This window comes from Sminthopsis crassicaudata, chromosome 4 (genome assembly GCF_048593235.1).
Source record: "Sminthopsis crassicaudata isolate SCR6 chromosome 4, ASM4859323v1, whole genome shotgun sequence".
NCBI lineage: Eukaryota > Metazoa > Chordata > Mammalia > Dasyuromorphia > Dasyuridae > Sminthopsis > Sminthopsis crassicaudata.
This window is the reverse complement of record NC_133620.1, coordinates 374607402-374675138: the sequence shown is the minus strand read 5'-3', so window position 1 is coordinate 374675138 and position 67737 is coordinate 374607402. Positions and strand designations below refer to the sequence as shown.

Here is a 67737-nt window from a genome sequence, read left to right as displayed (position 1 = left end):
TCAAGTCCAGTTTCCCAGGAGAAATTGCCTCAATTTACTTTCTCTGATTTCAGATGTCAGATTATGGTCCTTTTCAAATCCCAACTATATTTGTTTTGCATCTTTGAGACATGTAGTGTTTCTTTCCTCATTTATAATAAGGTCATTCCTGTGAAAATCTGATCATTCCTTTGAGGGCTACAGTTTGTTGGGTCCCTCATATGATGTCTAGTCAACTTCTCTTTCTCCTCCTCCTCTAACACCTCAGTTAATCAATGAATTCTGTTTTGTGCTGTGCCATTAACAAAGAGAATAATTTAGCCAGATATAATTCCTGTCCTGGAATCTTACAGCCTAAGAAAGGCACACTATTAATTACATTTGTCTGAGTGAAAGAAAATATTTAACTATATTTAACTAATACATAAACAAGTAAAATGAAAATATTTAAGTGATATATTTCTAAGGTAGATGTATATATCAGATGAGGAGATAGGAAATGAACAATGGAGCTCCATGACCAGATAAGTTGAGGGAATCTTTGAACCTTTTTCATATCAAGAGCAAACCAAGAAAACTTCTCGAAGGAGGTGTTATTTCAGTAGTTTTGAAAGAGGTTTAAATGGTTTACCAGGATAAAGTGTGTGTTTTATGTATATAGTATTGATAGTAAGGATATTTATGATAGGAAGGAAAATAAGATATGAAAAGGAACCCATGTTTTATGTTCCTAAATAACTTCTACAAAGGCAATGATTTGCTTATAATGAAGTGTGACCCTTCACATGGACTTTTGCAATATTACTTTTCTCATTAGGTGTGTGGATATTTAATCATCTTTCTAAAATACCTCACTTATTCTAATTTTGTCTTACCTTGTGAGATCTAGTTTCCAAGTGATAGAATTCTTATCATTCAGTTGTTTTTAGTCATGTCTGATTTTTCATGACTTCATTTGATTTTTCTTGACAAAGTGATTTGTTATTTTCTTCTTTAATTTATTTTACAGATGAAAAAACGGAGGCAGAGTTAAGGGACTTGTCCAGGGTCACACAGTTATTGACTGTCTGAGGTGAGATTTAAACTCTTGAAGATGAGTCTTCCTAACTTTAGACTTGGCACTTTATCCACTAAGGCACTATCTATATGCAAATAAGCTGAGGAACCATTATACACTCCATCATTTAGTATCTTCAACACAGTCCTTAAATCCCTTTTGGTCTATGAACTTGTTTCTTTGTTCTCATTATTTTTCATTTTCCAGCTTTTTTACCCATTTAAAACACTGAATTGTTTGTATACAAATAAGATATCATTCCATATACTTTACAAAATTATTTGAGCATTTAAAAATTATTCCATATTTTTTATTCTAAACCACTTGAATCCTGTTTGAAAACTTTATACCCATTATTTATTTATTTATTTTTAGAACAATCAGATTTATTTAGACTAGTCTCAGGCATACAACCTAGATAGCAATGTTACCTTCTAGGAAGTTGTTAAAAATTAAATAGGGCTTTGGTTATTTTCTGGTAGAACAAGTGCTCTTTTATTTTTCTTTCAGAATTTTTTTATTATACTTTTTTTTTTAATTTACAAGATATATGTCTGGGTAATTTTTCAGCATTGACAATTGCAAAACCTTTTGTTCCAATTTTTCCCCTCCTTCCCCCCACCCATTCCCCCACATGGCAGGTAGACCAATACATGTTAAATATGTTAAAGTATATGTTAAATACAATATATGTATACATGTCCATACAGTTATTTTGCTGCACAAAAAGAATCAGAATTTGAAATAGTGTACAATTAACCTGTGAAGGAAATAAAAAATGTAGGCAGAGAAAAATAGAGGGATTGGGAATTCTATGTAGTGGTTCATACTCATTTCCCAGAGTTCTTTCACTGGGTGTAGATGGTTCAATTCATTACTGCTCTATTGGAACTGATTTGGTTCATCTCATTGTTATAGAGGGCCACGTCCATCAGAATTGATCATCATATAGTATTGTTGTTGAAGTATATAATGATCTCCTGGTCTTGCTCATTTCACTCGGCATCAGTTTGTGTAAGTCTCTCCAGGCCTCTCCAGGCCTTTCTGAAATAATCCTGCTGGTCATTTCTTACAGAATAATAATATTCCATAACATTCATATACCACAATTTATAAAGCCATTCTCCAATTGATGGGCATCAACTCAGTTTCCAGTTTTTGGCTGCTACAAAGAGGACAGCCACAAACATTCTTGCACATATAGGTTCCTTTCCCTTCTTTAAGATCACTTTGAGATATAAGCCCAGTACTAACAATGCTGGATCAAAGGGTAAAAAAAAAAAAAAGTTTGAAAACTTTTTGAGCATAGTTCCAAATCATTCTTCAGAATATTTGGATGTATTCACAATTCCACCAACAATGTATCAGTGTCCCAGTTTTCCCATATCCCCTCCAGCATTCTGCATTATCTTTCCCTGTCATTCTAGCCAATCTGACAGGTGTGTAGTGGTATCTCAGAGTTGTCTTAATTTGCATTTCTCTGATTAATAATGACTTGGAATATCTTTTTATATGGCTAGGGATAGTATCAATTTCTTCATCTGAGAATTGTCTGTTCATATCCTTTGACCATTTGTCAATTGGAGAATGGCTTGATTTCTTATAAATTAGAGTTAATTCTCTATATATTTTGGAAATGAGGCCTTTATCAGAACCTTTGACTGTAAAAATGTTTTCCCAGTTTATTGCTTCACTTATAATCTTGTCTACATTGGTTTTGTTTGTACAAAAACTTTTCAATTTGATATAATCAAAATTTTCTGTTTGTGATCAATAGTGATCTCTAGTTCTTTTTTGGTCATAAATTCCTTCCTCTTTCACAAGTCTGAAAGGCAAACTATCCTATGTTCCTCTAATTTATTTATAATCTCATTCTTTATGCCTAGGTCATGCACAGATTTTGACCTTATCTTGGTGTACAGTGTTAAGTGTGGGTCAATCCTTAGTTTCTGCCATACTAATTTCCAATTTTCTCAGCAGTTTTTGTCAAACAGTGAATTCCTGTCCCAAAAGCTGGGGTTTTTGGGTTTGTCAAACACTAGATTATTAACTTTATTGGCTGTTTTGTCCTTTGAACTGAACCTATTCCACCCTAGTCTATTTCTTAGCCAATACCAAATGATTTTGGTAACTGCTGCTTTATAATATAATTTTAGATCTGGTACAGGTAGGCCACCTTCATTTGAGTTTTTTTTTTCATTAGTTCCCTTGAAATTCTTAACCATATTTTTCCCATATGAACTTTGTTGTTATTTTTTTCTACATCATTAAAATAGTTTTTTTTGGAGTCTGATTGGTATATAGCACTAAATAAATAGATTAGTTTAGGTAGAATTGTCATCTTTATTATATTTGCTCGCCCTATCCAAGAACATTTAGTATTTTATTTGTGTGGAAAATGTTTTGTAGTTTTGCTCATATAGTTCCTGATTTTCCCTTGGCAGATAGATTCCAAAAAATTTTATAGTATCGGTAGTTATTTTAAATGGAATTTCTCTTTGTAACTCTAACTGTTGGATTTTGTTAGTGATATATAAGAATGCTGATGACTTATGTGGGTTTATTTTGTATCCTGCAACTTTGCTAAAGGTGTGGATTATTTATAATAGCTTTTTAGTAGAATCTCTGGGGTTTTCTAAGTATACCATCATATCATCTGCAAAGAGTGACAGTTTGATTTCCTCATTACCTACTCTTATTCCTTTAATCTCTTTCTCAACTCTTATTGCCGAGGCTAACATTTCTAATACAATATTGAATAGTAATGGGTGATAGTGGGCAACCTTTTTTCACTCCTGATCTTATTGTGAATGGTTCTAGTTTATCCCAATTACATATGATGCTTACTGATGGTTTAAAATAGATGCTACTGATTATTTTAAGAAAAAGTCCATTTATTCCTATACTCTCACATGTTTTAAATAGAAATGGATGTTGGATTTTATCAAATGCTTTTTCTGCATCTATTGAGATGATCATATGGTTTTTGTTCATTTGGTTATTGATAGCATCAATTATACTAATAGTTTTCCTAATATTGAAACAGCTCTGCATTCCTGTATACCTATTTTTTAAATCCAGTTTTTATTAAAAGAAATTATTTTCCCATTTCTCTTAGACTTTGAGAATGCTTTTCAAATTTGTATTGAATTTTAAAATTTTAGTTCTCAGTGGAAGTTAAAAAGTGAAAAACTTCACCAACAAATGTTTCTATGTGTCTTTTTTCTTGTATCGTCTGTGTTTTGTAACTTGGTAAATCAACTTTATTTCTTCCTGTGCCCTTTCAGCCAAAGAAAAAGAGTGTAAAGAGTAAAACTTTCTCTGCAGAACTTTTTAGTCTTCAGAAAGATAGATAGATAGAGAAAGAGAGAGAGAGAGAGAGAGAGAGAGAGAGAGAGAGAGAGAGAGAGAGAGAGAGAGAGAAAGAGAGAGAGAGAGAGAGAGACTTTTTTTTTAATGGATTTGATCTAAGTGTCTTTGTAAAGGAACCAATTCAATTAAAAAACAAAAAACAAACTTTTTCCAAAGCAATAAATGGAATGAAAAAGCTGGGGATGCAAAAGGAAAAATGAAACAGAGACTATCTTCAACTTATACAGTTAAGTAAATTCAAAATATGTTCAGAACAATAGATATTTTCAAGAGGGTGAATCTGTTGACAACTAGGAAAGACCTTCCATAGGAGGCAAAACTTGAGTTGGTTTTCTCTTTCTTTCTTTCTCTCTCTCTGTTTCTCTGTCCATGTCTGTCTGTGTCTCCATTACAATTCTGGACAGGTCAGAGAAATAAAAATAGATAAAAGGGAAGGTAATCTGCCCTTGCTCCCCAGTCTGTAGAAATTCATGCCATTGTAAATTAATTGGAGATTAAATTTGTTACTGAAATGTAATTTCTCTGTTATTGTTGAGTGTCAGAATCAATGATCTAATGGTATTCAAGGTGAAAAAAACTGTTGGGAGTTCATAGTTTGGAGTCTGGGGGAAAGAAATCTCACAAGTGAAGTAAAAATGCAGGGGCCAAATATGAACAAAGGATAATTAAAAGCAGAGCTAGTAGGGACAATATCCAGGAACTCAACCCAGAGGAAAGCTGGATGGGGGGGAGACGAGACTATCATGAATGTCTCTTATCCAAACAGCTTTTCCTAGAATAAATAGCAAGGAATGTTTTCCTCCCCAAACCCCCACTTTTATCTCCTTAAAGGAGTGGAAGCAGTATCTGAAGCAGTGGTCTTATACACAGTGAAAGGAGCACTCAGATGACCTGGGGTGCAAGCACCATGTTTAAAAGGTGTTAAGCATTGGGTAGAGAAGATGACATGCAGAGTGGAGATATAATTAATCTTAAATGGGTTTGATCTCCTTTAGCAAAAACTCTGAGCCTCTTCAGTCTTTGGCTTTTACCCAATTAGTACAGGTGACAACAAAAACCAAAAAAGCAGTTTGAAGCCCCTGAGAGGGTATTTATGTGTAAAGTCCATCTGCCAGTCCTTCCCTGGGTATGAACCCCTCCTCCAGAGAGGCTGCAGGATGGGGAGGTTTAGCAGCCCTTTCACAAACTGGGCATATTTGACAGATCTGTTTGTTTCTCCCAGCTTGTGACCAAAGGAAGTAGGTTTCACAAGAGATTGAAGATATGATGGTGGTGTAAGTGACAGTGTCAGCATGGTGGGTGGAAGAGGGCAAGCGGAAGGAAGGAGAGCCAGAGACATTTGGTAAAGGGAGCATTTTTTTTTTTTTTTAAGTGAGTAGCTTGATGTATGCCATAGAGAAATTTTTACTGCCTGGCTTTGGGATTCGGAATGTTAGTTCTCAGTAGTTCATGAAGAAGCTTTAAGGAAGGTGGTGTGGAAGCATTAGGAGTGAGTTTCCCAGAATAATTTTGGAATAGATATCTTATAATTATTATCTTTCTGTCAAGAAGACAAAGTTTAGTCAAGTTAAAGTTATTCCCCTGTGGGGTTAGCTAGTACAAATGGAGTGATATTTGGGAAAGGGGCCTTTGCAAATAATACATCAGGTCACATGTGTGGGCTACCTTGAAGAAGCTGAGGGCACACCCAACAATCCTGAATGTCCCTACTGTCCACGGAGTTCCCTAGTCTGACTAAAGACTAAGGAGGTATCTCCCACTGGCAGGGGGATGACAGAGCAAAGCTCTCATAAATAACAAGAAAGAAAGAAAGCTAATCTTAAGTGCTTCAGCCAGTTATTGAGTTATTTGAGAAGTGATTTTATTCAATCTGCAAAGATCTGGGCTGGAATTAGAAACTGGGCTGAGGGTGTTTGAAACCACCCAGAAGAAGAAAGGGTGTGTCCCCTTTCAGCTAGGGAAGTAAAGATGCCATGGTCAGGGGTAAATGGGCAGAAGCAAAGGCAGCTGAATCTGTAAGCCTATTTCCCTTGAATATTTAATAGGAGAGCTTTTTGATGTCAAAAGTCCCCTTTCTTTACACATAACCCCATAAGTGTGCAAAATATGAAAAGAATACCTGAAGTTTGTATAGATGTTCACTGTCATTCTCTTCCCCAGTTCCAAAGTTCTACTAAGGGTAATGAGTTCAGTTTTCTGGACAGAAATTCCAGGGGGCAGTGGCTTAGCCTCCAGGGTGCTATTGAGAGTCACTACAGAAATATCTTGCCTTTCTTTCCCCATTTTGTACCCATCTGTAAACCGAGTTGTCAAGAGGAATGTCCCTCAAATCAAGTCAAATGGAGTAGACAGAATCTAAAGCTTCCTTGCAATTATAAATAAAGTCACCCAACTGAATATTGTCAGGGAGCAGAGTGGCAGGTTAAGAGTGTGACACACAGGGGCAGCTAGGTGGTGCAATGGATAGATCACTAGCCCTGAAGTCAGGAGGACCTGAGTTCAAATCTAATCTCAGATACTTAACACTTCCTAGCTGTGTGACCCTGGGCAAGTCACTTAACCCCAATTGCTTTAGCCAAAAAAAAAAAAAGTGACACACCCAGAGAGTCAGATTGGGGGTATTTAGCAGGAGAGCCTGATGTCTAGTAAGCCTCCCACAAGCAAACCACTGATGCCTTTTGGTTTCCAAAATGCTCTAAACCTGGTTAGGGGTTAAAACCTCCAATGGCTGCCCTTTATACAATGACGTGCAAAGGAAAGCATCTTTAAGATTGAGAGTGGAGAACCATTGTGTCCCCTGGGATCTGAGTGGGAATAGTATTGGGATTAGGCCACTAAAGCTGGGACATGATGGCTTTCCCAGGGATTCCTGGGTCCCAGACAGAGGGATCTCCTTCCTCCCAGATTTCAGAGGGAATTTGGAGGGCTTTGAGAGAAGCACAAAAAGTTCACTTGGAGGCCTGAGAAGGGAAAAGTAGGTCCTCAATGTCATCATTTAATCATGCCTGAACAAGGGAGCAGGACAGGAGGGACTAATAGGAAAGGAGTGTTTAAATAACAGGCCACCAAACATTACTCAATGGGGGCAGGAGCAGATGAAACTAGAGTGCCGTGGTCTTACCTGCCACATGCAAAGTTACCCTGGGTTCGGCCATCGAGATGAAGTTAGGGGGAGCCTGACCAAGTCCCAAACCCCTGGTGGATGGCAGGGTATTAGTGGGGCAGCTTGACCTTTGTGGGCAGTCTCTCTTCCAATTCTCTTCCTGATTGCACTTGGGGCAAGGGCCTGGAGTTTCCTCTGAGGACAGTTTCGAGACCAATGGCCCTGGCCATGACATCTGAAGCATGAACCTCCATAGTTCCCAGATATGGCAGCAGCTAAAAATTGAATTTGTTCCTTGTTTCTTGCTTTGGCCTTGCAATTTGTTCCTCTGCAGCTGTTTTGGTCCCTATTATTAAAGACTCCAAAGGCTGTTTCTAATAGCTGAGTTTGGGAAGTTTGAGGTCCCAAGGCTAACTTCTGCAGCTTCATCTGAACATCTGGGGCAGATTGATTAATAAAAATGCATGCCGAGGACATTTGTCCTCTCTGGAGAAGTGGGGTCTAGATTAGTGTTATTTTTTAAGAGCCTCTAACAGGGGTTCTCAAACTACAGCCTGAGGGCCAGATGCGGCCCACTGAGAACTTTTATGCGGCCTGCTGAGTTATGACAAATGGGCTGAGGGGCGGAGACAGAGTGTGAGTTTTTGTTTTTACTATAGTCTGGCCTTCCAACAGTTTGAGGGACAGTGAACTGGCCCCCTATTTAAAAAGTTTGAGGACCATTGCTCTACAAGATGTCCCTGAAAGAGGGCAGGATTCTCCTCATCTCCTTAGGTAAATTCCCTAAATCTTTCATAATTAGGCAGGTTAAAAGATGATCCCTTTTCCCTTGAAGAGTGGGCTACTGACTTAAATGATAGGCAATCAAATTTAGAACTCAAAAAAGAATATCAGTTACAGCCCCACGTTGTTTTATCTCTAATAGCAAATTCTACCAATTGTAGCTTAGGGCTAGATAAATTATTTGAAAAGTTTACCAGACTTAAACCCATAAGAGATTTTTCTTAACATGTTTTATATGTCTAAACTGATCCTGGTACAAAGGAGCAATCATTATACAGGCTTATAGATGCTAATAAACACATTCTTTGTTTAGAAACTATAAATCCTAAACAGGCTTATTTCTCAGGAAATTATTTAAGTAGTATTTTAACATTCTATCTTTGGAAGACCTTTAGAATCTTGTGGATTAAAATTCCAATAATGATAGATGCCTGAGGAATAGATGAGGCCTTCCCTTTAGTAACTAATCCACATAAAATTTTTTCATATTCCCTTCATACCAGAGAAAAATGTAAAGGGCTAGAACTGAGCAATGCACTTGGATAATGAAGCAAGTGAGACTAATTGCCAATTGGACAGTTCCCTATTAACTTGTTTGAAGGTTGACCCTCTCCAGCTGTTCTGTGCTGACTTGATTGGTAGGACAAAGAGGGGGAAGTGATGTGTGTGGGAGGAGGAGGAAGAGGAAAATGAGACCCAGACGCTGAGTCAGTCTCTCCTGGCGTTCGAGGGAGGAAGGTGTCTGCGAGATTGCTAGACCTAACCCTCTGACCTTGACCGTAAAAGATCAAGAATAAAGATGTTTAGTGATCCTGATTCTGGCTGATTTCTGGGAAGACAGAGTCCCAGCAGAAAAAGATCTGAATTATTATGATATTAAAAGATAGCATGTTGATATTCTATGATACTATACATATGTTTTATGCATTTATGAGTTTCTAAACTTTTTCTATGTTGTCTTCTGGCCTTCATGTGTCATCTGCAGCTTCCACAATTCCTTCAAAATTCACATTTAATTTCTTATGCTGACCCACAATATATCGAAACCATGATGAGGATAGAAGCAATGTGGAAGGGATAACCGTATAAATGCTAGTAAACATAAGTACTCTGTTTTGGTCCTGAGTGCAATCCGTGAATGACAAAGGTGAAATTAGAATCCTTTTGATTAAGTTTTCTTTTTGTGCTATTTCTTTTCTGGAAATTTTCCTACCAGGCAAATTCAGAGCTTGATTGTAACCCTCTGTGTACAATGTAGAACTTTTCTGGAAAGGATATTGGAAGAAACAAAATAATCTTACCAAGAATTCCACTGATGAATGCAGGGAAGATTTATTTTACAATCTTGAAAGAATGGGTGCCTAGGTTAGTATACACACCTTTGAAACTTCAAAGACAGCATTTTATTTCCTATCCTGAAGCACAAGTCTTTCCCCTGATTTCCCATTAATTAGATGTTACAGAAGTTATATGACATGAATCTCCATTCCTCATTACAAGTTCTTTTCCCCAAGGAGCTTATATTCTAGAAGGAGGAAGATAATAGAGGAGGGCTAAGGGCAAAGAACAAAAGATCCTTTTCAAATATAAGACCACCACCCAGGATTACAAAAGTCAGTACCTGTACCCAAGGATTCTTTTTGGGGAAGATAAGCTTCACCCTTGATTATTTCTTGATGTCATTGTGAATTTCAGTTTTCTAATTTAAGTTTCATTTCTCCAATTTAATTTTCATAATTGTAGAAACCAAATAAATGTCCTTCCATTTTTCACAATACTAAAGATGTCTTATCCATCCACTCCCATGTACAAAGTAGAATCAACTATGTAGAAGTTTTTGTGCTTTTCTGTTTGTTTTTTTGATTGCAGGGTGGGATCCCCACTATTGTGGTAATCAGGTCATGATTGGATAAACAAGCAATTTTTAGGGCACCTTTTCTATCCCCTTCCTCATACCTAGAGGGGAAACAGTGTAATCCTTAAAAGGCTGCTCAGACACCCAGGGGGCTGTTGAATCCCACTGTTGCTTCCTGTGAGAAGACGATCCTGTGGCCCCCTGTGTATACGATTGTGACTACAATTCACTGTATATCCACATGTGCTACTTCCTCACTCTCTCATTGCCAAAGGACTTTGAGATAAGTAGAATGATAAAATGGTATGGGGATAGGGGCAGTTAGGTGACACAGTGGATAGAGCACCAGCCTTGAATTCAGGAGGACCAGAGTTCAAATCTGGTCTCAGACACTTAATACTTCCTAGCTGTGTGACCCTGGGCAAGTCATTTAACCTCAGCCTCAGGGAAAAAAATAAAAATTAAAAAAAAAAGTGGTATGGGGATATCTTTCAATTTATGTGTAAATTGGATTTAAGTGAGGCAAAGTTGCATGAAGTCATTGACCACACTCTCTCTTCCAGAGTCATCACTGTCCAGGGACAGAACAGGGTCAAGATGACTGGTGTTAGCTGAAGATGGAGTGGATGATTTTGGTATCTTTGATATCTAACCAAGCTCTAAGCTCTCCATAGCACCACCTTCAGCTGCCTTCATAGTTGTTGAAACTAATTGTTCTCATTCACCTATTCCACCAAAGAAAGTCTTCACATTCTTGGGTAGACTTCCTCTTAACTCCCCATAGAGTTTGAGACCCATTGGTTAGTTTCAATCTGGGTTAGCACATTTGCCAAAATGGTGCTGCTTCTGTGAATGCTATGGTTCTTTAGATCCACAGATGAGAATTAAGTAGATCAGGTAGACACCAAAGATGGAAAGCAATCCTGAAAAGGTGTCTGCAACTTTCACCCCAGAGGTACTAGTTTTCTCTGAACATACTCCATCCCTGTCTGACTTATAATAAGCAGTTAATAAATGTCTATTATATTACCAAAAATAAATCAGGCAGGGAGAAGATAGGGATAATAGAGATGACATTGGTCATCATCAATTTCCCATTTCAAGAACTCACAAGTCCTGAGATGCTAGGACCCTGGAAGTATGGGACTCTAGGCCAGGAGATTGGTTTCTAGCCACAACATTGCTCATTTATTCATACTCTATACCTTATTTTTTTCTTTTAGTCCCTTACTTTCCACATCTATAAAATGAGGTGGTTAGACTAATATATATTTTTTAAAAACTTTAATATAATATTTTATTTCCCCCTTACATGTTAGAACAATTTTTAATATATAAAAAAACCCCTCTTTCTCTCATTCCCTACTGTAACATGCTGTTGTCTCCAGAAGCTGCCGATTGCTCTCTGGGAGGAGATCTGCTGTGTCAACTCAAATCTCTTGGACAGATTCTTCTTCCTGTAGAGAACCGTCGTCTCCAGACAGTTGCCATTAAGTCTGGTCCAGAGAAGTGATTTCTCTTCCTGCAGAGAGCTGCCTCAAGTCTGGTCTAGAGCAGAGACTGCCACAGGTAGCCCTAGGGAACTTCTAAATTTAGTTCTCTATACAATTAATTTTCTAATTTTTGACAAAGATGTACTGGCTCCGGCAGACAGGTTTTATAACCCACCAGAAGGGCAGTGTCCAGTGCGAGCAGGTCCACTGTCCTTAGATAATCACCAGGTGATGTGGAGAGACCCAGAAAGTGGTGAATGGAAGGGACCAGATAGGTTGACTGCCTGGGGGAGAGGGTTTGCTTGTATTTCTTCAGATGGAGAAGGAATCAGATGGGTACCAACGAGTCGTATTCACCTTGTCCATTGGAGAGAGTGATTGGCAGCTTCTGGAGACAACAGCACGTTACAAATTGGCATCCACAACATGGGGCAAGGACTCTTGCTTATCCTGACAAGAGGAGCTAGACTGGATCATGGCAATTTGGCTCCGGAACAGGGACAGACACGATTCTGATTCCAGTGGAAAAGCCTCCGATCCAGATCTCAGTCTCTCTTACCCAGAACTGTAAGTAACAAGGAAACTTTGTTAAAGATTAAGTGAGCATTCTAATAGACAAATAAGGAACTTAACTTGTTAAGGGCTAAACCAGCAATCTCTTATAGTGAAATGGGGCAAACGCCTTCTGTTCAAGGAAAATGTTTAGAGAGCATCATCAAGGTTATGAAAAGCCAAGGATTGATTATAATTTTGGAGGACATTACTGAACTTTTAAAAACTGTGAAGGTCATATGTCCTTGTTTTTCTCTGGAAGAAGAATTGGATCCAGATGAATGGGAATTAGTAGGAAAGCAATTAGGTGAACACTACAATTCCAAACCAAACTTAATTTTCAAAGATACACTTCATACCTACAATTTAATCCAAATGGCTTTAAAAAATGTTATTCTAAAGGAAGAGAAGAAGGAGCAAAATGGGGAAGTGTCAACTAAACTAGGTGAAAAGGATGAATCAGATAACAATGAAGTTAAGTACAATTCTGAGCAACAGGAGCATTTCCCATCTCCTCCCTCAATTAATCCTTCAGGGGTGGAGCAAGAAGGAGGAGGGGAAGAGGCAGAAACATAAACAGAATTGCCTGTGAAGCAGTCTAAGCCTACAAGATTAGAAAAAGCATTGATTAAAGCTAAGAGAGAAGGACAGGATATAAGTGATTTTATACATGCATATCCTATGATTGAAGATATTAACTCTGTATGTCATAAAAGGAGAAGATATGCACTTTTAGATTTGAATAAAATTAAAGATTTGAAAAAAGGTTGTAGCCTTTATGGGGCTACATCAGCTTATGTTAAAATGTTACTAGATGGTTTGTCTTATGAAGTCCTAATCCCGAATGATTGGAAATCCATAGCAAGGACATGCCTAGAACCTGGAGAAAATTTGTTATGGCTTGCGGAGTTTCATGAATTATGTAAAATCCAAGTCAGATGCAATTTGGAAATAGGAGTTAACACACAATTCACTTTTGAGCACTTAGCTGGTGAAGGTCGGTATGAAGAGAATTCAGAACAGATTAATTATACCATGACAATATATGAGCAAATTGCTAAGGCTGCAATAAAGCTTGGGGTGTCCTCCCTGGACAGAAAGATCAGGGAGAGGTTTTCACTAAAATAGAGCAAGGTCCCAATGAACCTTTTGCAGATTTTGTGGGACGTTTGCAAACTGCTGTCAAAAGAACTATTGGAGAAAATGCAGCTACAGAAATAATGACCAAATATCTGGCTAAGGAAAATGCCAATGAGATTTGCAAAAGAATTATATGGGGATTAGACAAAGATGCTCCTTTAGAAGAGATCATAAGATGCTGTGCTACAGTGGGAACAAATGCTTTTTACACCCGGACTATGATGAACGTGGAAAGACAGGGTCCCTCCTGGCAAGGGACTTCTAGAGAAATTTGTTGATGTTTCCAATGTGGAAAAATTGGACATCTAAGAGCTCAGTGTAGGTATGGAGATACAGTGAGAAGACAGGGTGAGAGAAGACCTAAAACTCCATGTCCGAAATATCACAAGAGTCTCCACTGGGCCTCCGAATGTAGATTGACCCAGGGAAATGAGAGGCGGGGCCCAGCTTCAGCCCCCCAAATGGGGCATGATGGCAGCCAAGGTTACATCCAGAGAATTTTAAGACATGATCAATCAGCCAAAAGGCAATCAGATGGAAGAAAGGGATTGAAATTAGGAAAAATAGACTTGTGTGCAGTAGAGACTACTGAGATACTCCCTGGAGAAGTGAAATCTGTTCCTGTTGAGCCTATGGATCCTTTGCCTCCAGGCACAGTAGGCTTGACTATTTCACCTTCTGAGAGTGCCTACAAAACAGTGTCCATCCATACACTGATGTGGGAAACTGGAGAACGTGTAGCTAATATCCCAGTCACTAAAACAGGTAGACAACGTGTGATTTATCAACCAGGAGAAGTAGTAGCATCAGGCTTATTGTTACATACCCCTAATAAGCAACCTGGTGATAGTAGCCTAGATTCTGACTCCAATGAACAAAATCCAGGAATATATTAGACAGCAGCTGTGACAGCTGACCAACCTATGCTTACTATTTATATAAATGGAATACCATTTGAAGGATTGGTAGACATGGGTGCAGATCGTACAGTTATTAGAGATGCCAATTGGCCCAGTCACTGGCCAAAGATTAAGGCAGACACCTACATGTCTGGGGGGGGAGGATTAATAGCAGCAGAAGTTAGTGCTAGGCCTTTGAGATGGATATTTGAAGGTGAAACAGGACTTTTTACTCCTTTTGTGGTTGAAAAAAATCCCCATCAACCTGTGGGGAAGAGACATTTTACAGCAGATAGGATTACAAATAAGCACTTCGGCTTTTTAGGCAGGGCTGCTGTTGAAGGCCTACCTGCACTTTCATCAGTTCCTATTCAGTGGAAGACTGATTCATCAGTGTGGGTAGAACAGTGGCCCTTAAGAAGTGATAAAATTCAGGCCTTATTAGACATAGTGAATGAACAACTTGACCAAGGACATTTGCGGCCTTCTCTAAGTCCTTGGAATTCCCCAGTATTTGTGGTGAAAAAGAAATCTGGAAAATGGAGGATGTTAACTGATCTAAGAAGAGTAAATGAACAGATGGAAACTATGGGAACTCTTCAGCCTGGACTTCTATCTCCTACTCAGTTGCCAAGAGAATGGCCTCTATGGGTTATAGACATTAAGGATTGTTTCTATTCTATCCCTCTAGATAAGGAGGATTTTTCAGTGCCTAGTGTTAAATTGGCTGAGTCTTATAAAAGATATGAATGGACAGTTTTGCCACAGGGAATGAAAAACAGCCCTACTATGTGCCAAATGTATGTTGCTGCTGCTCTTGCTCCAGTAAGAAAAGCCTTTCCAAAAGTAATATTGTTACATTATATGGATGATATTTTGGGATGTGCACCTGAGGAACAAATGTTAGAAGCATGTCTACAAAAGACCATGGAAACACTAAAGTACTACAAACTGCATATAGCTACAGAAAAAATTCAAAGACATGCTCCTTTTCAATATTTAGGATATGAAGTATATCCTAAGACACTCACAGTACAAAAGCTTTCTTTAAGAACAGAGAAGTTGAACACCTTAAATGATTTTCAAAAATTAATAGGAGATATCCAATGGATGCGTCTAGTGTTAGGCTTAACTACCAATCAACTACAACCTCTGTATGGCATTTTAAGGGGAGACAGTGCTTTAAATTCACCACACCAGCTTACAAAAGAAGCACTAGAGACTTTGAGAGAAGTTGAATTGTCTTTATCCAATGTGGTTGAAAGAGCCACTCAAAAACCCTTGGAAATATCAGTTTTTGCTACAAAAGAGGCACCCACAGCAGTCCTTCATCAAGGAGACAGTGTGATTGAGTGGGTGAACCTCCCTGCACAACCAGAACAAAGCTTTACTCCTTACCCAGTGCTTGTGGCTAGGATTTTATTAAACGCTATTAAGAGAGTAATACAATTATCTGGAATAAGTCCTGAAAAAATATACACATTCTATACTAATGCACAAATTAATGTATGCTGTGAAACCATCCCAGAATGGCAAATTTTATTGGCCACTGTTCCAAATTTTGCATATGGATCTCCATTAAAGATAACCCGGCTACTACATAATTGGTGATGGATTTTTGAAGAAAAGGTTTCTAAGGTTCCTCTTAAAGGACCTACAATCTTTACAGACTCCTCCAAAGAAAATATTTGTGCTGTATACTGTCATGATTTAACCATAAAGAGAGTAGTCAGGACTCCTTTTCAGTCCACCCAACAGAATGAATTATTTGCTATCATGCTAGCTCTTACTTATTACCCAGGAGACCTAAATATAATTACTGATTCAGCCTATTCAGTAGGTGTAGTACAAAGAATTGCCACAGCCCAAATAAAATTTGTAGCCTCTAATATTTATCAGCTCTTTAAGGAACTTCAAGAAAAAGTGAGAAAACGTCCAGGCAAGATTTATATCTTGCATGTCCACTCACATAGTGGACTTCCAGGTCCTATTTTTGATGGAAATTCAAAGACATATAGGCTTCTAACCATGTTAGCCAGTAGTCCTTTATTTCAGGAAGCACAAGAATCTCATTCTAAATATCATCAGGCTGCTCGAGCTTTACATTTACAATGTGGAATCACAAGAGAGGAAGCTAGGAGCATAGTAAAAAGCTTGTCTTCCTTTCCATGCTCCTATACTCCCTCCAGGGAAGAATCCTCGTGGTTTGAGACCCAATGAAATCTGGCAAATGGATGTGACCCACTATAAATCTTTTGATTGTCTGTCTTTCATCCACGTGGTAGTAGATACATTTTCAGGATTCACTTTTGCAGTGGCAACAGCAAAAGAGACAACCCGTGTGGTTACTGAATTCCTATCCAAGCATTTGCAATTATGGGTGTGCCACAAGAAATAAAAACAGATAATGGACCTGCATATAGTTCTAAACATTTTGCGCACTTCTGTGTGCAGTATAAGATATTACACATTACTGGAATACCTTTTAATCCGCAAGGTCAGGCAATAGTAGAGAGAAGAAACAGAGACATTAAGACATTCCTCCAAAAACAAAAGAAAGGGGGAGCCACAGGTAGCCCTAGGGAACTTCTAAATTTAGTTCTCTATACAATTAATTTTCTAATTTTTGGCAAAGATGTACTGGCTCCGGCAGACAGGTTTTATAACCCACCAGAAGGGCAGTGTCCAGTGCGAGCAGGTCCACTGTCCTTAGATAATCACCAGGTGATGTGGAGAGACCCAGAAAGTGGTGAATGGAAGGGACCAGATAGGTTAACTGCCTGGAGAGAGGGTTTGCTTGTATTTCTTCAGATGGAGAAGGAATCAGATGGTGCCAATGAGTTGTATTCACCTTGTCCATTGGAGAGTGATCGGCAGCTTCTGGAGACAACAGCACATTACAAATTGGCGTCCACAACATGGGGCAAGGACTCTTGCTTAACCTGACAAGGACTTATTTTGAGCCCTTCAGAGGAGCTAGACTGGAAGAGAAGAATGGGTGTGGGATAATGCAAGGGCTTCTGGGAAAAATTACTTCAACCAATGAACTTGCTCCTCCTAAGCATGCAAGCTCTTCTCCAGGAATTCGAAAGTAAAAACTCCCAGTAAAAGCTGGAACTAGAGAATTGTCAAGTACCAACTTAGCACTTAGTAAGAACCTAATATCTCATTATTTCATTAACACTTAGTAAGACCCTAACACCCTACCCTTACTTCTTCATTCCTATACTGGTCATTTTGTAAAAGAAGAATTTAGAAAGGAAGGAAAGAGAGAAAGAGTGAAGGAGGAAAGAAAGGAAAGAAAGAAGGAAAAGAAGGAAGAAGGAAAGGAGAAAGGGAAAGAGGAAGAAAAGAAAGTAGGGAGAGAAGAAGGAAGGAAGGAAAGACAAGAGGAAGGGAGGGAGGAAGGAAAGGGGAAAATAGCATGTGTCAGTGTATTGGACAACATGAACTCTCTCTGGAGGAGGATGACATTCTTCATCTTGGACCTTTTGGGATTGTCTTAGATCATTGTATTGCTGAGAATAGTTAAGTCATTTACAATTTTTGTAACAATCTTGCTGTTACTGTGTACATCATTCACAATATATCTTTAAAGACACATCTAGTTCTGATAAGATCTGTAAACAATAAGAAGTGCCCAGTTTGCAGAATTGTAGGACAGTGACTGGGCCTAATTCTGTTCTCATAGCACTTAATATATTGTGGAAAATTAGGAAACAGGAAGAATATCAGTATAAACAGGGACTCTCTCTGTGAATACAATATATCTTTGCAGAAACATGTTTCTGCAAAGCAAAGGAGAGTAAAATTCTGGACAACAGAGGGAGCTCTTGGCAAAGATACTGCATAACATCAACCAATCTGTCCCTTTCTAAGCAGGTAGAAAATGTGGAATTATTTAAAGGCAACCAAATTCTTTATTAGGCACAACTGTTTTCTACAGCAGGAAAAATCCTAGGTTGGGAATCTAGAGTCTTGGGTCGTAGAGCTATGTCTAATGCTAGGTTTGTTAGAATTTGCTGGGAGACTGTAGAGAACACCTTTAGACTTTCTTAGAGAGAGTGCTGTGTCTCATCTTTCTAAGTTTAAATCTGGGCCTCAGACATTTACTACTTGTGTGAACCTGGATAAATCACTTAATTCTGATTGCCTCACAAAAAAGAAAAAAGAAATCATTGGTGACTGAATTTTATGATTCATGTTAAGGTAATATAGTATGCTAGAACTGGCAGAGGTCTCGAAGATAATGTAATCCAACCCACTTATTTTAAAAATGCGGAATCTATGGCCTAGGGAGGTTAAATCATTTAATGAAGGCCACACAAGTATTAAGCATCAACAGATATATATGAATGCTGTTTCTCTGACTAAAGCCAGTGTGCTTTCTATTGCAGGGCACATCCTCTAAATGGATGGTGGGTGGGTGGTATCTACATCATGAAGAATCAATATGATAATAGTTAAATGAGTGCTGAGCACTATGTGGGGGCAAAAAAAAAAAACCAAAAAAAAAAACAAGTGACTCCCCATTGTTTGAAGACTGGCAGAATAAATCATGGAATTTTCAGGTACACCTCTTTTTTATAGCATTTCACTTTATTGCATTTGTGGGGTTTTTGTTTGTTTTGTTTTGTTTTGTTTTGTTTTACAAATTGAAGATTTGTGACAATCCCATATCAAGAAAATCTATTAATACAATTTTTTCTATAATACATGTTCACCTTAAATATCTATGTTACACTTTGGTAATACGATATTTCAAACTTTTTGTTATTATTATATTTATTATGGCATTCTTTGTTGTTACTGTTATAGTTGTTTGGGAGCACCACAAACGACACCTATGTAAGGTGTGGTATGTGTTTTGACTGTTCCACCAACTAACTCCTCTGTCCTCTTTATTCCCTGAGAAACAGCAATATTGAAATTAGGCCAGTTAATAACCCTACAAGGGCCTTTAAGTGTTCAAGTGAAATGAAGTCAATCAATAAAGCAAAATTCATTGTCTTATTTTAAGAAATTGCCATAGCCACCTCAGCCTTCAGCAATCGCCACCCTGATCAGTCTGAAGTCATCAACATTGAGGCAAGACCCTCCACCAGCAAAAAGATTGTGACCCACTGAACTCTCAGATGATGGTTAGCATTTTTTAAATAATAAAATATTTTAAATTTAAGGTATGTCCTTTTTTTGGACAATATTGCACACTTAATCAACTACTAATATAAATATAACTTTCACATGCACTAGGACACCAAAATATTTTTATGACTCACTTTATTGTAATAATTATTTTACTGAAGTGGTCTAGAACTGAACTGGCAATGTCTCTCTTTGAGGTGTGCCTGTAAATATAATGGAATATCATTGAACCATAAGGAACATTGAACATGAGAATTCAGAGAAACATGTATACTTATATGAACTGATGAGTTGTGAAGCAAATAGAAGCAGAAAGAAATCATATGCAGCAAGATTATTAATAAAATAAATACTCTTTCCCTAAAATTAAGTTAAGGTTAATTATCATGCTCAATATTGGCCCTGGAGAAGAGATAAGAAAATTTTTATCTCTCTTTTTTCACTTAGGTATAGAATATTGCTCCTGTTACAAAGCATGGTCTAGTTTCACTATTCTTTGTTACAAGGGTAATGGAGTCTCCAAAATTCACTTGATGAAACTGTAGGATGCAAAATGTAAGACACAGAGTTGCTGAGGCATAAGGTTTTCCACTTTTAGAATAGAGATCTTAAACTTCATTATTTCTGTTGTCTGTTCCTTGTAGACAGTAAGACAAGTTCATCAAGAGGATTAGAGGGACTCAAATGATGAGAGGTCCCCTGATAAATCCCTGGCTACATAAGAAAATACAGAAGAATGAGGAGCCTATATGGAAATGACATTGAGATTGAAACAAAAGGTATCAAATCACTAGACATACTTCATTTCTTTATCTATCTGTAGATATAGTATATAAGATATACATATACATACAAATATAAGATATGCATGTATATACATATATACATACATATATAAGATATACATATACATAGAACTTATTTCATCTCTATCTATATATATATAGTATTTAAGATATACTTATATATATATATGCATGTACATATAGATCTAGAAAAGAAAGAATATATAATAGCATAATATATATATTGACATCACATGTGGTATTGTTATTTGTCCTTCATTTTCAAAAGGGCCAATGATATTGCAAAGTGATGTCTTGTCTATTGTGTGAAATGAATTTAAGTGAGTCATAGTTGCACAAACTAGTCAGCCTCTTCCATAGTCATTGAAGTCCACTGGCAAGACAAAAAAGTCAGGATGATTAGTGATGGCCTGGGATGCACTTGATAATACTGGCATCTTTGATACCTGACCAAGCTCTAAGTGCTCCACAAGGGTTGGTTCAACTACTTTCATTGCTGTTGTTCTCTTTTGCCAGTTCCACTAAAGAATGGATCTGGAGTAGAAAGCTCTGGTTCCCAAGCCTATATCTGACAATGACTCTATGATCACTGTCAATTTTCTTCACTTCTTATTTATGAATCTCTATATCCTCATTTGTAAAATGAATTTCATTTGCACTACACACTGTGAAGGGTCATTGTATAGAAAGAAGCTCTGCAAACTTTAAAGTGAGTTTGCTATTAACATACTCAGGACCAATCCTTAGCAAAATCAAGAAATCTTTAAAGTAGCTCTTTGGTGCCTTCAACTCTTTCTTGTATACCTATTCCTTCTCTTATTTGGCTCAAAGTATCCTGAAGCTTTCTCTTTCTGCCAGCCTTCCAAATAGACTAAGAAAGTTTTATGAGTCCCCTAAGAGGGGAAGAGGTAAGGGAAATACTTAGAAATTATTGTGAAAACAAGATATTATTTTTTCATAACCCTTCTTATGGGAAGCTCTCCTTTTCAGTGATGATGTAAGCCCTGAAGAACAGAGATGGGCTGGTGAGAAGCAAGAAAGATTCAGTCTTCGTGAGTCCCTTTCATTCTCCCTTGGTACTCTTCAAGAATGGAATTGTTTTGAATGCTTCTGGCTTCTAGTCTCAAGAAAGATAGAATGGGCCAATACTACTTCAGATTGCTAAAGGAAAAGACTCTGGGAAGTATAGCAAGAGCAGGCAGTTTCTATCATGTTCCCTTTTCTATCTTGTTACACTAGAGACTCCAGGAAAGTTTCTCCTTGGGGAATTCAGCACATTGTCTCTTGGTTGATCTGAGTTACCTAACTCCCAATGGGAGAATACTTTCACTGTGAACTTTTTGTCACATATTCTCTTATGTATACTTTCTGTGATTTCTATTTTAATGCTGATTTGAATAGATGAATTTTCTTTGCTATTTTGCTACATGTATTTATTGTGGAAGTAGAATTTGGTGAAAAAGGGGTAAAATCATGGATATAGATCTTGGGGTCCTCCTCTCCCAAATGCCGTATAACCTGATCATATCCCTAGATTAATAATACTTGAGGGCTGACAGATACAATTCTGGCCTGGTATTCTCTCTCTCTGGGGAAAGCAGAAGGGCAGTCTTAGGCCTCAATTTCTTGCTTTACCTCCTGGCAGTAATTCACTCCTTACTTTGAGAAGGGTAGGGAGAGAAAAGGCTAGAGATGGTTATTCTGCTTTCTTTCAAACTACACAATGATAGCCCTCACCTCTCCTTTGTGTATAGAGCTCTTTCCTACATTAAAAAAAATAATTTATCAAAATGCAAAATTCTGCTATTCATTTTCTACATCCTAGGTCACCCATTCTTTGCTTCTCCCTTTTCCTCTCTCCCTACCTTCTACTAACCAGTTCTTCCCCAAATAAATTAAGTAAAGCTAAGGAAATTAATAATTCAGACATACTGTCCCAAGAAAAAAATCTAATGTTATCAAAGATTCTTTTTTTTTTTTCTACTGGTATTGTCAATGAAATGTTGCATTATTCCTGCCCAAATGCTAAGGTTCACTCCAGAGCAGTCTTGGCTTTTCCAGTTCAGCCTTCCATCAAGCAGTCACCTATTCACTGGACCATTAATTCCTGATGAACCTTCTAGTCCCTCAATACCATCTTCTATGCCTCTTGTGCCTTGATACCTCGACACTCTCCTCTCAAATACTGAGGCCTGACTCATAAAAAAGCCTTCCCATTCTTCATTTCCTTTTTCCTTCTTCCACTCAATCAGATTGTTCATATTTACTATACTTCTAAGACTAATTCTCCATTTCTTTACTATACTCTGAGTAGTTTTCAATCATTCTTGATTTCAAGTAGGTCTGGAGGCTACTTCCTTATAGCTCTAAATAGACTAGAGGTTTGAAAGCTCTTTTCCTAGGGTACATAGATGCATATTTTCTTTTCTGTTGAGACCTACCACTTCCCCCAAGTCCAGACAAAGAGGATCTGAAACTCATTGTCACTGGTATAAATAAGTGATAATAGCATGTACTCTGAGAGGACTCAAAGCCTTAAGTCAAAAGGATGGCCAAGGTGAGGTTTCAGGCTTTAGTCTCAGGATGATGGATGATATGTGGAGTGTGTGTGCAGCACTTCCCCTGCAATCATATGCTATAGAATCAATTTCATCATGTTTACCCACCAAGTTTTGTGTTTTTACAAGACTCCAATTTTTGTACTTATTGTTTTATTATCTTTGAAATATATTTAGGAGTACATTGGAAGTTATCAAAATACAGAATCTCAAAATTGGAATCTCATTAATCAGCTTCCTGGAAAAACATACATATACTTTTAAAGTTTAATCTGCCTTATTAATATTTTTTCTATCATTTTTGTAAGTTTAGAAAATCAGCAGAGCAAAAAGTCAAGGCCAGATATGTAGTGTTTGCCAGCCTCAGAAACTTACTACTTATGTGATCCTGAGAAAATTATTGAACTTTTGTATGTCTCAATTTCCTCGACTATTAAAAAGGAAATAATAATAGCACTCACCTCTCAGAGTTGTTATGAGGATCAAATGAGATAATATTTGTAAAAGTGTTTGGAACAATGGCTGCATGTATTGTTGTTGAATCACTTAAGTTTTGTTCAACTCTTCATGATCCCATTTGATATTTTCTTTCCTTTTAATTTATTATTTTTTTTTACCATTTGGCATTTTCTTGGGAAAGATACTGAAGTGAGTTGTTATTTCCTTGTCTAATTAATTTTATATGTGGGGAAACTGAGGTAAACAAATTTTTTTTTAATTTTTATTTTATTTTATAATTATAACATTTTTTTGACAGTACATATACATGGGTAATTTTTTACATTATCCCTTGCACTTACTTCTATTCAGATTTTTTCCCTTCCTCCCCCAACCCCCTCCCCCAGATGGCAAGCAGTCTTATATATGTTAAATATATTACAGTATATTCTAGATACAATATATGTGTGTAGAACCGAATTTTTTGTTGCACAGGAAGAATTGGATTCAGAAGGTAAAAATAACAGTTTACACTCATTTCCCAGTGTTCCTTTTCTGGATGTAGCTGGTTCTGTCCATCATTAATCAATTGGAATTGGATTAGCTCTTCTCTATGTTGAAGAAATCCACTTCCATCAGCATACATCCTCGTACAGTATCATTGTTGAAGTGTATAATGATCTTCTGGTTCTGCTCGTTTCACTCAGTATAAACAAATTTAAATGACTTGCATACAGTTAGTGTCTGAGTCTGGATATGAACTCGGGAAGATGAGTGTTCTTGGCTCCAGACCTGGTACTCTGTGCACTGTGCCATGTCACCTATCTATAAAGATAGATTCATTATCTTTCCATTCCAACCTCCACTCCATCAAACTGAATGACTTCCATTCCCCCCCCACTCTTCTAAGTTATAACCTTGGCATTTTAAAAATTACTCCTTCCCCAAAAGCTTGCTTTTCCTATCTCTATAGCATCTCTTCTCTACTCATGGTATTACCATCTTAGTTTAAGAACTTTTTATCTCTTGCCTGGATGATTGTAATGACTTTCTAATTGGTCTTCTTGCCCAATCTTTGCTCACTCCAATCCATCCTCCACAAGCTGCCAAAGGGATAAAAGTGATCTTCTATAAGCACAGATATGTCAATGTCTCTTGGTATGTTTTAGTGGCTCCCTATTGTCTCTGGGATTATACAGAACAGCCTTAGTCATCCCAGCTCTGGAAACAAACTCTAAGGTCCCTTCCAGACTCAAATCTATGACTGTTATTGAATGACATACTCTCTACCTACTAATCTTTTTGATGCTAAAGGTGCATTGCTACACATCAGTATCCTAACTCTGAATCAATAGCATTTAAAAGTATTATTTTCAACCTATTACTTGAATAGTCTCTATAATAAGGCTTTGATAGCATTTTGATATATGAGTATTTGTAAGTGATTATTCTAGTATATTAAATACAACATGTTGAAAAATTCAATTATATCATCAGAGATTAAAAACAAGAATAGTTTTTCCTCCAGTAAATTCCAGAAATAGGAAGATATCCAAAATTAAAATTTTGGGTGGGAATTTTTCAGGTAGAACTCTATAGTATATGTGGTATGCAAATAGAATGTGGTAGATTAAATACAATGTAGACCCTAGCACATTTCTCATTTATGACATCTGAATTAGTTCCCCCAGGTTCCAGATATTTTGTGAATGATTAGCCTCTCAAAATATAGTTTTCAATCTTCCACTCACATGCTTTATTTTTACCAATTGGTCATAGGGCATGTTTAGTTCATAATAAAGACATTTTAATTAAAGTCATTTAAGTAAAACAAAATAAAATGTACTGACCAAAACTCTCTATCCCGTAAATATCTCCTCAGTGGGAAGAATGTTCTTTTCTAGCAATTATATATGAGGCATCCACACATTGGAACAGACATGGGTACCGTCATTACTACCACCACCCATAATAATTGCTAATATTTATATAAACCTCCAAGATTTGCAAAGTGCTTTATATATATTATCTCATTTGAAAGGATACTCATACAGGAAACATGTGGGATAAAGCTATGTGGGTACAGGCAACACCATGCCTTCAATAACAGCAAAAGGGCTGATGCCATCATTCTTCTCTCTGCTAGACAACTTCCTCACCAGGCATTGCTCACTACAGCTGCATAACAGCTTTGCTCTCCACTGCTTCCCAATCAAGTGATCTTATCCACGTCAGCTAGTTATCAATTCTGACTATTTTTAGAGTTACCTAATATTCCTTATAGTATTTACTATGTATGTACTGGTTATAGCTCTTTCATGAATTATCCATTCCTCAGAGGTGCTATTGAGAGTTCCTCTTTCAGTCTCTTTCTATACTTCAGCTACAGAAATAGAAATAGATGTAGACCTAGACCTAGACATAGAACACATTTACCTAATAATAGATGTCTATTTCTATGTTTTACATAGATAGATCTAAATATACTATATCTACATATTTCTATCCATATGAATAGACAGAGAAGTAGCAAGAGAACCTTGAACATAGATGGATGTCAAGATCTCTTTATATGTATTATTATATAGAAAATATATTAACTATATAATCTGTCTATTGATAAAGATAGAGATCTCTTTATGTAAAATATGTAGTCTTATATATATAAAGATCTACATCTTCAGATAATTTTATATAGCATATATTATAAACAATATTATCTATCTATAAATAAATCTATAGATAGATATAATTGATCTAGTTATAGGTAGATGATATAATATATGATATATAGATATCCAGAGATAATCTATAGCTAGAGATAGAGATCTCTTTATGTCACATAGACTATATTACATACATCATCAATTTATATACTATAGAGAATGTATCATCTATCTATAGAGAGATCCATATTCATCATTATATCCAGAATATATTACATATTTTTATCTATCTACCTTTAAGGAGCTAGTTTTATGACTTCTCCAGCTACTGAAGGCACCATACTTAATATTCCTTTCATTGCCAGAAATGACTATAGCTCCTCAGTTACTATCCTCAGCTAATGGTTATCTCTCTTCTCAAGACAGACATTGTAGCTGTGAAGCTCTCTCTTGTTTTTCCATTGGAGCTGTGAAGCTCTCTCGTTTTTTCCAGCCGCACTTTCCACTCTGCCAATATCTTGGAAGTTTCTCCTCAACTAGCACGGTTTTCCTCCCTCTCTCCTATTTTTAGCCAAACTTCTCAGCCAATAACTAGAAAGTATGCACCAGAAGTTACAGAAGCTTAGCATACAATTAGGTCTGCTCTTTGGACTCTTTTTAATGTAACCCTACATTAAGCTTATGATCTGATGAAGCAGATTTAAAAGATTCCAAGTTCATAGTTATTTTGCCCTTGCAAATGTAATTCTGAAATATATGAATGGGTCATGATTTTATGCCCCTTAGTAAAAGAGAAAAAATTCAAATTGAATTGGAGGTTGGGTTTTTGGCTCTGAGCTAAGAAAGATCACTTTCTCTTGCATGGCTGTTGAAATTGTTTTATATTATAAACCTAAAGACACAAAGAGATGCAAGGATGGAGTAAAAATATGTGACTGTGAGAAATAAGATAAATCAGGTGCAGTCTTTCAAAAAAGGTTTTTAGTTACTGGGTTCAGTACTGGTTCTGTTCTCAATAAAGGCTGAGTGAGGAGAGGAGAACTTCAGACTAAATGAGATTAATTGAATAACTTGGCTGTCTTAACATTTACTTAGAAACAGATTTAAAATACATCTTTCTTAAATAAATCAGGAGACTGGGATAAAGACCATGATTTCTTCTGATTCTGTTTTTACCTCCTGGTGCACCCTAACCACTTCAGTGAGTTCCACAATAGATTAAAAAAAAAAAAAAAAGCCTGATATCTTGTTGCTTCAGGTTTCTGGGAGGTGAGAAATCAAGGAGAAAAAGATGTGAGTATCTATACTACTATGCTGAAGTTTTTGCTGTTCCAAATACTTACACCTCTTTTCCTCTCTATATATTTTCCTGCCTTCTTGGAAACTCTTCTGTTAGTTCAATTCTACCCTTAAGTCCTGTTCTTGAATTAGCTTTCTCTCTTCTATAGCTGGAAAGAAACATAGCACCTTGGATCTCTTTAGCTCCTTGCAAGATGGCCAACTCAAGTCTTGCTGGTAAGAAGACTGTTACATTGCAATTTTTCTGTAAGGCACTTCCTAACTTCTTTTCACTCTTATCTTCTGTCTTCCTTGGGTTTCTCAATTCAACTGTCACTAAATTCATAGTGAGAAATCATTTTGCTTTTTATAATTCATAACACTGTGCCCTCTGTCCTATCTCCTACACCCATAGTTTTGCTTCTTTAAATGGAAAAGCAATAGAGAAATAGAAATTGTGACCAAAAAACTGTTTTAACTACACCCTAGAAAATTAGCAACTATGGTGCTGACTAGAGAATTTTTGAAGAATATACTTTTGTCTCACATTTTTTAGCAACACATTACAGTTGATATACTTTCTCTCTCTCTCTCTCTTTCTCTCTCTCTCTCTCTCTCTCTCTCTCTCTCTCATTCTCTCTCTCCCTTTTTGCTTTCACCATCTTCTGTATCTCTCTCTCAACTTCTTTTTTCCTTTCCCCTCTCTTTTTTTATTGTCTCTTTATGCCTTTTTCTTTCTCTAGATTTCTCTTCTTTCTTTCTTGTTTCTCGCTTTTCTTTCACTATCTCTTTCTCTCTGAGAAATCCATTACTCAACAATACTTTACTAAAGACTTAATATATACCAGAAAATATTCTGGATACTGGGGATATAAAGAGAAGTAAAGCAGAGCTCATCTTCAAAGAGTTTACATTCTAGTGGAGGAAACAATTTAAACATGGATATGTATATGCAAAGTAACCTCAGAGGAGAAGGGCCTCAAAGGAGAAGTTGGAGAGAGAAGAAAAAAAGCCTATTGCAGAAAATAGTTCTTGAGTTGAGTCTTAAAGGAAATCAGGAGTTCTAAGAGCCAGAGTGAGGAAGGAGAGCATTTTGGAATGTGGATTCAGTATAAAGGTCTAACTATAAGAGATAGAATGTTGTGTATGAAAGGTGTCAAGGAGGCCATTATAATTGGAATGAATAGAGCAAGGCAGGGAATATCAACTGTCTAGAAATTAATGAAATACTATAATGCAATCAAGGATGCCTAAAATGAGGATTGTCAAGAAATGAGAAGTTTGATATGAAATCCTATGAAAAAAATAGACAAGTGTGAGACTAGTCAATGCAAGTGCACACAATGACATTAACCAAGTCTGACCTGGATTACTCTTAGTATTCCATATCCATGATCCTCTAGCTCTGCAAAAAGAAGGCTTATTCTTCTAATTCTGCTCTGGCCACAAATATTGAGAGTCTTTCCTTCATAGATTGATACTCTTGTGATGTAAATTAGGCCACCTTTTGTCCCAATTCTTACCCAGCCCTTAGTCATTGAATGGACATTGTCTCAGACAAACTGAGGCTCAGGAGAGATCTTAATTTAATTTAGAAAACTTAAGGTCATCTATTGCATCTTGGGCCATTGCCGATCATTTTGACTGTTGTCTCACCACTGGACTTTGACCACTATGGAGGAGAGAGTGAGAATGATGATTTTGTCTATTTCTTTGTTTTTTAAATCCAATTCATGTGCAAGTCAAAACATCCTCTTCAAAAATGAAGGATGAACAACAGCAACAACACAAATGACTACAACTTTTTCAAAGTGGCTTTAAGTGGCAGTAGTAGAGGATGCAGAAAAAGGAGAAACTTTTAGGTTATCATAGATACTTTCAAATGAAAGTGGTAAATGTTAAATTTCATTGGTTTTGTTATTATTTAAAGCTAAATACACAGTCATTATGTAGAGGATAAAAAGGGGATGAAGAAATCACTTAAAGATGCTTTCACTATAGATGACATTTAGAGCTGGGAGGGACCCTAGATGTCATCAAGTCTAATCCTTTTAAATTTACAGAAGATGAAAATAAGGTCAGTGATAAGCAATTTTCAAATGATTTGTCTAGGGTTACATAGCTATTTAATATTAAAAGTCAGGATTCTTACTCAAGCCTCTCTGGCTTCAGGTCCAACACTCTGCTCTCCCACATGGATTCTTTTTTGGGGCATGGAAAGTCCTTGGTCACCTTTTCCTTTCTTACCAATCCTGGTGATATTTCACTTTAGCATGTCAATGGACAAGATGGTTGTCCTTTATTCAATGTGTTTGCTATTCTCCGGTCTACTCTAAAAGCTCCCCATGGCAATAAAGAATAGGAGGTAAGGTTAGAGGTCTTGAGTTTGAATTCTTGCTCTGTTACAAATAATCTTGGAAGGTCACTTTATGATTTTGAAACTTGGTTTCCTCATCTGTAAAATGGGAATATATGCTTATATTGTCTACTGACAACTGTGTAATGAGGAAAATGACTTGGAAAGTGCTTACAAAGATGAGCCAGAAATAGAAAATAATTTTAAAATGTTTTCCTTCTAAATAATTTATGTATAGTTATATCTTTGGGGATGAAATTGGTGATATAAGAATTACTTTGTAAGTCTGTAGGTAAAGAGTTTGGGATGAAAAGTATGTGGAGTCACAACACACATCAATTATTGTAGCCTTTAAAATTTTAAGGGGTCCAGAAACTGGATGGAGCCACATATGGGGAATGAGGTCTTGAAAAGAGGAATTGGGCCTTCTGATCCCTGGTAAGGGAATGTCTAAGACCAGAAGGATTTAAATCAAATCTGAGGAGAGCATCTAGGGAAACAGCTAGACCAAGACATAACTATAAAGATTGAGGGAAGACTAGTTGTGATATAAGCAGAACCTTCTTTCACTATTTGCTTATATCCTTAGTATTATCTTCCAATCCACATTTTCCTCCTATAAAAAACCACCTCTTCCTAAATACCAAACTGACTTGAACCTGGAATGACTGATTACTTATGATATATAGATGTGATGGAATACTATTGTTCTATAAGAAATTATGTACAGGCTGATTTCAAAAAAAGCCAAGAAAGACTTACATGAACTGATACTTACTTAGTGAAGGGCTCCTTACTTTTCAGTGACTTTCTAAAAAGCAATAATTATAGAGCTATTGAATGAAATTATCTTTCAATCAAGGTCTCACATCAAGGTTTAGTATAGAGATCTTTCTGAAAGGGATTTGAACAGCCTCCTCCTAATTTCTCATGGGTTACAAAGAGGTTCTTACTTCTTGCTTGTCTGTCATGCTTCCTTCTTCTCCCCTATCTGATTCACTCTGAAACCACTTATTATTTTTAATAACTTCTTCCTGCTGAGTTTGGATGGGGTGTTTGGGGGTTACATCTTCTGCTTACAATAGATAGGTCACCAAATCAGCTCCTTTTGTTTCTAGAGTGCTAGAATAGCAATGACAAAGATATAGATTTTAGGATAAAGATACATTTTTAGGAGCTGATTTACCATTTATGAGACAATAAAAAAAAAATACTCATTAAGTTTTTATTATGCACAAAATATTGCCCTAGGCTCAGATTAGTGCTGCCTATCTGCTTCCTGGAGGCAGATGATAGGTATGGTAATATAGAGTATTTAGCTGAGCTACCAGTGTTATGACTTCAATGGAAGAAGATATGGAATGCAACCTAGACACAATGAATGCTAAGGATGCCTTTCCTGATATCCTAAATCGCTTGTTCCCCCCACTCTCCATTCTCCAAATTTACCTTGTGTTGCTGTTGCTGTGTGTGTGTGTGTGTGTGTGTGTGTGTGTGTGTGTGTGTGTGTGTGTGTGTGTGGTATACACACTAAGATTATAAATTGCCAAGAAGTTGCTGACCTGTGTTGGTAAGGAGAATATTTTTACCAGAAAGTTTCTTATAGCAACAAAATCATAGGTCTAACCACATCCCCATCTCCATCTTTATCTCATCCCCACTCTGATCCCTATTCTTATTGTATATGTACATACAATTTGCCCTATTAGAGCACAAACTACTTGATTATTTCATTTTTGTCTTTGTATCTCTAGCATTAAGCATAGTGACTGGTATATAGCAGAAACTCAATCCAATGCATGTTTATTAAATGAATGAAAACATTAAGAAGAGTAGGACATGAGATCTCCTTTCAAAATATGACTCAAAGACATGAAAAGTTAACAATTTTGTTCAGTCATTTTTTTTTTTCAGTCATCTCCAATTCTTAACACCATTTGAAGTTTTCTTGGCAGATATACTGGAGTGATTTGCCAACAATTCATTTTCTATATGAAGAAACTGAGGCAAATGGAGTTAAGTAACTTGCTCAGGGTCCCTTACAATATATAGCAATTACCAGATGAGTGGAACAGGTGTTAAGTATGAAAGGTTTCCAGAAACAGAGAAATCATTATGAGCTGAGCTCTTCAGAGGAAATGAGATTTAAGTTTGGCTTTGAAGAGTAGGATGGCAAACTTGGAATTAAGAAATCTTGATATGAGATCTCTTTCTAGTAATCAGATGAGAATATGTATATGAATCTAAAGGACTTAAAAAACGTAAATACTATGAGGATTAATTGAGAAACTTAGTTTGCTTGTTTTTTTAATTTTTCCCCCCAGTGCCTAGCAGAGTAAGAGACAAATATTTATGAATATTTGAAAAAAAATTTGTGAATGAATAAAAATAAGAAGGAAAGGAAGATAGAGTATAGATAGGCAGAAAATTAGGAAAGAGAATTTCAGGGAAGGAGCCTAGCTTGAATAAAGTTGGGGAGATTCATGTGGCAAAAGCAGAGATTTTATGTTGGCGATAAATAGGAATAAAGCTGAAAAGGTGGGTTGAACCCAGACTTTTCTCAATGAGAACTTTATCCTGTACTGTAGGCAATGGAGCTACTGATGGTTTTTTTGAGCTGAAAAGTTAGTAATGAATATTATTTGGGGGAGATTAACCTGATATTAGTGTGTAGGGTGGATTGGAGGAGGGAGAGATTGATAGGCAGAGTGTCCATTTAGAAGTATATTTCAATAAATCAGGCTTGAGGTGATTAGATGCTGAATTAGGGTGACAATACTAAAAAACGGGAAAGATAAGCATGTGATAAAGGACTAGTTGTAAGAACATGGTGACTGCCAATGTGAGATCTAGAAGAAAGAGACATCCCTGTGGACTAAAGATTTGGAGTCTGGGATAATTGAATGAATGATAATGACATTGGCAGAAATCAAGAAGAAAAGATAGTTTCTTGAGCAAAGATGATTGATTCATTGTGCACTAAAGTTCAAGAAAGACAAGTTACCTACCTGTCTTACTCCAAGGTCCAAAGAAAACTAGAAGTACAGAAGCAGCGAGTACAACCACAATGAACTGGGTCACAATGAGTCCAAGAGATAAGTGATCAATCTTTACACTTGAGTTGAATGGGAAGGAGAGATTTCTACCTGAGGAATCAGAGTAGAAAAATTGGAGGATGAAGCTATTACCTTAACTGGTGGCACTTGAGATAGTAGAGTCAACTTAATCTAATTTACTCCCAAGTGTAGGTGGTTTTTCTTTAAGGTTATATATGCAAGGTGATGCCTTATTTATCTTCTTTATAAAAAATACAATACAATATTGATGCAGACCCTATGAGACTGTCAAAAGAATGTGCTATCACCTTCCACATTGCAGCCTAAGAATAAGAAAAGGAATTTTGAAAGACTGTCAGATTAGCAGACATAAGGCAATGACCTAGAGCAGGCTCAGTTTGGAATAAATATTTCTATCTTCTTAGTTTCTACAGTCCCTTTAGCCACTAATATATGAAATTCTATATGAAATTATTAGGTGCCTGCTCTAGGCAAATAACTTTCTAGCCTTAACAGATAAACTTCCATAGAGATGTCTGATAACTTCTAACTAACATTTCCCTGGGCATCTACTAGAGAAATGATTTTCCTTTTTAAAATTGTTTTCTTTCACAGAGTAATCACTTTGGATACTTGAGCTCTCTCTGATTCCCTTGGAATGGTCTTATGACCCCATAGAGGTCCCACCCAGGTAAACAAAGGCTATCAGAGACAAAAGGAGTAGGAACTCACTTCTCACAATGACATTTGACATCAGACTGCTGATGGTGCTGATATTGTTGTCAGCAGTACAGTAATACTTCCCTGCATCATTCTCAGTCACTGCAGAGAGCACAAACTTCTCCTCCAGAGAGTGTTGAATCTTCTTTTCCAGACTTGCATTAATGCCCTCTCTGTGCCAGGAGAAAGTGATGTTCCCTGTGCCCTGAGCTATTGAGCAGATGAGGACCAGCTTCCCTCCTTCAGTCACTTGTCCCCCAGTGGGCTGGATCTCCATGAGGATGCCAGAGATAGGGATTCCTGAGTAAACACAAGTTGACACATGAGGGCCCTCTATGACTTTATGGAATGTCAAGGATGACAGGGAAAGGGGCATCCAACTTGGGCATGTCTGAACAATGGGAATGTAGGGAAACATATAATAAGGAAAGGAGAAATGGTCTTTTCCATAATATAATGATTATTATATATTTCAACAACAATACTATATGATGATCAATTCTGATGGAGTGGCCCTCTTCAACAATGAGGTGAACTAAATCAGTTCCAATACAGCAGTAATGAACTGAACCAGCTATACCCCATGAAATCTAGGAAATCTACTAGTAAAATGTCTCTTCCCCACAGATTGATGGGGATTTTTTCAACCACAAAAGTAGTAAAAACTCTTGTTTCTCCTTCAAATATCCATCTCAAAGGCCTAGCACTAACTTCTGCTGCTATTGATCCTCCTACCCCAGACATGTAGGTGTCTGCCTTAATCTTTGGCCAGTGACTGGGCCAATTGGCACCTCTAATAAACTGTACGATCTGCACCCGTGTCTCTGCTTTTGTGGAGGAAAAAATGGGAGAAACAGGATGAGAAACACATGAACCTTATTCTCATCAGAACTGACTCAAAGAGGGAATAATATACTTAGTTATGGGTAGAAACATCTCACTATATAGGAAAGCAGGAAGGGAAGATGATAAAAGAGGCTGATAGAAAAGAGGGCATTTTGGAGAGAAAAAGTCAGAAGCAAAAAACTTTTGAGAATTAACAAGGTAAAAGGAGAGGGAAAAAATAGGATAAAAAACAGGAAAATAGAATGGAGGAAAACTGTATAATAGATAATCATTACTGTGAAAACATTTATAATAAGTTTCTCTGATAAAATCTTCATTTCTCACACATAGAAAACTGAGTCAAATTTGTAGAAATAAGAGCCATTTCTTAATTGATAAATAGTCAAAAGATATGAACAGGCGGTTTTTAGAAGAAGTAATCAAATCATTTGTAGTTATAAGAAAGAAAATGCTCTCAACCAATAATGGTTGTTAATAATAACAAGAGGAAAGCAAATTAAACCAACTCTGACCTACCAAATCACATCTGTAAGATTGGGTAATATAACAGAAAAGAAAAGTGACAAATTTTGGAGGGAATATGGGAAAATTAAAACACTAAGAACTAGGAGATCACTGTATTACTGTATACAGTAATAGCAAAATTATATAATGACCTACTATGAATAACTTAACTATTCTCAGTAATACAATGATCCAAGATAATTCACTAGGACTTAACAATGAAAGGTGCTATTCATCTCCAGAAAAAGAACAGATAGAACCTGAATGCAGATCAAAGATGCTTTTCCTTTCCTCTCTTATTTTTCTTAGGATTTTGTTTTTAGTTTATTTTTTCTTCCACAGAATGACTTACGTGGAAATTGTTTGCCTTCTCAAAGAAGGGAGAAAGGAAGAGGATTTAGAACTCAAAATTTGAGGTGGGGAAGAATGTTAAATTTCTTTTTACATGTAATTGGAAAAAAGAAAATGTTAAATTAGAGAAATAGACCTTTTCTATCAGGAAAAAGTAGGAAGGAAGGGAAAAGGAAGTGAGGGAAAGGGAAAGATAAGAGGAAAGGAAGATCATGGGAGACAATGGCCAAAAGCAATGTAAACTTTTGAGGAGGATGGGGTTAAAAAAGAGAAGAGAGAGAGAGGAACAAACAGAAGAAAATATGATGGAAGGAAATGCATAGTTAATAATCCTAACTGTGAATATGAATGTCATGAAGTCATTCATAAAATCAAAGCAGATAGCAGAATGGATTAGAAACTAGAGTCCTACAGTGTTGTTTACATGAAATACAATGGAAATGGAAAGACACACATATAGAATTAAAAGAAGAGGTTCAAGTAGAATTATGCTTCATTCAAAGCAAAAAAGGCAGGACAGTAATCGTGATCTTGGACAAAGCAAAAGCAAAATTAGACTAAATTAAAAAATAACTAGGGAAATAATTTTGCTAAAAAAGTACCAGAAATGGTGGAATAGGATCAATACTGAACATTTATATAGTACATGGTGTAGCAAGTTATAGGAGTTATAAGAAGAAATAGATAGTAAAATTATATTAATAGGAAACCTTAATTTGGTATTCTCAGAACTAGAACAATCTAACTATAAAATGTTATGGGCCAGAAGTCTGTACTTGAAACAAGGATTCTTATAAGGTGCTAAATAAGTGAAATTGATAAGACAATGGTTATCTAGTTTAGCATGGTGATTAATAGTTCTCTAGTTCAGTATGACTGATTTAATCTTACAACAAATAATGGTTCCTTAGTGATATAATGATTGGCTTATACTCAGTATGATGAATGGACTTAATTGTAATAGAGAATATAAGCTGGGATAAACTCAGCCAGGGTTGGACTCAGAGACATATTTGTTTCATTTCCCACCTTTGTGGTGGCTGGAGGCTGGAGCATAAGCCCTCAGACTCAGAGAAAGATTCACTCCATCTCACACCACTGTGGTGGTTGGCTTGTCCTCCTGCATTTCCTCCACTGAGACCAAGTTAGTCCAGCCCCAGGCAAGGGGATAATAAAGAATTTGGACTTTAACACCTGGCTATTCTGGTGGTGATTAATCTGCTGAAAGGAAGGCTGACTTCCAGAAATGAGACCTCCAGAAGACCAACTAGAACATTAAGAACAAGGTTAAAGAGATGAATAGGATGTTAGAAAAGGTAAAGATGACAGCCCTCTGGAGAAAACTGAATAGGAATAGAAGAGAATAGGCTTTTTCTCATATAACACAATCATAAAAATTGACCAGGTGTTAGGTCATAAAAATCTGACAAGCAAATGCAGAAAGGCAGAAATAATTAATTTTAGGATCATAATGTAATGAAAATTGCCTTCAATAAAGGACCTTGGATGCATAAATTTAAAATTAGTTAGAAATCAAATAATCTAATCCTAAAGAATGAGAGGATCAAAGAAAGAATCATAAAAACAATTAACAATTTCATTAAAGATAATGAAAATCAACTCTGGCTTCAGACACTTAACACTGCCTAGATGTGTGACCTTGGGCAAGTCATTTAACCCCAATTGCCTCAGCAAGAATATACTCAAATTTGTAGGATATAGTCAAAGAAATACCAGCTTCAACAAAAGAGAGAAAGAACAGATCAATGAATTGGGCATGCAACTAAAAAAGGACTATAAAAAGAACAAAATTTAAATGTCCCAATTTAAAACCAAAATAGAAACCCTGAAAATCAGAGATTAATAAAATTGAAAGTTAAAAAAATTGAACTAATAAGAGTAGGATCCAGTTTTATGAAAAATCCTATAAAATAGATAAAACATTGATTAATTTGATTAGAAAATAAAAGCAAATTACTTTATCAAAAATGAAATTGGAAATGAAATTAAAACAATTATGAGGAGTTATTTTGTTCAATTATATGCCAATAAAACTGACAATCTAAATATATGAATATTTACAAAAAGGTTAATTGCCCTATTAAAAGGAAATAGAATATGTAAATGATTTTTATTTTAGAAAAAGAAATTGAATAAGTCAAAAATTATTTCCCTAAGGAAAAAATCTCCAAGACCCATATAGATTTATAAGTGAAATTTAACAAACATATAAGGAAAAATTGATTCCAATACTATATAAATTATATGAAAAATGAGGCAAAGAAGGAACCCTACCAAATTCTTTATATGACACAAATATGGTGCTGACACCTAAACCAGGAAAAAAAAAAAAAAACAGAAACAGAAAAATGAAATTATAGACTAATTTCCTTATGAATATTGATAACAAAAAATTTAAATAAAAGAGAGAGACTGCAAGGAGACTACAACAATGTATCACAAAAATCACAAACAATGGCCAGGTGGTTTTTATACATGAAATGCAGGCCTAGTTCAACAGGAAACCTATCAGCATAGTTGACTATATCAATTACAAAAATACCAAAAAATTTTATAATTATAACAATCAACAAAAGAAAAGATTTTGACAAAATACAATACTCATTCCTATTTAAAATGCTTGCTAGCATAGAAATAGGTGGAGTTTTCCTTAAAATGTCAAATATTATCTATCTAAAACTAAAAGCAAACTTTATCTATAATGGAGATAAACTAGAAGCCTTTCCAATAAAATCAGAGGTAAAGTTTATCAGAAAATAATGCTTGCTATAGCAATAAAACAAGAAAAAGGAAACTGAAGAACTAAAAATTGGCAATCAGGAAACAAAGCATATTTGCTGATGATATGATAATATATTTAAAGAACCCTAGAGAATCAACCAAAAAGGGAGTTGAAACAATGAACAACTTTAGCAAAGTTGCAGAATATAAAATAAACCCACATAAATCATCAGTGTTTCTACATATTATCAATAAAACCCAGCAGAAAGGAATAGAAAGAGAATTTCCATTTAAAATAACTACAGGTAGTATAAAATAACAGGGAGTCTACATGTCATAACACCCAGGAATGAGTGATAAAAGGTATGAAAGGGGGAGAGAATTTAAAATTCTTGAAAATTTTGAAAAAAAAATGTAATTGATTTGAGGGGCATTGGTCAGGGTGATGTCTTACAGAAAAAGATCCATAGAAAAGCTAATTGGCTGTCTCCAATACTACTCCCATCCTCAGGGGAAGAAGAAAAGCACATTACAGAGTATCCCAAGTTCTAAACTGATGCCAGTGTCCTTCCCTCCACTTCTCAATTCCAGGCATTTATCACTGACACTCACTTTTCACACTGATCTTTATGTAGCTGCTCTGTTTCCGAATATTCAAAATCACAGCTTTTGCCTCACACCAGTATGACCCCGAGTCTTCTATCTGGATGGCTGGAATCTGGAGCACGTGAGACTTCTTCCAGTCTGATGTGATGACCCTGCCATTTCTGAAGAAGGAGAAGTGCAGTTTGGTATCTGACCTCTGTGGAGAGAGCTGGGTCTCACAGCTCAGCGTTACTGGAGTTCCCTCTGTGGGCTCAGAAGTTATGGTTTTCAGCTTAGGAGGTGTAAACAATTCTAGGGAGAGGAAGAAAAGCCAGGACAGTGAGTGTCAGAGCTCCTGGGGTTATGTCTTATGTTTTCAACTGAACATATGAAGGGACACACAGATGACTCCATCTCATTTCCCTCTATGCTCCAACCATGAGCTCATCCTTCTATTATGTGCCTAACCAGCCTTCCATACATAGACCCTGGTTCTGAACAATCCTTCCCCTTCCTCTTTCTGCCTTCCAGAATTGAAACTCATACCTTGGACTTGGAGGTCTACTTTTCTTGAACTTTTTTCCCAAGGAACTATTATATATGTAAAAACTCCTGTGCAATGATATTTGCCACTGTAACTTAAGCCAACTCGTGAGATGGAGAAATCAGAGTGTTTAAGGAAATAAGAAAATATCTTTCCATCCTTATAGTACGTCATGTTTGTGATTGTCCCACCACCATCACGTCCTCGGCATCTCAGGATCAATGTGTCTCCTTCAAACACAGAATATGGAGTCTGCAAGATCAGCAGATCTGTAAGAGAACCCAGGAGACATTGGAGATTCAGCTGCTATATTTCTTCCATATCCTCCTTCCAATTAATTCTAAAGAGACCAATCTGGAGATTATCTGGTATATAATATGGGATTCAGATTTCCCCTATACTCCTCTGACTTGAACCAAATGTCCCACCACATCCCTTTTTCTAGAACAAGGAACTTTCCTAAATGATATTTTCTCAGATAATCCCATGATATTGACATTAAGAAGGGAGTCCCATGCTTTATTGTGCTACCCTCAGTGGTCAATTAGTCCCTAGTTTCCAAGGAATTTCAGGGTATCCAACTATTTTCTGAATGATTGAATGTGAGTAGTAAAACGCCCTCCCCAGTTCTGCTGCTGCCTCAGCAATATCATATAACATTCTAGAACCCCAGTGCCTCTTCTCTTGTCCCTCCCTTCCTGTGGGAGATCCCACTTAGAAACTCTACCCTGCGATTTGGTGAGGCTCTTGGTCCTCACCAGAAGAAACTACCAGGTTCACAGGATCACTGAGGGCTGAGTCCTGAGTCTGACATCTGTACTCTCCAGCTTGATTAGTCTGAATGCTGGCTGTAGACCAAAATCCTTGCAATTGTTGGTTTTTGTACCACCATATTGTGCTTGGCGTGAAGGAGTTGATTCCATGGCAAATCAGAGTCACATTTTCCCCACTGAAGATAGTGGTCCATGGAGGGCTGAGGTGCATTATGGCTTTCTTTGCAATAGCTGTGTCAGAGAAAAGAAGAGCATGAGATAAAGGTGTTTATACACAGTTCATAAGAGTATGAGAAAATAGGAGAGAAGAAGAGAAATCCTGGCCCCTCCTTACCCTGATATGGAACCCTCTAGCTTGGAGTTCCAGATTGAGGTCCCCTGTCCCAGCCTCTAGCACATATACAATTAGAAACTTATTAAAACCAGAGAAAAGCACTTTGGCCTCCTAAAATACTGAGCTCCTTCTAATTCCAATCCAAACCAACAGAAGAGATTAAATATCTAACAAAGATTGGGTTTTTTTTGGAGGGAGGGAATCAAATATGCCCAAATGAGCCCAAGAAGTCAAGACTAATATTGTTTTAATGACATACCAGATACCCAGGAGACTGGGTTGGTTCTGAAGCCTCCTTGGAAATTATTGTCCAATTGAAGTTGATACTCACGATGTAGTTTATTTCCCACTTGAATATGTTCAGTGCTATTTGTACATGTTATCACATTTCATCCTCCATACAGGTGAAAGAGGTTTTGTGATTGTCATTATGACCATTTTACAGAAAATTTGGTTTGAAGCTGAAGTGACTTTAAGGTCACACTGTAGGTAGTTTCAGAGCCAAGATTTGAATCCAAGTCTCTTGATTTGAAATCCAATACTCTTTCCACTGTACCATTGTCAGAGGACCTAAATTTGGATTCTAGTTTGAAACTCGGTGGTCCTAGACACATGGTTTCTCCAAGTTAGGCTTCAGTTTCCTTTTCTGTGAACTGAGATTAACTTAAATCATCTACAAGATCTTTTCCTGCTCTAAAATGTAACAGTTTATGATTCAAAGGATGGTCCTGTTTGCAGCAGGATGCCCCAGGACTACCCCTCAAATTTTCAAAATAACAGATAATTATATCAATGTTCATGTCTGGTGGGGGGGGGGAGGTGTTGAGAGAGAAGAACCCTGAGCAGAAACCCTGGAGGGACTGAGAGTAGCCTGAACCTGAGGCCTAGGGCCAGTCAGGGAAGAGAGCTGGAGCTCAACCAAAGGGTATAGAGTAGGCAGAGCAGCTCAGAGGAGCTTCAGTGGGCATCCTATGGTCCTAAAGGAGACCTCAAAGAGGAAAGAAAAAAGGGACTCACCAGCTTGTGTGCTGAGCAAACCTGGGGAAGAGAAAACAGCCAGAAGTTAAATGGAGTGGAGATTCTCAAACTTTTCAGCTTTTCTAATGTCTCAAAAATTCTTCAGATCCCTCAGTAATATTATTGTTGAGGGCGGTAGCCCTTTGGTATTCCTTGTTTGATCTACAACTTCCTTTGGGATTTGGACTTTGATACAAGATCTGGTCAAACTTGTCTGGGCTTGTACCCAGCCCCCCACTGGATCTGAGCTGGCTTGGATAAAGCCCGCCAAAAATCTGGCCTTCTAGGAATTAACCTGAGCTCCGCCCATTACTTCTTCAAGCAGATAAAAAGAGCAAAGCTAGAACCATCTTTGCTTCAGAGATTTGAAAGATGCCAGCCAAGATGCTTGCATCAGAGATTCTCTGTCCCCGCCGCTTTCGGCGTTATCTTCCTCTATCTAATGCCTTTTACTAACCAGACCTTAACTTTACTTCCAAACCCTGCAATAAACATCTTTTACCCATCTAGGTTTTCGGGCCTGTAAATTCATTTACAGAGGACTCTCGCCGTCACTAGACCTGATTTAATTTTGTATCCTTGCGCCGAATCCTAAGGGGGTTGCAGGGGAGCTCCATGTGACTCCCTGTACCCCGAATCCTGACACTAGACCTCACTTAATCCTATTGAGGTATATACCTCATTATTAAGTATTTATCTCATGATTTAGTTCAAGTTACCTCATCATTTTGAGGTTCCCTATTACCTCATCATTATCAACTTTCTTTAATCTCCTAGCAATACTTAATCTAAAATAATCATGACTCTTTAAAAAGCCTTTCACAACCTGGCGCTAACCTCTTTTTTCAGCCTCACCATACATTGTATTGTTTCACGGGCTTTGTATGCATGATAATTGGCCTGTCTATACTTTCCCCATGATATTCATCTCTGGAGTCTCTCCATTGTACTGCCTGTCCCCCATATTTGCAGTGCATGTCCTCTGCAAATCCGCTCATAAAATCCTTCTCTTCCTAAGGATTTACCTCAAGCTTCGAACTTCAGCATGATGCCTTTTCTGATCCTTCAAAAACAGTGCCCTGCCTCCTGAATTCTCTAGATTTTTAAAAACAATTTGCATTTATTTTTAAAGCCATCTAGATCTGTGTACTTTGACTTACTGATAGCATGCAAGGTTTTTGAGAGTCAAAATTGTTTCATTCTTTGTATTTATATCTTCATTGACTTGATTGGTACCTGGCATATCAAGTTTATGAAGAGATGTTTGTTAATCAAATTACTCATCTTTAAACATTAAACTCATATTTGCATATTTGGATATCAAAATTCCAACTGATAGGATTCAATTCAATTCAATAAACATTTATCAAGTGCCTATTACATGGTAGTCCCTTTGCTAAGTGTTGTAGATACAAAAAAGGGCAAAAGATAGTCTCTGACTTCAAAGAGTTTACAATATAATTGATCCCTTTAAAGGTTTGGACTCTCAAGTCTGAAAAACAATGAAATCAAATAGCACAGACTCAGGGAAGGGCATTGTATAAAGAGAATTACTTTTCCCTTATACTCACAGGAACTCTGACCTAAAAGCAATTGAGTAGAGTGAAAGGATCTTCACTCTAAGAGTCAAGAGATGTAGATTCTAGTCCAGATTCTCTGCCAATTAAGTGAACTGGGTAAATCACCTAATCTCTGTGGTCCTCAATTTTCTTCTCTTTAAAATAAAAAGAGTGAAACAGAAGGTGTCTTGAAGCCCCATATAATTTTTACACTTAAGTGATACTTCCTAACAGATGTCTAGAAAGAGATCATAGAATCACAGATCACAAATCACTAAATTTTGAGTTGAAAGGGAACTCAGTACTCAACCACAGGTATTTGGTTCAATGTAAAATAATCCAATGTGTTGAGCTTTTAAAATTAAAAACAGACATATTGGAAACCTAGAAGCTGATGTCAGCAATCCCCCCCCACACACACACACAATATCAAGGTAGTCCATTTTCCTGTTGTTTTTCTAGCATCCCACATTTGCCTAATCCTCATTCTCTTCAACTTTGCATTGATCCTGGAGCCTGACTTTAAGACTAAATTTCCTAGCTCCTTAAAGAGATAGCTTTTCTATCTATATCACTTTCCCCAGAGCACGGGCTTTTATTCTGGGGAAAATATGTTCTCAGAAAACTAGGATTCTATCTGGTGCCAGTCCAAATCCCCCTCTGAGTTATTGTACTCACCAAGTATCAATAGCAATGCCCACAGCATCATGAAGGGTAAGTCTAGAAATACTGGAAGGGGAAATTTTCCAAGCAATAGAAAATGGCTCCTCAAAGATCAGAATCCAGAAGCTTCCAAGATACTCTTCAAAACAGAGTTGGTAAAATTAGAAAAAGGGAAGTCAAAGAACCTTTCCTCAACTGTGAACCCACATTTCCTCCCCTGCAGACACTGACAATACAGAAGACACTCTCTTTGGTAGAACAGTTCAAGTACATATGCCATTCTCTCTCTTTTCCCCCTTGACTTCTAACAATTTTCATCTGCTACACTTCAACAGAACAAGTTTCTTCAGGTCCAGTTTCCCAGAAGAAATTGCCTCAACTTATTCTCTCTGATTTCAGAAAAATTGTAAGACTATGGTACTTTTCAAATCCCACAAAATGATGTCATTTTTGAAAACTAAAGTTAAAAGGATCTCAGAAGTCATGTGTTTAAACATCTCCACTTCATGGAAGTAGAAACTGAGGCTCATAAGTGATGTGACTTGTCCAAGGGCATGCAGAGGTCAAGCCCCAAATCCCTGTCTCCTGACTCTTAATTTAGTCCTGCCTAGTATGTTATCACACTTAGATGACTCAAATTCAGAAAGAAATGTAAAATGTCAGAGAAAAAGGCTAAGAATTGTGAAAGCAGAGATGAAAATGATAATTAGATTGGATCAAAACTCTTCCTATGACCTTCAAATGATTACTTTTTAAAAAAATCTTAATAGTGGGACTCCTTAAGCCTTTGGGTAGGGACAAAATCCAGGTGCAGAAAATTAATATCTCAAAACAAGTGAGAAAAAGGCATTTATTGAGAATTATGGAAGCAAGCATAGTGGAGTCATACTGAGAGAAGAATGGAATGCCAACTACTGGGAAGAAAGTTTATATATAAGGTGCAATTGATTGCAACCATGGAGATACTATATATTCTTCAAGGATTGGTGAAATAGTTGGCGGAATGAATTAGTAGATTAAAAATTGTGGTTGTATGAATGATATTGACCCTCATTTATACTTCTTTTTTATAAGGTTTTTCATATTTTGGGGTAAACGTAAATTCTAACTATTCATGAAGTTTTGAGTAATTAGGTAACATAAAAGATGAAACTGAGATGAAAGGGAGTTTTTCTTGAGTAGGATGTGAGCCATAAGATTTGAATTTGACTAGATAATCTACATGTTGCAACCAGTCCCTCAGTCAATAAACATTTGTAAAATACATAGCATATGCCAGGCACTGACCTATGTTGCAAGTTCATCACTTAATAGTTTTGAAGATTGGGTTTCTAAGGGATTGACCACTTTCCTAGATGAGTCCATATACCTCATGAGCGGGAACCAATAAGCTTATCTTTAAAAGTTAATCCATATGTGAAATTAGCTAAAAATAAAGGTATTTACTAAGATGGCACAGAAAGATAAGTAGCTACAACTTGCCTACACACACATCATAATCCTGGTGTATATTGTCTCATAAGTGTGTACATTGTCAATGGGAATAGTGAGAACTAATTTAGAGGATACTGTTAATGAGGCACTCATTTAGGGAATAGATGCAACTGAAGCAATTCATGCCTTTGGGACAGAAGTGCTCCCATGTCTTTTCTTCTGGGGCTATTATGCTGCACACTGTGGACACTACATCCCTCAGTTGCATTCTGCACTTGCTACTTTTCATAACTCAGCTTTGAAATTCCAGAGTTAGTTCCCTCTTGAGTCCTGAATCAGCTCTCTTCTTTTCTGCCAGAAGACCCATTCTTTGCAGCTACTTCCTTTCTTGGATGCTACTTCTATGTCTAAGTCTATTTGGAGAGCGTGTCTTTTAACTATGAGACTCTATTGCTATGATGCTAGATGTGGTGTCCCCTAGTAGTTGTGGAGCTCTGCTGTTAGATGCCAGGACCAATGTACGGGTGAGAAAATTCTCTTTCCTCTTTCTCTTGCTCTCTGATAGAAACACAAAACTTTTCTCTGCTTCGAAGCAGCCCAATCCCTAAAGCCTTACCCTTGAGCTTAATAGGCTTAGTTTTTTAAAGGTCTCCAGGAGAGTGGCCAATCTTTTCTCAATTCATGATAAGCTGCCCTTGCAATTCAAAGATAGAACTTCTCACTTCTCAAAGGGATAGCAGGCCTTAGATAAAGCTTGGTATTTTGTTCTATTATTTTCTCTGTAATCTTACCTGTGGTTTTCTATGATTATATTAACTAGGTGACAGTGGAAAAATAAATTTGTTTTCCTTTCCCCACAAGACTTGTATCATTCTCTAGATAATTGAAACTTAATATTTTATGTATCATAATCTTATTTGATTATCTGGTAAAGTCTATGGATTCTTCAGAATAATGTTTAAAGTGCATAAATTAAAATATATAGGATTACAAAGCAAACTAATTATTCTGAAGTATGATTATCAACTTTTTTTGGTGGGGAAAACAAGTTAATGGGCCCCAAAGTAGAACTCCTTATCCTAGATCAATGAAAGAAAAAGTATGCCAGTCACAAAATGATGGAGTTAATCAATCAATTAATAAACATTTACCTAGTGTCAAAATAAACCAAGTAATGCATTAGGCAATGCTTAAAAGTAAAAATAAAAATGAGACACTCTTTGCTCTCAAGAAGCTTGCATGCTATCGAAGGAAATAATAAACAGGTCTACATCTTTTTATTGCATTTCAGCTTATAAAACTTCAAAGATATTACATTTGTTTATTGAAGATTATTTATATTGAAAAAGTCTGTTGGTGCTATTTTTCCAATAGTTCATACTGATGTTGTGTCTTTGTGAATTTTGATAATTCTCGTAATATTTCAAACTTTTTCATCATTATTATGTTTATTATGGTAATCTGTGATTAGTGGTTTTTTAATATTAGTATTGTAATTGTTTTGAATCCCACAAACCATGATATATCATATAGTGAACTAAATTGATTATTGTTGTATTTGTTCTAATTGTTCTAACTGGCCATTCCTCCATTTCTCTCCCTGTCCTAAGGCCTCCCTATTCCATGAGACACAATAATAATGAAATTAGGCCAAGTAATAACCTTACTATATGTTCAGGTGAAAAGAAGAATCTCATGTCTCTCACTTTAAATCAACAGCTAGAAATAATTGAGCTTAGTGAGAAAGACACGTGAAAAGCTGAGATAGGTTGAAAGCTAAGTCATAACCCTGAGCAGATAGCAGCCATCAATATCAAGGCAACACCCTCCACCAGCCAAAAAAAAAAAAATATGTATGACTCACTGAAGACTTAGATGATGGTTAGCATCTTTTAATAATAAATTATTTTATAATTAAGGTATGTACTTTTTCAGATTTAATACTGTTGCACATTTAATAAACTACCATGTTGTATAAACATAATTTCTATTTGTACTGAGAAGCCAAAAAATTTACATCTTGCTTTATTTTGATAGTTAATTTATTGTGTGATCTGCAAATAAAACTGCAATATCTCCAAGGTATGACTGTATATGCATGGAAATACACACAAAATATATACAGAGTAAATACAAGGAAATTCAAAATAGGGCAAAGCAAATAAAGATGGAAGATAGGGATTAGGAAAAACTTTATGTAGGAGCTCATATATGAGTTGAGCTTTGAAAGAAGATAGGAGTGCTAAAAGTTGAAAGTGAATTAAGTTTGGCAGACAGCCAGATTGTTCAAAGGCAAGGAGACTGAACATAGAATGTAACAACAACAACAACAACAAACAGCAAGAAGACTAGTTTGATTGAGAGTAGAGTATATGCGGTACAAGAACATATCAAAGGGCAAAAAAGGCAGGCTGCAACTGGGTTGAAAGGGTCTTTAAATGTTGAACAGAGATTTCCTTTTGGTTCTACTAGTGTTAGGAATGACTTGTTTAAATCAATGATTGAAAGATATCATTGTGACAGCTGTGTGGAAGATAAATTGTTTTATCCTTATAAACCTGTGATTGAGAGATATAATTTTGACAATTATGTGGAAAATAAATTAGTAAAAGGAGAGAATCTAGGTAGGGCAACCAATTAAGAGACTGCTTTTAAGTTCCAGGTAAGAGATGAGGAGGGCCTGAGAACCAGAATGAAGACTGAGAAAAAACAGAGAAGGGGATGAAGGTAAGATATATGAAGATAGAATTGGCAAGTCCTAACAAGTGAATGGATTGAATAGGTAAGAGAGAGAAAGGGTCAATGACTTGGGTTCTACAAACTTGATTGGCTGGAAGGATAATCATGATAAGCAGAGACATATAATCTTCTGAAAATCATAGAAAACACTGTTTATCCAGAGTGCCCTCTGGTGCTAGACACTGCATATGACAGGTAGATATAACTGACAGCAGCTGGTCTTTGTTGATACTTCCTAAGGAGAAGAATTATAGTGGTTTCCCCCTTTCCCAGCTTTTACAGACAACTCAGAAAAAAAAAACAATTAAATTAAATTAAATTAATTAAATTAATTAAACAGGGATATGCTGGAGCCAGCTTCTCCTGGTTCAGAAGAAATAATGTCAAACTTTTAGTATGATCATTTCCACCTTGGAAAAATCCATAAACACTATAAATCAGGATTTGATTTATTGCTTTGTTGGTTCCCCAGACTTAAGAAATTGATAGGGAAATACTTAAGATGCAGACTAAAATTAAAAGTGTGTCTATCCTCAGAAATGATTCTAGTACTGGTTCTGTTTTGAGTCAGTTGTGCAACTTTCAAGTCTCTTCATTTCTTTAGCAGTGTTTCCTCATCTGTTAATTGGCAGCTAGATGATATAGTGGATAGTGCTGGGTTTAGAATGGGGAAGACTCATTATCTTGAATTCAAATCTAGCTTCAAACACTTACTTCTTATAGAAAGAATCTTGGTAGAAAGGAAGACATTAATTTGTCCATTTCCTTTTTGAAAAAAAAATTCAAATTGAGTGTCATTTGGAGAAGCTCATTGTTGAGACTTAAAGGTTTCACAAAAGAATTAAATAGAGATGTCATGAAAAGTTATAAGATTTTTATTATTTTTCAGAGAACACTATGATGACTCAACTCTGGTAGACATCCAAGGACATGAGGACAAAAATACAATCTGAGCTAAGGGAGGTCATGAAATCAATCAATTAATACAAAAATATTATTAATTTTACACTGTGTATGGTAGAAACTGAGGGAACAAAAATAAAAATGAAACAACAGTTCCTGCTTTCAAGAAGTGTACAATCTTTGGGGGATACTACATATGCAAATAAGTGAAAAATATATTGAGGGGTTGTGGGAGAGACAAAGAGCACCTGAGGTAGATCAGGAAAGGCTTGGTATTGGAAGTGACATTAAGTTTGAACTCTGAAGGAATTTAAAAATTCTAAGTTATAGAAGAATTTATTTTGGGCATAGAGTTACATTGTGAAAAGGCCAACAAAGATAGGATGTTAGAATTTAGCAAGGGAAATAATAATGTGTGGGATGTAGAAGACCCTTACCCAAAATTACTCAGAGATCACTCAAAATAGAAAACAGAAAGGTTGTTTATTAAACCTCTGGAGGATGAGCTGTTCTATCATGAGATAAGGGAAAGAGAAAGCTCATAGTAGGAGGGCTAAAGAAGTAGTAAAGATACACAGCTTTTATACAAGAGATTACATCACAAGTAAGAGAGCATTGAGAATGGGGGGAGGCATCTAATTGGTTGTTGCTATTCAGAGAGATTGGAATGGAAGGTTTCTGTTTCCCCAAAATCACCTGATTTCTAAGAAACAGAAAATCAGGCCTTCAATTAAGCAGACAGTGGTCATACTAATAGACTAAATATTGATAAATGTCAAATATTGATAAATGTCACCAGCTCAGGTTAGGTAAATATGTTTATAGTTGGCCAAGGCTCAAGTAAATATGGACCTACACATTATATAGGTCATAGAGGAAACACAGAAATAATGAAAATAAAATACAGAAAAAGAATTCACAAATTCCTATAAGTTCTTCACCTTACCTCTCTATTCCACACAGTAAAAAAGTCAATTTTTCGAGTCTGTGAATGAGAGTAATGTGAGTGATATTAATAAAATCTATATGAGTTGTCTTGTGTTTGATATACCCATGGGAACGGACCTTAAAAGAAATGAGAGATTATCTCCCTATATAATCTATAATATAGATTAGAGAATAATCTGCATTAATCAAATAGAGAAAATGCAAAGAAGAATACTCCAACACAGACATAAGATGCATTCAGATGCATCTGGGTATCTTGTGTGAGTCAGCAAAGGAAAGGAAGAAGCAGTTTCTTGATAAGTAGAAGAAAAACCAAGAGGTATGACTATAACAACAACAAACAAGAGATAATGACAAATTTTGAGAAGAGACATTGTTCAGAAGGCAAGACTAGTCAACAATATAAGACTGTAGGAGATTCAAGATTCAAGATTTAAAGTAGGATTTGACAATTAGTAAGATCTTAACTTTTAGAGACGTTTTAGTTGAGTGATGGGATTAGAAATTAAATTATAAGAAGTTGAGAAATGAAGCAGTGCAGAAACTTTTTTCCCCAAAAAGTTTTGGCTAATAAAGAGTTAGTAAATGTAAAGTAAGGTCTTCTGATAAGAGGAGATGATAGCATGGAAGAGGAACAATAAAACTGTAAGTTAGCACCTATTCCTGCTCTCTGTGTAGCATCAGATCTCTAAATTCTGGATGGAAGAACTTTTTTTTTTTTGCTCTAGTTCCCAAAAGCAGGTACCAGTTCAGGCCCTATGTTGAAAGATTCTATACAACATCCTTCTGGCTAAACCTTGTCTTCTAGTTTCACAGACATCTCTCTATCTATGCAGATCTGAAGTGGGGAAAAAATAATCAATTGTGATTTTCCCTTGGATTTCTGAATTAGAATTGATTTTGACATCTTTCCTAGATTTAGCTGTTTCTTCCTACTCCTGAATTCAATGATTTATCTCTCATTGACCTATTTTCCACTTTAGTTGCTTTTTGATATCAAGTATACAATCAAATAATCCAATCCAGTACACATATATTAAGTACTAAGTACACTGTGCTAATTATTGAGGATACAATTAATAAAAAGAAAGACAGTATGTGGTCTTTCTTTGTAACCTCAAAGAGCTTACAACATACAATAGAAGAAAGGGAAGGAGGAGGGAGATGAGACCATTGCAGGGACATCTTGTTCTGTGGAACTGAAACCAGACCAAACAGAAGATGCAAAATGGAATGACTTGAGAGTCCAATTTCTGTCCTCTATAAAGAAAGGCATTGGGAGGAGTTTGGTACTCTGACCTCCAGTTTTCCAATCAGAAGGAAAAGGAAGCTGAGAGAGATAGTAGCAACTTGGTAGTTGTATAGTAACTTGGTAGTAAGTTTAGAAGTGATGAGGTTATCCTGGGAGGGGTATCTTGTTCCATGGAGTGGAAAATAGGCAGGGAAATAGTTTCAAAGTGGTTTCTCTTAAATTTTCTTCTCTTCTCAACCCCCCTTTTTTAGTCTTTTGAATCTTCTTCAGATGGATGGCTCAATGAACTGATCATTGGACCTACGATCAGAACAGAAAGCATTCCTTGGTCACTTCCAGAAAGAAATATACAAAATGAGTCTAAAGTCTAGAGCTTTTAAGTCAATGGGGAAAAAAATAAAATAAACAACTTGATAACTAAACCAAAAAAGAGACAAAAGTGAGAAAGAAAATTATAGACCAATATTCCTAGTGAACTTGATATAATTTTTTTTCCAAATAAATTTTTAGCCAATAGGTTACAATAAAATAATAGAAAGTTTAGATATGGATAAGAATAGGTTTCTACAAGGATTGCATATTTATTTTAATGTAACAAAAACTACAATGTAATGCATTATGTTAATAATATGATTGTAATTAATAAAAACCATATAATTGTTTCAATAAATGCTGGTGTTTCTAGAAAAAAATCCTAGAAATTATAGGAATAATGGAATTTTTAACTAATATAGTAAATATAATGTTTATCTAAATCACAAGAGAGAAAATATTTTATATGAAGGAGAAACGCTCGAAGTCTTTCTAATTTAATAAGGTGATACAGGATGTTCCTTATTACCATTGTTATTTAATATAGTACTAGGAATGCTAGCTATAGCAATAAAGCAAGGAAAGGAATAAAAAGAAGAAGAAGAAAGAAAGAAAGAAAGAAAGAAAGAAAGAAAGAAAGAAAGAAAGAAAGAAAGAAAGAAAGAAAGAAAGAAAGAAAGAAAGAAAGAAAGAAAGAAAGAAAGAAAGAAAGAAAGAAAGAAAGAAAAAAGGAAGGAAGGAAGGAAGGAAGAAAGGAAGGAAGAAAGAAAGAAAGAAAGAGAAAGAGAGAGAGAGAAAGAAAAATATGATCAAGCAGTTTTCAAGGAAGAAAGCCAAGTTATTAGCAATTGTATGAAAAAAAATGCTCCAAATCACTTATTATTAGAGAAACATAAATTATAGCACACCTCAACACTACTAGATGGGCAAAGATGATAAGAGAGAATAATAGCAAATATTGGAGGGGCTGTGGAAAACCTGTACCTTGATGGTGGAGTTATGAATTGTTCTAGCCATTCTCAAAAGCAGTCTGGAATAATCACTCAAAAGTTACTTTGCTATGATCCAGATTTCTACTAATGGTATATCCATATAAGAAATCAAAGAAAAAGAGAAAAGATGTATATGTACAAACATATTTAAAGAAGCTTTTATCAAAGTTACCAAAACTAGAAATTAAGGGGGTGACTTTCTAATAGGGAATGGCTAAACAATATATGGTGTATGAATGTACTGGAATGTGATTGGACCAAAGGAAATGATGAAAAGGACAATTTAAGATGGAATTAGGCAACTAATGCAAAGGCATATGAGCAGAAATAGGAGAACAATTTATTTGTGAGCAGAAATAAAAGAATTTACACAATGAAAAACCATAATATGGTGAAAAATTTTATGACTCTAATCAATTCAATGAGAAATCATCAGTCTAAAAGGATGAAAATGAAACAAATTATTCACCTATTGTCACCTAAGAGGCAGTGAACTTAACATGCAGAAAGAGAAGCAATTTTTGGACATGGCCAATGTGAAAATTTATTTTGCTATCCTATGCAAATACATAGGCTTTATTTTTACTGCTGAAAACAAAAGAACCTTTGTGAAATACTGTAAGTCCTATGTTTCTAGGAGGCAGCTAGGTGTACAGTGGATAGAGTACTGGGCCTGAAGTCAGAAAGACTTCAGAAAAGACTTAAAGAAACTTTAAGAAAAGACTTCAGAAAGGTTTCCCGAGTTCAAGTTGGTCTCAGATACTTATTAAATATGTGACCTTGAGTGAGTTACTTAACCCTCTTAATCATAGTTCCTCATCTGCAAAATGTGCTAGAGATGGAAATGGAAAACCATGATAATGTCTTTATCAAGAAAATCGCAAATGGGGCCACAAAGAGTCAGATCTTACTGACCAACCAAAATGATAACATCTATCTAAAACCAAGAGAGGGCCAGGATTTTACTGGCATAGTATTAACTATCTAACATAATGGTTGAAATGCTAGCTATAGTAATAATAAGAGAAAAATAAAATGGAGGAATAAGCATATGCAAAGAGAAATCAATTATGAATTTTTTGCAGATCATATGATGGTTTACTTATAGAATCCTAGAGTTACCTAGAAATGACTTTAACAGTGTCAGGATATAAAATACATTCGTCAGCATTATTATAACATTACCAACAAAACCCAACAACAAAAAAAGAAAGAGATAAGTTCCACTTAAATTCACTACAGAACTTCCACAATACTTGGAAGAATCTCTAATAAAATACACATAGGTAAAAACTTAATGTATACCACAATAGAATATTATCAGTAAAGTAAAGATGGACTCAATCTAGAGAAATATTAATTACCCATATCATTTGAGCCAATCTCATAAAACTTGTAGTACTATCTAAATTAATTTATTTCATAAATAAAAAACTAATGAAGAATTAGTTTAAAACCATAAATAATACTGAAATTCATTTGGAGGAAGAATTCTCAAAGTAACTAATGCAAAAAAGTGAAAAGAAAAGGGGGTCTAATAGGGCTACATCTCAAAAATATGCTACAAAAAACCAGTAATCATAAAATTAATTTGGCATTGGTTAGAAGGTTTAGAACTATTGGCAGCTAGGTAGCACCATAGTGCATAGTCTGATCTGAAGTGAAGAAGACCATTTTCCTGAGGTCATATTTGATTGTACTTGCTGTGTGACTTTGAGCAAGTCACTTAATCCTATTTATCTCAGTTCCTCTTCTGTAAAAAATGGCTGGAGAAAGAAATGGTAAACCATCTCAGTACCTTTTGCCAAGAAAATGTTGTCATGAAGAGTCAAACATGAATAAAATAACTGACTAATAACATCTATACAATATACTATGCATACAAAAACAAACAAATGCAGTAACCTATTGTTTGACAAATTTGGAGACCCTAGTTACTGGGATAAGAACCCACTGATCCTCAAAAATTTTAAGGAAAACTGCAAATCAGTGTAGGAAAATTAGTTTTATTTTTGTGATTTGTAAAGAGTTGAATATACATTTATATGCATATGTATGTTTGTATAGGCAAATATATATGCTCAATATGAGTCTTATAAAATTAATATAATCTAATTTTATTGTAATTAATGTGACACTTTGTTTATATGATTTCTAATACTGAACTAGTTTTGTATTCTTAACAAAAATCCAACACTTTAGTATAAATGTTGTGATAACTTGCTATAGTATCTTTGCTGACCTTTTATTTGTTTCCACACTCATTAATGATATTAGTTCATAGTTTACTTTCCCTGTTTTGACATTCTAGGTTTGGATATTAATATCATATTCTTATTATAGATGGAATTTCTCAAGGTCACTTTACCCTCTTTTTTTTTTTTTTTCTGAGGCAATTGGGGTTAAATGACTTGCCCAGGGTCACACAGGAAATATTAAGTGTCTGAGGCTGGATTTGAACACAGTTCCTCCTGACTTCAGGGTCAGTGCTCTATCTATTGTGCCAGCTAGCTGTCCCTACCTTCCCATTTTTTCAAAGAATTTATGTAACATTGGAATTAGTGTTTTTTTGAATATTTGATAGAAGTCGCTTATCAATACAACTGATCCAAAAAAAAAGTTTTCCTCCCCCAACCTCACCTCTTCATTTGGTAACTCATTTATGACTTGTTTAATTTCTTTTTCTGAGTTTATTTAAATTCTCTCTTTATTCTATTAATCTGTATATTTTATATTTTTGTAAATATTCATTTCATCTAAGTTGTTTATTAATGGACATATATGGGCAAAATTGTTTCTAATATTTTCCTTATTTCTTCATTACTTGTTAATTCTTCTTTATATGTGTGATTCTAATACTTTGTGTTTTATTGATTTAAAATTAATCTAGAAGATTAATTCTAGAAATTAATTCTAGAAGATGTTTTTGGCTTTTATTCTTATTATTACCTTTTTGATTTTCAAATTTCAATTTTGTTTTTAGTTTGGATTTTTAATTTATTAATTTTCTTAATTTTTTAAAACTTTTGTCATTTGGTTTTATTTCTTTGATTAGTTGCATGCCTTAAGGACTTTGATTGCTTATCAAAGATACTGAAATGTTCTCATTTTTGATATTATCTTTAAAGAAATTTTTTCTTGTTTCAATGATTTATTCTTCAACTCACTGATTCTTTAGAATTTATTTAGTTCCTATCAATTTTAATTGTTTTTTTCAATGGAACTTTGTTGAATATACTTTTTTTGAATTGTCATCAATAAAGCATTTGTTCACTATTTCTGGTTTTCTGCACTTGTTCATGAAGGTTTTATCCCTTAACATATAACAATTTTCTGTGTAAGTGTTAACAGCTGATAAACATGTACACTCTTTTTCATTTTTGTTCAGTAGAGCTCTAAGAAATCTAATATTTTCAAAATTTTGATTCCCCATTTGTTTGAAAGTATTTCTGTATCAAATTGTGTGTGTGTATGTGGGTGTGAGTACACGCTGTCTATACGTGTGTGAGAGAGACAGAGACAGAGAGACAGAAAAAAAAGAGAGATACACAGAGAATGGAGAAGAGAGTGTATATATATATATATATATATATATATATATATATATATATATATATATATATATATATATATATATATATATATATATATATATATATATATATATATATCTCCTTTCCCTTCCAACTCCTTCTTCATTTTTATATGCGTATCCATCTGTGTTCCTCCACCCTTTCTTTATTTTTCTTTCCTAGTGTATCAATTTTCCTCCTTTTTTTTCTAAGATCATAAAAACATAACAAAGTCACTCCCAAGTTCTCTTTCTTATTTAAGTGCATCTATGATTCCTGATGATATTGGGTTCTGAGGGAAGAATTGCATAATTTCTCTTATTAGAATATAAACATTTCGTCTTTCTTTAGTCCAAAGAGGCAAATAAATGGCATAGTGAAGAGCATACTCACTCTGGAGGCAGAAAGACCTGAGTTCAAATTTGATTTCCAACCCTCACTGCCTGTATGATCCTGGGCTAGTTATTTTGCCTCTTTCTACCTGTTTCTTCAACTGTAACATGAAACAATTATAGCACCTACCTCCCATGATTTATGAAAATCAAAAGAGAATATATTTGTGAGGTACTTAGCACAGTGCCTGCTACCCAGTAGGTGCTTAATAAATACTTGTTTCCTTTCTTCTCTTTCTTCCTTTTTTTCTTTCTACTTTCCTTCTTTCTTTTCCTTCCTTATTTTCCCATATCTTTCTCTGGGTGATCTTCACGACTGATCAACTCCATGACTGATAGCTGTCCTCTTGACTTAAGATCCTGATCCAGATTTGGGTCTAGATGAAACAATAGAACATTTACCCTCTGAGAGGAGAAATAAAAGACAGCTGTTAATGCTGGTTCTTTAACTAGTAGAAGATTCTGTAAATTTGAAATGATATCAATTCTGGACTGAGCCTGGTGACAACATCTGAGAACTTAAGAACCCACTCTGAAATTAGAGTTACAAAACAAGTGGCTCAGCCTTGATATGATGCTGAGGTTTGAATCCTTGCATCTTCTGTATGACTAAAAGTACTAGCTCATATTTCTTCCATAATTCCATTGAAGAAATAACATTTTTGTTTTCAGTTCTTTGCTGTTACATAAAGGCAAATATTAGACTTATCAATTTTTAAGTGTGGCTTCTATGTATAGCAGTGGGAACTCTGGGTTAAAATGTGTGTATATTTGGGTAACTTTTAAAAATTATAATTCTAAATTGGTTACATCAATTCTTAACTTTACTAACAATAATTTAGTGTACCTACTTTTTCATAGCTCTTCCAGTTTGGATAATTTGCATCTTGAAGTTATCTTTGCCAATTTATTGGGTATGATATCAACCTTTAAAATTATTTTGATTTTCATTTCTTTTATTATTAATGACTTGGATTATTTTCAACATGATTATTAAAAGTTTATAGTTCTCTAAAAAACTGCACATGCCATTTGACTATTCTGGAGATTAATTCTTGCTTTTTATGTTTGAATTAGTTTTTAATGCATATTTTATATTCAACCTTCATTACAATATTTAATATAAAGATTTTTCCTCAATCAATGGATTGATTTGGCTTATTCAATAACATTAAAATTTTGGCTCATTAAGATTACTGTGGTTACTTCTGTCCCATATTAAGCTAAGAATTTTTTTCTAGATATGAGCGAATCTGGTTCTGGTGCTCTTCAAGGTTTTTTTTTTTTTAATTGATGGGATCTTTAATATTCAGATTGTACAGATTTTAATATATTGTGACATATGGCAAAAATTGAAAATTTAAACCAAATTGTTTTTTAGTTTCCTCAACAATTCTTAGAAAATTTATACTTCTTTCCCAAGTAATTTATTGATTATTGGATCATTGAGATTAATTTCTTTTGACTTTTCCTCATCTAGTCTTTTCTGCTTTTCTATTTTTTAATGTGGACCAAATAGTTTTGAAGATTATTCAATTACAATATTGTTTGAGGCCTGGAAGTGTTATTTCTTCTTCATCTCTACTTTTCCCCCTATTAGTTCACTTGAGATTTTAGGTCTTTATTTTCTCTAAATGAATTTGTGTATACGTTTCTATTTCTATTAAATATTTCCTTCTTAGTTTAGTTAGCAAAATAATAACTTGTAAATTAATTCAAGTAGGATCATAATTTTTATTTTATTTTCATGTACAAACTATATGGACAGAAAATCTTTCCCCAATATAGCTTACTTGAATCATCTTTTATTTCATTGGAGTGTTTTTATACTTGCATCTTTAGAGGACTTGAATGTACTTTTTATGATTGATTCTCAGATATTTTATTCATTTTTTATTTATTTTAAATTAAATTTCCTTTCCTATTGCTTTTCATTTTTATCTTTTTGAGTTTTGCTATTTTACTGAATTTCTTTGATGATTAAGCTTTTTTTTTTTTTTTTTTTTTTTTTTTTTTAGTAAAGCATCTGTCTTCAATAAATAAGCATTATAGCTTTTCATCTTATATCTGTGATTTTAATTTGTTTTCTAATCTTGTTGCTCAATACTCTGGTTGTTAATCCTCTTTCCCTTCAAATATCTTGCTTATATGTATTTACATGTATGATCCAAGAGAATGTAAGCTCCACAAAGATAAGATCCATATTCTTTTCTTTGTTGACTGGTTTGTTTTGTCTTTGAATCTCTAGTGCTTAGCATAATGTTTTACTAACAATAAATATGATGATTTGGGTTTAATTCGATTGACTGGCAAGGAAAACCTGGAAGTGTGTGTGTGTGTGTGTGTGTGTGTGTGTGTGTGTGTGTGTGTGTGTGTATTTATGAATATCCACTCTCAAGATATCTGGTGTCTTATTGTGTAGTTGATACTATTCCTACATATTTAGATGCAGTTTTCTAGTAACAGTTAAGCCTATGATGAGAATGCCTTTCCAAGATAACTCCAATTATATTTGTGAAATATTATTTGCCCAGAGTCTGCATTCCCTTGACATAAAAACAAGTTTCACAAGAGAGCTAAAATTTAACAATCAGTTCTTAAGAGTATGCTAAGATCTTTCTGAGCTTAGTGGAGGGATTAGATGATTGAACATAATTTTTCCTGTTAGCTCTGACAATAGTAAATTTTCCCCTATTTCTTGATCTTCACTATAGTAAGTGGTCAGGAAAAAAAATCCTCCATAGATTTAAGAAGCATCAAGACTAGATAATAGCACATGAACCAAAGCTATGTCTATACTGGTAGCTTTTGTATCTTTGTACAGTTCCAAAATATCTCAATTATATGTTTTTAGGAGAAAATCCTCCCCAGTTTATCACCTTTCGAATGGCCATCTGAACATCCTTGTTCCTGAGGCTATAAACTAAAGGATTCAGTAAGGGAGTGATGATGGTGTAAGTCACTGTCACCAGCCGATCCTTGCTTGATGTGTACTTGGATGAAGGCCTCAAATAGACAAAAGATGCGCATCCATAGTGGACCACAACCACTGTGAGATGGGAGGCACAGGTAGAAAATGCTTTCTTTTTCCCTTCAGTTGATGGGATCTTCAAGATAGTTCTGACAATGAAACCATAGGTGATACAGATGAAAGTCAAGGGGACCATAAGTATCACAACCCCACCAATGAATATGATCACCTCATTGATATAGGGGTCCCCACAAGCGAGATGAATGACAGGTGCAATGTCACAGAAGTAGTGATTGACTCTGTTGGAATTGCAGAATGGTAGCGTGAAGACCAAAAATGTACCCACCATTGAAATCACAAAACCTGCCACACCACAAGTAGCTGCCATCAACTTGCATATCCACCAGCTCATGAGGACGGGGTAGCGCAGGGGGTGACAGATGGCAGTGAAGCGATCATAACCCATCACACCCAACAACAGGCAGTTGGTTATTGCAAAGCCAAGAAAGAAGAACATTTGGGTCGCACAATTGATGAATGATATTGTCCTGAGCACAGATAGGAGGTTGAGGAGCATCTTGGGTAGTATGGTAAAGGTATAAAAAGTCTCAGAAAAAGAAAGAACAGCCAAGAAGAAGTACATCGGGGTATGGAGGCTATGCTCTAGGTAGACTGTGGTGATAATGGTGGCGTTTCCACTCAGGATGAGCAGATAGAGACAGAGAACAACAACAAAGAGAACAAACTGCATTTCCCGAAGGTCAGAAAATCCCAGCAATAGGAATTCAGTGATCATGGTGAGGTTCTCTACAGGAAGCTGCTTCCAGGGAATGACCTAGAATGAGGAAAGAGAAAAAAGTCTCAATTCTGTGCACTGAGGAATCTGGGGTTCATTCATTCATTCTGAATAGCTTTGGTAAATGTAATTTCACAATGTAATTTCTCTCTACTGGTAAATCAAATTTCTGAGATTCAGGAAAATGTAAAATAGAGAAGAATTGAATTATTATATTTTAATTATTCAACAAAATTTCCCAGAATGTTATAAAAATGAAATAACAAATATGCATCTTTCACTTAACTGCCAAAATATTTTTCTTAAAGTATATATGTCTATGACCATTTACTTACAATAAAATCTATGGTTTTCTTTTCCTTTCAAGGTTAAACACAATATCCTCTGTATGGTTCTCTATTCCTTCCAAGGTTAAACTCAATATCCTCTATTGGACATTTGAAGTCCTTTACAACCTAGCCCCTTCTTACCTTTCTAGTCTCCTTACACATTACTCTCCTTTTATCTATGACCTTCCGTCCCCTCTTTGTTGTTCTTCAGACAAAACATTGCTTTAGCCCTGCTTTTTCCTCTTAGCTAGAATGTACTCATTCCTCATTTCCACTTCACTTTTCCTGACTGTACTTAAAAGTTAACACAAATCCTACTTTCTGTAGGAGGCCTTTCCAATCCTGCTAGTTAGTTGTTTCCCTTCTTTGAAACCTTTTCAGCTACCATGTATATACACAAAAATAATGTCTTACCCTGTTGCCTGCTGCTTCCTCCATTAAATTGTGAGCTTTTTGAAAGCAAGAACTGTTTTGTTTTGTTTTTCTTTGCCTTACTTTGTATCTCTCGAACTTAACACAGTGCCTGATACTTAATAACTTAATAAATACTTGTTGACTGAAAAACTAATTCAATCCACAAAACTCTAACAATTCAACTTCAAGAAACTTAATTTGCTGCATTACATAATCAAACTTCAGAACAATAGCAAATTACAATGAGAAAGAAAATGCTTAAAGTCACCAGATATACAATAGATAATGTATGTATATGTATATGTGTGTATATATACACACATAATACACATAGATGGACATATATGTAATCTGCATGTCATAATATTTATCCTTATTAGATATATAATCTATTTATATTATATATAGAGATTTTTTGCATGCTGCGCATATATACTCAGATATGTTATATATAAGATATCTATATAGCTTACATATAAAATATTAAATATAAAAAAAAACTTAGTTTTATCTCAATCATGGAGAAGTAGAAAATATTTTATCTATCACATGTAGAAAGAATTGGTGGTAAAATAAATGGACTTAATATTTGTAAGAAAAAAGATGTAACAGCAAAATAAGTAAACCAAAATTTCAAAAAGAAACATGTTGAAAAATATTAGAAAAGTTATCTGATAAAAATTTAATAGCTTCTTTCTATAGCGATTATAAAAATTCTTATCAAGTAATTTCTCAGTGGATAAATGGTCACAAGATATGAACTTGTAATTTTAAAATATGGAAATATAAATTTAAATCCTTTTAACCTGTTATTTTAAAATCATAAACATGAGTAAAAATAACTTTGAAACGTTGTCATAAATCCATCAACTGGCCAGACAAACCTTTAAAATAGTAGTCATGAAAAATGGTAGGATTATGAGGGAACAGGCATTTTATCATATCACATATCATAGCAATAGAGAGAGGAGTATGAATTCCATTCATGGAAACCATGATTCCATTAGTATAGGGAAGAGCTCAATAAAGAAAGCTATTTCTTTCAATGCAGGTTAGTATGTTCTCTGCAATTTCATAATTTCAGAGAGTACTAAGAGATTAAATTATTTGTCTAGGGTCACACAACCACTTATGTGTCAAAGTGAGAACTGAACCTAAGTTTTTGAGGCTTCAAGGCAGCTATCTATCTATCTATCTATCTATCTATCTATCTATCTATCTATCTATATGTCATCATAGTATTACAAAAAGGCAATCTTTTTGGAGGGCAATATAGCTATACACTAAGGTATAAACTGGTCAAATACCCCTACATCCAATGATTCTATACTACTATATAGTACTATATTCTACACTATTACTAGTATTATATCCTGAGGAAATTAGTAATCTCCAATATAGAATATGGGTTTACTACTGTTAAGTTTTGGTGGTGCTGCTGATTGTGGTAGTGCTACTGCTAGTGTTAATGGTGGTGATATGAGCAATCCCTTTTCTATTTCAGTTTAAAATTCCTCTCTAGAATATAATTTCAAAAATTGCTGTAGTCAAAATTTCTTCATCCTATATGCAACCTTTTGATTAGAACAGTCCTCAAATAATAAACAGACAGTCCATCACATAACTTTTACTTGAAGCAGCTCTAACTTTATAGATGCTACCAGAGATTGTGAAATTTCCTGGAACACAGGGTCATCTCCAGCCTAAAATGAGGTAAATGGAGAGGATTTTATTTGAGGTAAAGTTAGAAAAGGAAATTATTAAAAGGGGTGAAAACCTCTTCTATGTCCAAAATATTTAATTTTTAATAATAAAAAATTATTACAAATTGGTATGATAAATGTTTGGACAGTAGTTGGAAAAGTGGTAATTAACTATCATTGTGCCATTGAAATGACAAATAGAGAGCATATGGGCAAATACATTAAAATGTATGCACCTGAACTATTGCAATAGCCTGCTGGTGGGTCTGTTTGCCTCAAATCTTTCCCTTCCCCATGCTCCAATCCATTTCCAAATTATTTTTAAAAAAATTTCCTAAAGCACAAATCCAACTATCTAATTCCCCCTATTCGATAAATTATAGTAGTTCCCTATTGATTCCAGGAATGAATACAAAACATTCTCTCTGGCATTCAAAATTTTTCTAAATTGGCCCTTCCCACCTTTCCAGTATACGTATACTACAGCCTTCTCCCTTTTCCCAGCTCCAGAAAAACAAAACAAACAAACAAAAACCAAACCTTTTTGAGTGACTCTTGCCTCCTATTTCAACTTCACAAATAAGACGCTTTAACATTTTGCTTTGGGCATTTTCTCTGACTTCCATACCTTAAATATTCTCTTTCCTCAACTTCTACTACCAAGTTCCCTTACTTCTTTTAAGTTTCAACTCAAATCTCATCTTTTACAGTAAATATTTTCAAACCCTCTTAATTCTAGTGCTTTCTTTTTATTGTTTCCTATTTATCCTATGCATAGCTTTCTACACACACACACACACACACACACACACACACACACACACACATACACACAGCATGTTGTTTCCCCCATTTCTAAGCTTTTCAAAGGCAGAGACTGTCTTTTGCCTTTTTTTATATCCCACACATTTGTCACATAATAAATGTATACTGAGCAATTGATTTTCTTCTAGTTGATTTAAAGGGCTTCATATTGTTGGCTTTGTCTTCACTTAAAAGATGTTCACTAAAAGATGTTTAAAAGATGTTTTAAAACCAAAAATTCTTTCTTTTTTCTTAGATTTTCCTGCTATTTTGGGTCAACCTTTTAGGCAAATTTGGACCATCTTATCTTTTGATATCCTTATCCCTTTATAAGCTATACTATAGCGTCATCTTTCCATTGTCCAATAATGGATTTCCAGATACTTTCTGGAATCTTGGAATGTTAGAATTGAATGAAACCTTAGAGATCTTCTGCATCAGTCATTGCCTAAACCATAAATTTCTTCTATTGCATTCTTAGAATGCAGACTCTAAATGTACACTTCCAGTGAGAAGAATCTCTGTCCCATAAAGCAGAACAATCCATGTTTATAAAGTTCTCATTGTTAGGAATTTCTTGCTTATATTGAGCAAAATTATGTCTCCAATTTATATATAATTATAATTGTATAATTATACAGTTTCAATCTGTGATGGTGTAAACTTTCTTCCCTATAATTGCCCTTTAAATAGTTAAAGACATTTATAACTACTCAACTCTACCCCTAATACTCTAGCTTTCTCTAGACCAGGGCTTCTTAAACTTCTGCTACTCCTGACTCTTTTTCAGCCCCCTCCCAAATTTTTACATGATCCAAGACATTTGGGGTTATAAAACAGGTATACAAACCAAACATATCTACTGATAATAAATCATAATTTCATAATCCTCACATTCAGTTACAAGACGTCATAGAAGGATCACATCTCTCAGTTTAAGAAGCTAAACTCTAAGCTATCTCCAGTTCCTTCTTGCAATACATAGAATAAAAAAATCGCATCACTGAATTGGACCAGAAACTGAACAAGAATGCCCACAATAATATCCTGCCAATATACGTAACTACCCTATATTAAAGACTTCCAGGGAGGGGCAATTCATTACTTCCTGAAAAAGCCCACCACAGTGTGCTACAATCCTAATTATTGGGAAAGTATATTTTAAATTACACTAAAACTAAATTTCATCCATTTTGCATACTTTTATCTTCTAGACTCAATCAAGACAAGTCTAACCTATTTTCAACCTTGTAGCTCTGCTAATTCTTGAAGAATATTATTTTTGCATGTTGGACTTAATTCATTATACATCTTAATCTGTTGGCTGGATAATGCCCTCCTTTAGTGTCTGACAATTTTTTTCCTCATGGAATGTACTTCTTCCCTGTATCTCCCCTGTGAAAATTTCACTATTTGTCAAGACCCAATTCTAATGCTACCTTTTCAACAAGGCAATTGTTCAACTATCTATCAGAGAGGGAATGATCTCTTCTTCCTCTGAACTCCTAAAATACTTTGTTTTTACATCTTTTGTAGCATTTGCTTTGTATTGCTCCATATTGCATATAATCTTTACTTCTTGATTTTAAGCAGTGATTGTGTCTGCTTTTTCTTTGTATGTCCAATGGATAGCATTCAGAAATAAATAATGAATTAATGTATATTTATATTTTGAAAAGAAGATAGATCAATGACTTGTCAAAATGTGGGACAAAATTTTAGCATTTCAGGCAACAAGGTGAGGATCACATATTTTGGGGAAGTAGGGATCTTTCTAGTGGTACTCAAAACCCACCACAAAAGAAATTCTTCATTTACATACTTCTTACTGGAGTGTCTTTTTTTCTTCCTTTTCCAGCATAAATTTTTCTTATTTTCCCAATTGGACACAAGCCTTTTTCTCCTAGTCTGGTTTTCTGGAGCTTAGGCCAAAGAAAAGAACTTGACTCTTGTAGAGTATGATGTTTGTCCAAAGCTAAGGTCTTCTGGGCATAAGAAATTCCTTCTCCCAAAACATATCAACTGGTGTTCTGCTATATCTTGTTTTGGAAAAATGCCTGGAGGCATTAAGAGGTTAATTGAGTTCTCACTAGTCAAACATCTAGTTAAATTTTCTAGACTTTGAGGCTAGACCTCTATTTATTTTTGTAAAACTGCCTCAATTGATTTGAATAAATAATGCCATTTTTTCTTCATTTGTATCCATATTTTCCTAATACACCTCTTGGATTTATTGAGACACAATTTGTTATAGTGAATTAGGCATTGAGAGGATTTGGAATTGAGTATCCATTCTGCCATTATTAATTGTGGTCCCAGTTTCCTCATTTGGAAAATATGAGTGATGATGCTTATAGTACATGTCTCACCAAATTGTAATAAGGAAAGTGATAGGAACTACAGCTGTGATTTCCTTGAAATATACATTTTTGGGGGCAGCTAGGTGGCACAGTGAATAGAGCACCAGCCCTGAAGTCAGGAGGATCTGAGTTCAAATCCAACCTCAGACACTTAACACCTCCTAGCTATGAGACCCTGGGCAGGTCACTTAACTCCAACTGCCTCAGAAAGAAGAAAGAAAGAAAGAAAGAAAGAAAGAAAGAAAGAAAGAAAGAAAGAAAGAAAGAAAGAAAGAAAGAAAGAAAGAAAGAAAGAAAGAAAGAAAGAAAGAAAGAAAGGAAGGAAGGAAGGAAGGAAGGAAGGAAGGAAGGAAGGAAGGAAGGAAGGAAGGAAGGAAGGAAGGAAGGAAGGAAGGAAGGAAGAAATGAAGAAGTTATTATCTCTACTAATATGGATCAGCTCCCTCTCTATAACATTCTGTCTTGGTATATTATTTTTGGACAATTGTCTAGTGTTGAGAGATTGATTGGCCAAGGTTACTCAACCAGTTAGCATGAGACGAAGGACTTCATCTCAAGTCTTCCAGAATCAGAGCTCAATTCTATATCCCACTATGCTATGGATGATGATCAGTAAAAGAGACAGCTCTATTAATACTGTAAATTAATCTTATTATTATTATTCTAGGTTTTCCTTTACTCACCAATATGAAAAGCTTATTTACATTAGGATGATTTTTATAAGGTTGCTCACAAGAATACATTTCTTTACCAGATTTATTAATTAATCAAGATTTAGAGTAGCATATATCTTTTCCAAATGAGATCCAGATTTGATTATTCTAAGTATCATCCAGATATAACATGGAGAGTCACTAAAAGACAGGAAGATGTAGTAGAAAGAATGCCTAATCTGGAGCAAACAGATGAGTTTGAATCTAGGTCTGCTTCTCATTAGCTTGTGACCTTGAACAAATCTCTAAATCATTCTCTACTTCAATTTCACCCTTTACAAAAAAGGAGTTGCACTAGACAATCTCTATAATAGTTTCCATTTCTCCCACTTACCTATTCCCTACTTTGTTTGATATGTAGGGTGATGATGTCAATCTAGGTGGAGAGAACCAAAGGCCCTCTTTCCTTGTCTTCCTGATATAATAGATATAAAACACTTTGTATACAGCATGACACCTAGTAGGTACTTAATAGTTGATCCTTTTCTTCTTTCATATTTTCTTTTTCCTTCCTTTCTTTCCATGACCAGTTCTTTTAAAGTAGATTATAACTCTCTAGCAATAATGAATAGGTTGTCTTTTCATTTGTTTCTCCCACCATTACCTTCAGTACTGGGTAATAAGAATGTCTTTTACAGATATAGTACTTGACAGATTTTTCAAAGCACTTTTAAAATCCATTAACTTATTGGATTGTCATAAAGTATTATTTCTCTCAATATATAGATAATGAAATTGAGTCCTTAAAGGCTCTTGTCTAAGTCACTTGCCACAGTTTAGAGAGATGCAACTTCTTGATTCCCAGTTAAATGCTTTTTCTACCTTCATCCCAAACTGGAACCAGAGCTACTTGTTGAGCCAGCATGGTCCCACTGTGTTCAGTGCCTAAAGAAGGTAAAATCCATGCTTCTGCTGGATGAATGATGAAATGACTGACTAAGAAAAAGGTTGATGTATCAGGTACTAACATGATTTTCCTAAGTCCATTGGGCTCCCTTACCTCATCAGTGATCTGATTCTTCATCTCTGATAATGAGTCAGTGAAAAATTCATTTCCAGATTTATAGGGAAAGTCAGATCCAAGAACAACACGGTTTTCTAGAATAAAACATTCAAGTTACAAATTTACTTCATCATTATTTTTTTGGATTTTTTTTTCAATTACACATTAGAGCTCTGAGGCCACTTCCCTTTGTCAAGAAAGAGTAATAATGAGTAGAGAATTATTGGGAGAAATGCATTTCACAAAAGCTTGAATAAAACATTGCTTCTCACAAAACTTAGAAAGTTTTACTAAAACAGGAGTGTTTGAAAAAATATTTACAAGATTAGGAAGAAAGAATGGCATAGAAGATAAAGATCTGGCCATGAAGTTATGAATGCAAAGTATCAACTAGCAACTATGAATGCCAACTAGCCATGTATCAAGGACAAAGTATTTACCTTCTCAGTGACCCAACTGAATTATCTAAGATTTTAATTTACAGACTTGTTGCCAATTTGCTTCTATGGAGAGAATTTCCACACTGGGATTTTCCTCCAAATTCATGTCAGCAACACACACACACATTTAAGATGTGAAGAATACTTTCCCTTAGAAGAGCAATGCAAGTAGATAGAGAGGTTGGGGGGGGGGGAAATTTTTGGAGAGAAGAAATTGAGTAATAAGACAGTAAAAGGGGAATTTTGTATGAGAAGTTGATGGGGCAGGTAAAATAAAGAAACTTACAGTTCTCTTCAAAAGAAAAGTTTTCAAGGGACTGAAAAGCTAGGAGTAATAAAAGCGAAGTTGTAAGCTATTTCTAATGGCCATAAAAATCTCACTGACTAGTTCAATATTATCAGTTTTGCCCTCCTTCCCAACTACTTCCTTATTGTCCCTCTCCATAAGCTCTGTACCCATTATCTCCTTTTCCCTCATCCCTTCCT

At 35.5% G+C, this 67737-nt stretch overlaps 2 protein-coding genes across 5 annotated transcripts; both read right to left on the bottom strand.

Moving 5' to 3' along the window:
• Positions 1–11459: 11459 nt before the first annotated feature.
• Positions 11460–43315, bottom strand: LOC141539440 (Fc receptor-like protein 4). Of its 4 annotated transcripts, none has more exons than XM_074262242.1 (8): positions 43190–43315; positions 40953–40973; positions 39587–39832; positions 38831–39097; positions 38312–38596; positions 33269–33556; positions 32489–32626; positions 11460–12207 (listed from the first exon to the last, which is right to left on the bottom strand). In XM_074262242.1, the coding sequence occupies exons 1-8, from the start codon at positions 43218–43220 to the stop codon at positions 12188–12190; spliced, it is 1296 nt and encodes a 431-aa protein (XP_074118343.1). In that variant the 5' UTR covers positions 43221–43315; the 3' UTR covers positions 11460–12187. The 4 variants fall into 4 exon arrangements, with proteins under 4 accessions (XP_074118343.1, XP_074118341.1, XP_074118345.1 ...); XM_074262240.1 differs by lacking the exon at positions 11460–12207 and adding an exon at positions 19503–19581; XM_074262243.1 differs by lacking the exon at positions 11460–12207 and adding an exon at positions 23713–24005.
• Positions 43316–58558: 15243 nt separating this feature from the next.
• Positions 58559–61130, bottom strand: LOC141540834 (olfactory receptor 10R2-like). Its single transcript, XM_074264777.1, has 2 exons — positions 61100–61130; positions 58559–59496 (listed from the first exon to the last, which is right to left on the bottom strand). Exons 1-2 carry the CDS (start codon positions 61128–61130, stop codon positions 58559–58561), a joined length of 969 nt encoding a protein of 322 aa, XP_074120878.1.
• Between the last annotated feature and the right edge of the window lie 6607 nt (positions 61131–67737).

What these genes read in the sequence shown, in the direction of transcription:
- LOC141539440 (XM_074262240.1), bottom strand. Translation starts at nt 43,220, where the DNA reads ATGATGCTGTGGGCATTGCTATTGATACTTG. An exon ending in GGCATTGCTATTGATACTTG is followed by an intron (nt 40,974 to 43,189) that starts GTGAGTACAATA and finishes TCTCTTCCCCAG; the next exon opens with GTTTGCTCAGCACACAAGCT. An exon ending in TGGACCTTGGAGTAAGACAG is followed by an intron (nt 19,582 to 32,488) that starts GTAGGTAACTTG and finishes TTATATTTACAG; the next exon opens with GCACACCTCAAAGAGAGACA.
- LOC141540834 (XM_074264777.1), bottom strand. Translation starts at nt 61,130, where the DNA reads ATGACTACTATTTTAAAGGTTTGTCTGGCCA. An exon ending in TTTAAAGGTTTGTCTGGCCA is followed by an intron (nt 59,497 to 61,099) that starts GTTGATGGATTT and finishes AGCTTCCTGTAG; the next exon opens with AGAACCTCACCATGATCACT.